Below are 72089 nucleotides of genomic sequence, written 5' to 3'. Positions count from 1 at the left end.
GATTTCTGGACGTTTGTCTGTGAGACCCAGCAGGCCTCCTAAGAGTCTATGGTTGGACTCCAGAGAGAGGCCGTGGAGGAAGCGGACAAACAGGTCCAGGTGGCCATTTTTACTTTTGAGTGATTTCATCATGGCGCTCTTTAGGAAGACATCCAGGGATGGGTAATCCTGATCACTGCTAAACATGTTGTTATAGTCTCCCTGCAGGAAGTATTTCAGTACCTCTGTGTCTCTGTTGGTGTAACAGTGCAGCATGTAGACTGCAGCCAGAAACTCCTGAATGCTCAGATGAACAAAGCAGTAGACAGTTTTCTTGAAGATCACACTCTCTCTTTTGAAGATCTCTGTACAAACTCCTGAGTGCACCAAGGCCTCTGTGACGTCAAGACCACAGCGCTCCAGGTCTTCTTGGTAGAACATGATGTCTCCTTTCTCCAGATGTTCAAACGCCAGCCTCCCCAGCTTCAGAAGAAGCTCCCTGTCAGCCTCCGTCAGCTGCTGTGGACTCGTCTCATGTCCCTCTTCATACTTCTGCTTCTTCCTCTTGGTCTGGACCAGCAGGAAGTGTGAGTACATGTCAGTGAGGGTCTTGGGCAGCTCTCCTCTCTGGTATGTAGTCAACATGCGGTCTAGAACTGCAGCAGTGATCCAGCAGAAGACTGGGATCTGACACATGATGTGGAGGCTCCTGGAGCTCTTGATGTGAGAGATGATTCTGATGGACCATTCTTCATCACTCGATCTCCTCCTGAAGTACACATCCTTCTGGACGTCAGTGAAGCCTCGTACTTCTGTTACCCTGTCCACACACTCAGGAGGGATCTGATTGGCCGCTGCAGGTCGAGAAGTTATCCAGACGAGAGCCGAGGGAAGCAGCTTCCCCCTGATGAGGTTTGTCAGCAGCACGTCGACTGAGGACTGTTGAGAGACATCAGACACAACCTCATTGTTTTTGAAGTCCAGAGAAAGTCTGCTTTCATCCAGGCCGTCAAAGATGAACAGCACTTTGCAGACAGCCAGCTGCTCTGCTGTGACCTTCTGTAAGGTCAGATGGAAATCATGGAGCAGCCTGAGAAGACTGTACTGCTCACCTTTGATCAGGTTCAGCTCCCTGAAGGAGAGCGGGATCACCAGACTGACATCTTGGTTTTCCAAACCCTCGGCCCAGTCCAGAGTGAACTTCTGCACTGAGAAGGTTTTTCCAACTCCAGCGACTCCGTTGGTCAGGACCGCTCTGATGAGAGTCTGTTGGTCAGGTGAGGCTTTAAAGATGTCCTGGCACTTGATTGGAGTGTAATGGAGGGTATTTGTCTTGTAAGCTGCCTCAAGCTGGCTCACCTCATGTTGGGTATTAACCTCTTTACTCTGTCCTTGTGTGATGTAGAGCTCAGTGAAGATCCTGTTGAGGCTGGTTTCACTTTTATCAGTTCCTTCAGTCACTTGTTCACATCTCCCCCTCAGACTGAGCCTATGTTCATCTAAAACCTCCTGCAGACCACGTTCTGCTGAAAGAGAAGGAAACGTGAGAATAATGAAAATGTTGTAAATGAACTTATATTATGTACAACACAACAGGAAGAATCCTGTTTTCAGGCATGAAGACACCAGGAGACAGAGGTCAAGACTTACTTTGTACTGTTCTGGTCTGACTGGCTGTCTGTAGTCCAGCTCTGGTTCTGGATCTTTCTCCACACTGGGGACATGAGGAGTCTCCTGATGGAGGTTGTTGCTCCCAGTATGAGGTGATGCACTGTCTGCAGAACCAGTGTCCACAGCTGGTAGAGACTGGATCCTTCAGGACGTCCTGACACAGAGCACAGCTGGACAGCTGCTCCTCCACAGGAACATGACTTTTCCTCTTCCCTCTGTGGAGATGAACACATCCTTTAGAGCAGTGTTTCTCAAACTTTTTCATACCAAGGACCACTTAACCAATAAAAAAACACTCGCGGACCACCTAACTCCACAAATATCCAAAAACACATCGTTTTTTACAAATCGCCTGAAAATTGTACAAACAAGTGGCAACATGTGTGACGAAGGTGCTTATCTGGGCTATATCATGCAATCGAAAGTGAAACTTAAGCTCGTTCCATTGCGGAGATATTCCCGCGAGAGTGCGAAAAACTTAAATAAATTTATTTATTTAAAATGTGAAATTTTACCAATATACTCACGGACCACTAGGGGGCGCTCACGGACCACCAGTGGTCCGCGGACCACACTTTGAGAAGCACTGCTTTAGAACACATTACGGTGACTGATTGTTTAAGTTCTTTATCTGTAGATGATATTTCATACTGATATTTAGTTATTCATATCATTATGAAAGAAAACGCCCTTCTGTCTGTAACATCATCACCTACAGCATGTTCACTGTACCTCACAAGTTGTACTACGGGCTAAATTAAACTGGTTTATGTAATAACTACATAATGATTCTAATTTGTAAAAGCAGTTAACACTTTGTCAGGTCTGTCCACATGGAAAGCAAATCACTTTGAAAATGCTAGTTAATGAATGGGGATTATATTGAGTGGAGTGAGACTTAGCTAACATTGTGGCTGTTCCATTAATAGTCAAACTAACATCAATGGTTGATACACATACATTTATAACTTCAATTCAATATGAAGTACTCCCGATATTTTCCTTATCTGATTCAAGTACGTCTGCGTTTCTATACTGAGCTCTACTGAGTTTCTATACTGTGGGCTACTGCACTCATGTAATCATTAAAGAAGAGTTTAAAATGATCCGATGGCATATATATAGAATATATACAGTATATATATATATATATATATCTATATAAACAGTGTAGGAAATAAGTATTTGATCCCCTGCAGATTTTGTAAGTTTACCCACTTTCAAAGAAATTACCAGTCTGAAATTGTAATGGTAGGTTTATATAAACAGTGAGAGTCAGAATATCAACAAAAAAAATCCAGAAATTGATAAAAATTGATTTGCATTTAACTGTGGGAAATAAGTATTTGATCCCCTTGCAAAACATGTGTTAGTACTTGGTGGAGAAACACGCTTCTTCTAGGTCTCCAGACTTGTGCACATCTCAGGAAGGATTTTGGTCCACTCCTTTCTGAAGATCCTCTCCAAATCTTTCAGGATTTTAGGCTGATGTTTGGCATCTCGAAGCTTCAGCTCCCTCCACAGATTTTCTATGGGATTAAGGTCCGGAGACTGGCTCGGCCCCTCCCTCACCTAAATGTGCTTCTTCTTTAGCAGCTCCTGTGTTGCCTTGGCCGCATGTTCAGGTTTATTGTCCTGCTGGAAGACCCATCCATGTTCAGTGTCCTGCCTGAGGGAAGTAGGCTATCGGCCTAGATTTCACGGTACATGGCCCCGTCCATCCTCTCCTCGATGCAGTAAGTCGTCCTGTCCCCTTAGCAGAGAAACACCCCAAAGCATAATGTGTCCATCTCCATGCTTGACGGTGGGGATGGTGTTCTGGGGGTTATAGTCAGCATCTCTCTCATCTGACCACATCATCTTCTCCCAAGTCTTCTCTGAATCATTCAGATGTTCATTGGAACATTTCAGACGGTTCGTTCATGTTCTTCTTGAGCAGGGGGCCTTGCAGTGTTTGATCCATTATGGTGTAGTGTATTACCAATAATTTTCTTGGTGACTGTGGTCCCAGCTGCCTTGAGATCATTAACAAGTTCCTCCCTTGTAGTTCTTGGCTGATCCCTCACCTTTCTCATGATCATCAATACCCCACAGGGAGATGACTTATTTAACTGGTCTGTGGGAGCCAGAATCCTTGTTTGTTGCAAGGGGGATTTCTGGATTTTCTTTTTGATATTCTTAATCTCAATGTTTATTTAAACCTACCATTACAATTATAGACTGTTCATTTATTTGTAAGTGGGCAAACTTACAAAATCTGCAGGGGATCAAATACTTATTTCCTCCACTGTATATATGTTGGTCAGTTCACAGTAGAAACAGACTCTTACTTTGTGTCTGGGGGTCCAGGTTGATTACTGAAGACTGGAGGATGGTCTTCAGACCAGTCACTCTTCATAGACTGACAGCTGGAGACTGGAGACTCTGCTCTCCATCTGTGGAAACAACAAATGTTTAACACACATCACTAGTTCTTGTAAAAAGCAACATTTGATTTCAGTTTTGACTTTCTTTCCCCTTTTAAAGATTTTTGTTGTTCCTCTAAACTTCATGTTTTAAAAATTGTGTTTGTAGGTTTCTGTTGTTACAATTCTTTGTGAGAGTGCAAAGTACTCTTTGACTGGTTTGACTGGTTGGTGACCATTCTGCGCATTGCACAGTTGACGACGCACAACAAACAGCAAGAGTTCGACCAAACTTCTACAGTGTACTTTAATGTATATATATATATATACAAGGATGTAGAAAATATACATGTGGAAATACACATTTCCAGTAACAAATATAATGCAGGATATTATTGTGCAAGAAATGGATTATTCGATGTTAAATTGAATATAAATGTAAAATGGACAGCAGCATGAAAACAACCTGCCGATGCTCCATGATGGAGGCTCCGGTAGAAATTGCGGGGTTTGCGTTTTTACCCCCTTAATGTCTGACCAATGGTTGAACAGTATTTCCGTGCACATAATTTGTGTTTATAGTCCGTTTGAGGTTTGCAAACCGAACCTTCTGAAAAATGAATCAATGTAACAAACTGTCATCTGGTGCGCACCAAATTAGCAGACCTATTAGGTGCAAATGCGACCTTACTTTGTGTCTGAGGGTCCAGGTTCATTACTGAAGCATATAGGTTCCCATATGGACCAGTCACTCTTCATAGAAACACAGCTGGGCACTGGAGACTCTGCTCTCTGTCTGTGGAAACAACATGTTTAACACAAATTATTATTATTATTATAAATTGTAATGATTGTGTGCATTACTTGAATTTTACTAAACAGACTGTACGTGGTTTGTCTTGTGTGTCATGTTTTGCTTTTTGTCTTTTTGTTTATGTATGTCTGTAAGTTGTTGCTATTGTCGGGACCCCCTTGAAAACGAGATGGTGCATCTCAAGGGGTTTATCCCAATAAACACAATTTCTATATAATTAGTTCTTGTAAAAAGTAGCGTTTGATTTCAGTTTTGATTTTGTTTACACGATTCAAGATTTTTGGTCTAACTCTTTTTCTTTTAGGAGTTTTAAAATTGTGTTTGTGGGTTTCTATTGTTACAATTTATTAGTGAGATTGAAATGTTTTACATGCTTGGAGTTAATTTACTTAACAAAACACAAATTCTTACGTATTGTGTGTGAGAATAATTTCTCTATAGTAGTTTATATACTACTGCTGTTGATGCAAAGGAGCACAACGTTCAATCACATGTCTTTACTGTACTTTTCTGTATTTATTTACTGTATTTTACTGTGTTTCTGTGCTATTATTTACTGCGATCATCTAAATATTAAAGAACAGTATATATTATCTGTTGGCATATGGAATCTTCTTCCGGTCAGTTTACAGTAGAAACAGACTCTTACTTTGTGTCTGAGGGTCCAGGTTCATTACTGAAGTATATAGGTTCATATATGGACCAGTCACTCTTCATAGAAACACAGCTGGGGACTGGAGACTCTGCTCTCTGTCTGTGGAAACAAGACATTTTTTACACACATCATTAGTTCTTGTAATAAAAAACAGCGTTTGATTTCAGCCCGTTTACCCGATTACAGGTTTTTGGACTTGCTCCCAACTTTCTGTTTTCGAGTCATGCTTGAGGGTTTGTAAAGAAAGGCAAGTTTATTTATATAGCACCTTTCAACACAAGGCAATTCAAAGTGCTTTACAAAAAATGAAAGACATTAAGAAAAAGGCATTTAAAATAAATCAGTCATTAAAAAGAAAAGCTAATAAAATAAACATTAAAAGAAAAAGTACATGGATAAAAGTTACAGTGCAGTCTAAGATATGAATAGTTCAATTAAAAGCAGCGACAAAAAGAAAAGTCTTCAGCCTGGATTTAAAAGTAGTCAGAGTTGCAGCGGACCTGCAGGTTTCTGGGAGTTTGTTCCAGATATTTGGAGCATAATAACTGAACGCTGCTTCTCCATGTTTAGTTCTGACTCTGGGGACAGAAAGCTGACCAGTCCCTGAAGACCTGAGAGATCTGGATGGTTCATAATTTAGCAGGAGGTCAGAAATGTATTTTGGGCCTAAACCATTCAAAGCTTTATAAACCAGCAGCAGTATTTTGAAATCTATTCTTTGACACACAGGAAGCCAGTGTAAAGACTTCAAAACAGGAGTGATCCACTTTCTTAGTGAGGACTCGAGCAGCGGCGTTCTGAATCAGCTGCAGCTTCCTTTTACATTACATTGCATTTAGCTGACGCTTTTATCCAAAGCGACTTACAATAAGTGCGTTCGACCAACAAAATACAAACTTGAAGAAAACAGAATCATATAAGTACATCAGGTTTCATAGAGCCAAACATTTCAAGTGCTACTCAACTGGCTTTAGGTAAGCCAGTCCTTTATTAGTATAAAAGTGCTTCGTTAATAATTCTATCGCTCGAAGTGGAGTCGAAAGAGATGAGTTTTCAGTTTGCGCCGGAAGATGTGCAACCTATCTGCTGTCCTGATGTCAATGGGGAGCTCATTCCACCATCCTGGAGCCAGGACAGCAAACCCACGTGTTTTCGCCGATGGGAACTTGGGTCACCCTCGCAGCGAGGGTGCAGCGAGTCGTTTGGCTGATGCAGAGCGTAGTGCACGCGCTGGGGTGTACGGTTTAACCATGTCCTGGATGTATGAAGGGCCAGATCCATTCGCAGCATGGTAAGCAAGTACCAGTGTCTTGAAGTGGATTCTAGCAGTTACCGGAAGCCAGTGAAGGGAGCGGAGGAGCGGAGTGGTGTGGGAAAATTTAGGAAGGTTGAAGACCAGACGAGATCTCATTCTGGATGAGCTGCAGAGGTCGGATAGCACATGCAGGTAGACCAGCCAGGAGGGAGTTGCAGTAGTCTAGGCGTGAGATGACGAGAGCCTGGACCAGAACCTGAGTCGCTTTCTGTGTCAGCTGGGGACGTATCTTCCTGATGTTGTAAAGCGTGTATCTGCAGCAACGGGTTGTAGCAGCGATGTTTGCAGTGAAGGACAGGTTGTTATCTAGGGTCACACCCAGATTCCTTGCAGTCTGAGTCGGGGAAACAACTGAGGTGCCGATGTTGATTGTTAGGTCAAGAGTGGGACAATCTTTTCCCGGGAGGTAGAGCAGCTCAGTCTTGTCAAGGTTCAGCTTGAGGTGATGAGTAGACATCCACTGAGAGATGTCAGCTAGACAAGCAGAGATGCGTGCGACGACCTGGGTCTCTGAGCGAGGAAAGGACAGAATTAATTGGGTGTCGTTAGCGTAGCAGTGGTAAGAAAAACCATGCGGGCTAATGACCGATCCGAGTGAGTTTGTGTACAGGGAGAAGAGGAGGGAACCAAGAACAGAGCCCTGAGGGACCCCTGTAGTTAATTGACAAGGGTCGGACTCAGACCCTCTCCAAGTTACCCTGTAGGTACGGTCTTTGAGGTATGAGGTGAGGAGGGAAAGTGCAGAGCCTGAAACTCCAAGTTTTGGAGAGTGCGAAGGAGGATCTGATGATACACCGTGTCGAATGCAGCAGACAGGTCCAACAGATGATGACAGAGGAGAGGGATGCAGTTTTGGCAGTGTGCAGTTCCTCCGTGACAGCAATGAGAGCAGTTTCTGTGGAGTGACCTGCCTTGAAACCAGACTGGTGCGGATCCAGAAGGTTGTTCTGATTGAGATAACAGGAGAGTTGTTTAAAGACAGCGCGTTCAAGTGATTTAGACAGGAACGGGAGGAGAGAGACAGGCCTGTAGTTTATAACATCAGACGGGTTGAGAGTGGGTTTCTTTAGGAGAGGGTTTACTCTTGCCTCCTTGACACTGTTTGGAAAGTGACCAGAAGTTAGAGAAGTGTTGATGAAATGGGTGAGAAACGGTAGAATATCAGGAGCGATAGTCTGAAGGAGGTTTGAAGGGATAGGGTCCAGAGGACAGGTGGTAGGGCGGGCAGAGGTAATGAGGGTAAGAACCTCACTTGGAGAGAGAGGGGAAAAGGAGGTAAGTGTGTTGGTGGAAGGAGGGTCTGGTGACCCAGCGGTGAGTAAAGGTGAGTCAGAAAAAGAAGAGCGAATATCATCAACCTTTTTTTCAAAGTGGGTAACAAAGTCGCTTGACAGGAGGGGGGAGGGGCTTTTGGAGGGTCCAAGAGGGTGGAGAAGATGGAAAATAGTTTTTTAGGATTAGAATAGGAAGATTGGATCTTATCTTGAAAGAAAGTGCTTTTTGCCTGAGAGATCGAAGCAGAGAAAGAGGAGAGGAGAGCCTGATAGGTTAGGAGGTCGTCACAGTGTTTGGATTTCCAAACCTTCCTAATAGATTTTTTAGTGAGACCTGTGAAGACACAATTGCAGTAGTCCAGTCTACTGAAGATAAAAGCATGGACAAGTTTTTCCAAATCATGCTGTCATCATTAGTCTTTTAATCCTAGATATATTCTTTAGGTGATAGTTGGCTGATTTAGTAACTGTTTTAATGTGACTGTTGAAACTCAGGTCAGAGTCCATGACTACACCTAGATTTCTGGCTTTATCTGTTGTTTTGAACATTGCAGACTGAAGCTCAGCGCTAACTTTTATACATTCTGCCTTGGCTCCAAAAACCATTACCTCAGTTTTATCTTTGTTTATTTGGAGAAAGTTCTGACACATCCAGTCATTGATTTGTTCAATGCACTTACTCAGAGTTTGAATTGGAGCATAGTCTCCTGGTGAAATTGATACGTAAACATGTGTGTTATCTGCATAGCTATGGTAACTTATTTTGTTGTTTTTCATTATCTGAGCCAGTGGTAGCATGTAGACGTTAAAGAGAAGAGGCCCCAGGATGGAGCCTTGATAGGCTCGCATCTGGACCAGTGGACTGGAGACTCTGCTCTCTGTCTGTGGAAACAACAACATGTTTAACACACATCATTAGTTCTTGTAAAGGGCAGCTTTTGATTTAAATTCGTTTACGTTATTAAAGATTTTTGGAGTTGCTCTGAACTTTCAGTTTTTAAGTCGTGCTTGAGGGTTTCGGTTGTTAGAATTCATTTGTGAGAGGGAAAAGTGTTACATGTTCGAAGTTGATTTACTTAACCTAACACAAAGTCCTACATCTGGAATGTGAGAATGATTTCACAATAGTAGATTATTGACTGTTGCTGATGATGCCAAGGAGCACAGCCAGAGCTCAGTTACACCTCTTCACTTTCCTCTTCTGGTTTCTTTACTCTAATGTACTTTGTTTCATGACTGTACTCCACAGTGATGCTTTACTGTGTGTATATACTGTGACCTGCTACTCAGATCAAACCAGACTCCTCTTCAGGTCAGTTTACAGCAGAAACAGATTCTTACTTTGTGTCAGAGGGTCCAAGTGTATTACTCAAACCTGGAGGTTTTCTGGACACTGAAGATGTGTCCTCCTCCTCCTCCTCCTCCTCCTCCTCCTCATCATCATCCAAATCTCTCATGGTCTCCATTCTGAGAGATGAACTAGTAACCCTGGAGACAAATACATAAACACACACACTTTATAATGCAAGCATTTCAATCAAATCCATCATAATGATACATTTTGGTTTAAATTTGTGCTGTCAAAAAAAACGTGAATGGTTGCAAATAATCTGCAAACTTTAAAATGTCAAAGAAATTAACAAAAAAATAATCATATTACCAAGTTTCACCCAAACTTCCTTCATAATTCCAGAGGGTATTTTAACATGAATTGCATGGCAGTGAAAGTCAAGGAAAGCGAGGAACTGGCACAAGCTACATGTACATTTAATCAAGTAATAATAATAATAATAGATGACATTTTTATAGCGCCTTTCAAGGGACCCAAGGCCGCTTTACATGGTGAACAAACAAACAAACAAACAAACAACTAAAAGTGGCAAATAATAAAGTAAAATAATAATGTTTAATAAATAGCAGTAGGAGTGGAAGCAGGGGGGCTGTGATGGGATAGAGGTCAAAGGCCATGGTGAACAGGTGAGTTTTTAATGATGACTTATTACCAAGTACAGCACTTAAGTACAATTTTGAGGGACCTGTACTTTATTTCAATGTTCCACTACTTTGTACTTCTACCCCACTACAGTTCAGAGGTAAATTGTGTACTTTAACTCCACTACATGTGTTTAATACCTTTAGTGACTTTACAGATTTTGATTAATGATGTGAAATATAGTCAAGTGTTAAATCAGACTTTAGTTCCACCTGGAGTAAATTCACAAGCTACCCTGCAGTATACAAAGTCATTCAAACTAGCTGCACCTTTACCAGCTTTGAGAACACTTTATGATCAATCATTATAAAACATATCATATATATTATTCTGAAATGGACCAATCTGCACTATCACTACTTTTACTTTTGGTACTTTAAGTATATTTTGACGCTAATACTTTCTACTTTTAGTAACATTTTGTATGCAGGACTTTTACTTGTAAGTAACAGAGTATCTCTGGTAGTTCAAAAATATCTGTGTACTTCTACTTTTACTCAAGTACAAGATCTGAGTACTTCTTCCACCTCCAGAAAAGAGTTGTAACTGCCTCGGTGTAAAAGCACATTTAATCCATGACAATGGACTCGCACTCGTTCTTTAGGTCTGGTGAAAACGGAGGGGTGGCATTATGCTGAATCCAGGAAATGGACAGGTCACTACTTTAGGAGCGGATAGTGCTCGCAATATGCTCTGACGTCATGCCAGTAATTCGGAAATCATCATAACTTAGCTGAGATGTTATATAATATACTTTATAGGGATCCTATTAATATCTAATAATAAAAATAATCAAATTCAATAACGTGCTTTAACCACTAGGTGTCCCTTTCTATCAGCTGTGCACCGTTATGGTGTAAATACAGCCTATCTACCAATTGGATCAAATATAAAAGTCAGCCGAATTAGTGTTGATACTGCAAGGAGACGTATTGTGTGAAAATAAATGTAAGATGTTGTTTAATTGCTGATATATTTATGATCCACGTCACGTTTTCAGTTTTGGCGGCAGTTCTTCCTGTTTGTCCAGAAGTCTTCTCATGAGGGCTCTATAAATAGCGAACTACGGCAGATATGTAATATTTAATGCAGCCGAACCGTGTATTACAATGCCGTTATGTGATGACTTTCAAAGAGAAAAGCAAGCACACTCGGAATAAAGTATTATTTTATTCGCATAAACACCATATCCCAACGTGCATTGCGGCTAAAACATCCAATCACCGAGCTGAGGATCTTGCCTACGTCTGTTTCCTGTATTTTTTATGATTGATATATTTTGTTTTACATGCATTCGTTCACATTTTAATTTGAATTTACATTAAAGTATTTCGTGAGGCCTTCTAACATGTTTTTAAATATAGCTACGGTTTCAGTTGAAGAGTTTGTAAATGAACATGAACCCAAACTGTTGCCTGGCAACGCAATCACACAACGTCACGTCCGTTAATTCCACACACATGGATTAACATCGATTTAATACATTAATTGTCAAGGAGAGACTCTGAGGCATGAACTCAATTGCACGACTCAGATAGTGTTCTCAAAAAATAAAGACTTTACTGGAATTGAGCACAGTAATCAAAACAAGGAAAACAAATATACTCTTTCGAGGAAAACTAGCAAGTGATCAATGAGGTAGATCCGTGGGAAGTCCGTGAGGTAATCAGGAACGTGGGTCATAGTAAGACAACGAACTGACAATGAACAGGAGGAAGCTACCACAATATATACACAGGTAAAGGGGACACAGGTGGAAACAATCAGGGCGGGGAAAACAATCAAGGACGCAGGAAACAGAAGGGGGCGGGGAGCGTGGAGGCCTGAAATGAGAGGGATGATTAATTAAGGGAATAAACATAAAGCACAGGGCAAAGGGACATGACAAAACTAACATAAATAATACACTTTCACTATTAGTTTCCTAGACATGACAGTACCCCCCCTTCTAGGGACGGCTCCTGACGGCCCAGGCTCCTCTGAGTTGAGGCGGTCAAAATCCTCAATGAGGCTTTTATCTATGACGAAGCGGGAAGGAATCCATATCCGCTCCTCAGGACCATAACCCTTCCAGTCAACCAGTAGCTGTCGCCCTCTACCCCTTTTCCGACTAGCCAATATCTTCTTGACGGTGTAAACCGGACCTCCATCAATCATCCGGGGGGGCGGGGGGGGTTTGGCGGTGGGAACCATAGCGCTCTCCTTCAAGGGTTTTAGTTTCCCTACATGGAAGGTGGGATGTACCTTCATGGACCTGGGAAGCCGTAGTCTCACTGAAACCGGGTTGATGACCTTGGTGACGGGAAAAGTACCCACAAACCGGGGAGCCAATTTACGGGAGAGTACGTGGAGGGGAAGGTCTCGTGTAGAAAGCCAGACTTTTTGGCCTGGCTGGTATACAGGAGCTGGTCGGCGTTTTCGGTCTGCTGCTCTTTTCACCAGTTGTGAATTCCTGCAGAGGATCTTCCTAGCCGCAGCCCACACGCGCCGACAACGCCTGACCAGCGCGTGGGCAGACGGGACCGTGACCTCCCTCTCCGTGGCTGGGAACAGTGGCGGCTGGTAGCCATAAACACAGTGAAATGGGGACAGGCCCGTGGCAGAAGTAGGGAGGATGTTGTGCGCATACTCAACCCAGGTGAGGTGCTCGCTCCAGGAGGATGGATTCTGGGACACCAAGCAGCGCAAACAGGTCTCCAGTTCTTGATTTAGGCGCTCTGTCTGGCCGTTAGACTCCGGATGGTATCCTGACGAGAGACTGACCGTGGCACCGATGAGGCGGCAGAACTCCTTCCAGAAGCGTGACACAAACTGGGGGCCCCGGTCGGAGACAATATCCTTTGGGAAACCATGAAGCCGAAACACATTATGCATCATGACCTCAGCCGTTTCCTTCGCTGAGGGCATCTTGGGCAAAGCAATGAAATGTGTCATTTTAGAAAAACGGTCCACTACCGTAAGAACTGTGGTTTTACCTCTAGAGAGGGGCAGGCCAGTGACGAAGTCCATGGAGATCTCTGACCAGGGTCTGTTGGGAATAGGGAGTGGTTGTAATAGTCCTATTCGCGCCCTGGAAGAGGTCTTGTTTCGAGCGCAGACAGGGCACGCCTCCACATACTCCTTCACCTCCTTCTCCATGGATGTCCACCAGAAACGTTGTTTTATGATGAACATAGTTCTCTTGACTCCAGGGTAACAGGTGAGCAGCGAAGTGTGAGCCCAGTGGATCACCTGTGGTCGCTCGGCCTCCTGAACGAAAAGCCGGTTAGGCGGGCAACCCCTTGGTGCAGGAGCTCCAGCATTGGCTCGTATTACCTCCTTCTCTACTGACCAAGTCAGCGCTCCTACCACCCGGTTTAATGGGATGATGGGTTCCGGCTCCTTGACTGCAGGCACAGGGTCAAACAGACGGGACAGAGCGTCAGGCTTGACATTCTGAGACCCCGGCCTGAAGGAAAGAACAAAGTCAAAACGGTTGAAAAACAAGGTCCACCTAGCCTGGCGGGAGTTCAGTCTTTTGGCCTTTCTTATATATTCCAAGTTTTTGTGATCGGTCCAAACCACGAAAGGATGCTCGGCTCCCTCCAACCAATGCCTCCACTCTTCCAGTGCCTGCTTCACGGCCAGCAACTCACGGTTTCCCACGTCGTAATTTCTCTCTGCTGGGGAGAGCTTCCTGGACAGGAAAGCGCAGAGGTGAAGTTTGTTGTCCTTCTGTAGTCGCTGGGAGAGGACTGCTCCCACCCCTTCGTTGGAGGCATCCACTTCTACCACAAACTGACGAGTGGTGTCCGGCAAGGTGAGTATGGGAGCAGAGGTGAACATTCCTTTAAGCCGAGAAAAAGCCTCCTCAGCCTGAGGAGACCACAAAAAAGGCCCTTGAGGGGACGTGAGGACATGAAGAGGGGCTGCAATAGCACTGAACCTCCGCACAAAACGTCTGTAAAAATTTGCAAAGCCTAAAAACTGCTGCACTTTCTTACGAGAGTCAGGGGTAGGCCAACAAGCTACTGCGCTAACCTTCTCTGGGTCCATCCTAACCTGACGAAATGATGAAGCCCAAGAAAGTGACTGTCTCTGCATGGAATTCGCATTTTTCTGCTTTGACAAACAACCTATTCTTGAGCAGCTCTTGTAGAACCTGGCAGACATGTTGTTTATGGGTGTCAAGGTCAGGGGAGTAGATCAGAATGTCGTCCAGATATACAAAAACGAAACGGTTCAGAAACTCCCTCAACACGTCGTTGATCATAGCCTGGAACACAGCAGGAGCGTTTGATAATCCAAATGGCATTACACGGTATTCATAGTGGCCTGAAGGGGTGTTGAAACCCATCTTCCATTCATCACCCTCCCTGATCCTGACTAAATGATAAGCATTACGCAGGTCTAACTTGGTGAAAACCTTGGCTCCCTGAAGCTGCTCGAAGGCTGACGAGATGAGAGGAAGGGGTACCGGTTTTTAACCGTAATGTCATTGAGATGCGAGTAGTCAATACAGGGCCTAAGAGACCCATCCTTTTTCCCAACAAAAAAAAACCCCGCTCCTGCTGGTGAGAGGAAGGGCGAATAAGGCCTGTTTTGAGGGAGGCATCAATATAGTCCTTCATGGCCTCTTTCTCAGGTCCTGAAATAGCATATAGTCGACCCTTAGGAATTGTAGACCCAGCAATCAGGTCGATAGCACAGTCATAGGGGCGGTGAGGCGGAAGAGTCAGAGCCTTGGATTTACTGAATACTTCACTTAAATCGTGGTAGCAGGAAGGGACTGAAAGAACATCAGGAAAATATATTTCTGGGATAGTTCCCTGCCTAACCCTCCCAGTGTTACCTCTTCTGTCAATCTCCGCTACCTGCTTAACACAGTGATCTCTGCAATTCTTTCCCCACCCCTCCACCCTCCCAGATTGCCAATCAATGTGAGGGTTATGAAGTTTCAACCAGGGAAACCCCAAAATGAGTGGATGTTGGGCTGAATTAAACAAGTGAAATGACATTGTCTCGTGATGGTTATCACATCTTATTTCTAAAGGCTCTATTTGGTGAGTCACTTTAAACAACAGCCGCCCATCGAGAGCACTCGCTTCAAGAGGCTGGGGTAGAGGTTTAGTTTTTATGTCCAATTTTTTAACTAAACCCCAATCCATCAGACTTTCGTCTGCCCCTGAGTCAATAAGTGCACCATGAGTAACCACATTGTCTCTGATTTTTACCTGGATGCGGGTCAGGGTGCGAGGAGGAAAGTCAGAGGAAGAGATCCGGCTCACCAACGTACTCCTCTTTATTGGTGAGCCTCCTCTTTTACTGGACAAGCCGCTTGTGGATGTCCGCGCTGCCCGCAGTAGAAGCACAGACCCTCCTTTAATCGACGCTGACGTTCTGCCATCGAAAGCTTGGCGCGGCCCAACTGCATTGGCTCCTCCACGGAGCCAGGGGGCGCTGTTGTCCGGAACGCCGGTGAGGGGTGACGGGGCCTCCAAGAAGAAGTAGTATCCAGCGGCGAGCGTCTCCTCTGGGGAGGCGGATCAACCGCATCCTTGGATTTATTCCTTCTCCTCTCCGTCAAACGATTGTCTATCCGTATTGCCATGGATATGACAGAGTCCAAGTCAGCGGGCAGATCGAGAGGCGCCAGCTGGTCTTGTAGGGAATCCGAGAGACCGCTGACGAAAGCGTCAAACAATGCAGCGGAGTTCCAGCCGCTATCGGCTGCCATAGTCCGGAACTCGATGGCGTAGTCAGCCACACTCCGCTGATGTTGTTTCAGCTTAATCAGAGCCCGAGCTGCTTCCCTGCCCGGCGTGGTTTGATTGAAGATCTTTCTCATAGTGTCTATGAAGTTTTCCAGAGACCCGCAGATGGGGGAGCCTCGGGACCACTCTGCCGTAGCCCACGCTGCTGCTCGGCCGGAGAGATGGGAGATCATGAAAGCCACTTTGGAATTGTCCGTGGGAAAAGCAGCCGGTTGGTGGTGATAGTGTAACTCACACTGCACAATGAACGTCCGGCAGCTCTCCGAGTCTCCGGAGTATTTTTCGGGTGGAGCCAGACGCATGGAAGTACTGTGCGGCTCAGTAGACCGGTTGGGATCGGAACCGGTCGCCGCCGGAACCGGAGGAGTCGTGGGAGGAGAAGCAGCCTGCAGGTGAGTGAGCACACGCTGGACCTCAGCTGCCAGCAGATTCACCTGGGTTGTCACCGATGATTGTAGTTCCCCGTGGCTGTTGGATAGGTGCTGCACTCCGTGCTGTATGGCGGCCATCTGCTCTTCTTGTTGCCCAAGACGTTGGCCCTGAGAGCGGATGGCGTTCTTTAGCTGGTCTGAGTCGGCTGAGTTCATTTTAATGGTCAGTTCGTACTGTCAAGGAGAGACTCTGAGGCATGAACTCAATTGCACGACTCAGATAGTGTTCTCAAAAAATAAAGACTTTACTGGAATTGAGCACAGTAATCAAAACAAGGAAAACAAATATACTCTTTCGAGGAAAACTAGCAAGTGATCAATGAGGTAGATCCGTGGGAAGTCCGTGAGGTAATCAGGAACGTGGGTCATAGTAAGACAACGAACTGACAATGAACAGGAGGAAGCTACCACAATATATACACAGGTAAAGGGGACACAGGTGGAAACAATCAGGGCGGGGAAAACAATCAAGGACGCAGGAGACAGAAGGGGGCGGGGAGCGTGGAGGCCTGAAATGAGAGGGATGATTAATTAAGGGAATAAACATAAAGCACAGGGCAAAGGGACATGACAAAACTAACATAAAGAATACACTTTCACTATTAGTTTCCAAGACATGACATTAATGTAGCCTTTGTTTCTGCTAAAAGAGGTGTTGACCAGCTGGGGCAACAAGAAAATCGGCGAAATCGAGTGTATATTGCTGGAGTTGGACCTCTTTAGATTTATTTACCTTCTCCATGCACCTTGGAAGTAGGTTACCCTGTTAAGCCCTATTCCCCCACGGGCGGAAACAGCGTCTGAGGGCTTCTTAACATTTAAAAACCTAGTAATGTGTCATACCCACTTAACGGGAAGAAACGCAGCTATCAGACAATATTAACAATTTTTAGCAATACGAAACATAAGGGTAATAACAAAGGCTCTGAATTAGCCCTGAGCGAAAAAATGCTAACACACTTAGCACAGAACTCACGTTAAAATACCCTTATTACGTATCTGCACAAACAAGATATCGATTATCAAGCTGAGATTGCACAGATTTGACAGGTATTAGTATCATTACTGACCGATCCGAACTCACGACTCGAGAAGCTAAGACATCACACCACGTAGCATTAGGTAGCCAACACGGCAATATGTCTTACTGTAATGGCAATTTCCTTTTCCTGTGTCCTATATATTTTTGCCGTTACTTTCACAGAAGGGTTGAAAAGTGATCCAGACGCAGACACAAACAGATGATTTTCCAGTCCTTAGTTGTGGTTTATGATGATGTTTATTCGTCTTTACATACCAGGGTTAATTTAGCGTTCTAGTGATTCTATGAGCATCTGCCGGGCTGGTGGAATCGGTATGCTCTTCTCCTACTGTGTCCCCTCCTCTCCTGTCACCTATGACCTCCTTATATACACCCGGTGCAGCTAAACCCCGCCACCCAGTGTTCATAAATAATATTGCACTATACATATAACTTAAATAAACTGACACACCAACATCACCCACAACATGGCTCCTCCACACCGGCCCCTAATTGGCTTTAGTATGGGAAAAAAGACAATTACCAATAAATAATAAAGGAGCTATACAAAAGGTGTGTATGTGTTAGCATGTAATTCTTAAAGAATTTGTAGTTTATTTTCTTCTCTTCTTCTCCCTTATTTTAAGGGTCATCGGTCTTGCTGTTCTTTATGTCTCAGCTTCCTGGAGCAGACATATCTTTGTTATTGGTCTCACTAAGATGTTGCTCTTGGTTTGAAGCAGTAGTGTTGCCATCCCGTCCAGCGCCGAGAGAACCTGTGGGTTATATTTTCACCCAATTCCAAGCCTCTCCTTATAGGGCTCCTGCATTGATGAGTCAGTCACTTCTTCAGGTCTGTCACTTGGGTTCAGCCGGTGCCCTGCTACCATAGCAGCAAAATCGCAGATGAGCTGCTCGGTAACGTGTTTGTTGTTAGGCAAGCTGGGATTTTCTTGTCTGAATGGCAAGTCTAGGCAGTAGTGTCCATCTGACATTTTCACTTTCTCGGCCACAGGCTTGGCTTCTTCCTCAGGCACTGCGTCAGATTGGTGTAACTCGACATCTGCTGTGAAGTCAGGCATGCTGTGACAGGAGTCTGAAGTCGGCTGGCTTTCAAAAGGCTCGTCTTCTGCCTCTTCATAGTAATCACCTGAATCCCGACCCTCATCTTCTTCTTCTTGGGGGGCCTCAGTTTTGCCTTCAACATCCCTATCACTGTCTCCTTTGGCATCTGCTACAACATCGCCATCCTCTTTGGCGTCTGCTACAACATCTCCATCCTCTTTGGCGTCCGCTACAACATCGCCATCCTCTTTGGCGTCTGACATGTTTGCAGAGTGATTCATAATGTTCAGGAATTGTTTGTCTTCTCTGGACATTTCCTCTGTTTCCTTGCTTGTATTTTCCTTGAAATCATGCTTGTATTGTTTGACCAATAGCTCCTCTAGGTGTACCATGGCTATCCGATTAACAGCAGCAGCAGGGTGGCCATTAGCATCTCTGCTGTCGTTGCTTCCTTTTAGGGGACCATAGAAGACCCACCCCAGTAGGGTCTTTGCAGCGTACGGTCCTTCTCCTTGGCTATTGATCAGCTCCCAAGGTTCCAATACCTTAGGAGAATTTGTCCCAATGAGTAGGTCAATGCCAGAAGCAATTTCATTAATTTTGATGTCCTTTAAGTAAGGCCATTTTTCCAGATCTTCTTGTAGAGGAATATTGTGCTTGGAAACAGGCATGGTTTTATGTGTAAACACATCGGATAGTTGAAGGAAATTGTTTTCGTCCAGACTCGATATTTCCAAACCTGAGATATGATGACTAGACACAATCTTTCTCTGATTCATTGTCTTTAAGAGAATGTTAGTCCTTTGTCCTGTAAGGTTTAGCCTCCTCATTAAACTTTCTGTGCAAAAGGTGGATGAACTTCCATGGTCCAGAAATGCATAAGTTTGTAACACTTTGTCCCCTTTGTGGCTCTTTACTTGTACTGGTACAATGGAGAAGATGGAGTTTTCATCACCGGCCCCAATGTGACCACATGTATGAGGTGAGATGACACTATTACTTTCCATTGGCTTCCCATTCTGTTTTGTGTGTTCTGCTTCCTCTCTTTTGCCTTTTTGTTCAATGTGGAGTATTTCAGGATGACTTTGATTGCACACATAACATGTCAAACGACTGTGGCAGTGTTTGCTCATGTGTCCTATTTTTAGGCATCCAAAACACACCCCTTTTCCTTTCAAAAAGTCAATTTTTTCTCTGTGTGTTTTCTTCAGGATGTGTGGACACTGCTCCAATGAGTGACCACTTCTTCTGCAGAACAAACACAAATGTAGGGAGTTGTGGCTTGATGGAGGTATTTTCATTCCATTCGTTGTTACATGTTCTAGCACTGGTGTTCTTGGGCAGGTAATAATTGTTGCAAAACTACTTCCCCTTAGGCTTGGTTTTCCCTTTGAAAAGGTAGAGATAACAGTTTTGATAGCTGCAGTTGCTTTATCATCCTGGATGCTTCCAAACAGAGGATCTGACAGTATCTTCACTTGCCTCTCTATGAAGCTAACAAGGTCAGGAAATGTAGCTCGATGCCCACGCTCTTCCTGTAGCTGACATGCTCTATTCCTCCACTTGTCTCTGAATTTGTAGGGTAGTTTCTGAAGTATGTGTTTCATGTTTGAAACAACATTCATTTCATCCATATAGGTGAGATGTTTCATTGCATTGCAACAACCTCTTAGGAACAAAGAGAAGGCTTGCAGTGCTTTCACATCTTCGGCTTTGATCATTGTCCAGGTAAATGCTTTGTTCATGTATGCAGTGGCGATCTTATGTTCATTACCAAAGTGCTCTTTAAGCAGCTGTTTTGCCCTTTGATAACCTTGAGCTGGAGGCAGATGTTGGCAGCTGCGCACTAGGTCCTGTGGTTGTCCTCTAGTGTATTGCTCTAGGTAATGCAGGCAGTCACTTTCATCATTAGTTTTCCGCTCTACTCCTCTTTCAAATGCACGGATGAAAGCTTCAAACTGCAATGGGTCACCGTCATAAACAGGAATGTCTCTTGGAGGTAAAGTAGAAGTGAGATGTTGTTGAGCCAGCATAGCAGTGTTGTCATGTTGCCTCTGGATTAGGTTATAGATGTCACCTTGATTACCATTGTTGATTACAGGTGGTGTGATGTCAACATGTCCCTGCACATGTGTCTGTATACTTTGTCTGGGAATAGAGGTTTGGGCTTGATGAGGCAAGAATTCAGTGGCCTGTACGTTAAATCTTGCTGTAGGGTTTCTGTAGTAAGAGCTCATCCCATCTGATGCTCTAGAGGTGTGTCTTGATCCCATGCTGAGCACGTTTAGCCTGGCATTGGCTTCTGCCAGCTTAGTTTGTATATCCAGTTGTTCCTTTTTCCGTTTCACCTGTTCTTCCAACTGTTGTTTCAACTGTTGTGTCTGTTGTTGTTTCTGTTGTTCCAACTGTTGTTTCTGTTGTTGTTTCTGTTGTTCCAACTGTTGTTTCTGGTGTTTTAATTGTTCCCCTTCTACATCAAGCTCATGTTGTTTGTTCAGTGCTGCCGCCCTTTCGATTAAAGCCGCCCTTTCTGCCTGGGCTTTAATTCGAGCAGAAGAGGTAGATGATGCGTGTGATGAACCAGGTTTGTATTTTGACTGAGGGTGTGATGCCTTTGAAATGCTGTCATCAGGTCCGATGTCATCTGAGCTGACACTTTGTTCTATGGCACTTCCCACAATAGAGTGTCTAATTGCCTGTCCACTCTCAGATAACCACACATTTGCATCTTGTATAAATCCATCAAATATATGCATCTTTTCTTGCAGCCACTGCCTTTGCTTTCCCATTTCTTCTTCAGGCAGTTGAAGGTCAGTTCATGATTTGTGATTTTCTTTTAGTTCATCACACAACTTCTTAAATTCAACCAGTTTCAACTGTATTTCCTTTGCATTGTCTTCTGAGCTCATAAGCTCTTTCAGTACTTCCATTAACTTCTTTACTTGTTTGTAACTGAAGTTTCTTGCTTTTTGGCAGTTTGCAATAAACAATTCCAATCCTTTGGCAGTGTGAGTGATAATCCTTTTTTCTCTCACAGATTGCGGTCCAACAGCGCCATCTTGTGACGTGACGTCAGATGTCACAGACATGATTAATGTTCACTGTCCCTTTAAGTTTCGTTCTCAGGAATTGTCCGTTAGCTGACAGCGCGCTGTTTCAAACAGCTGACAATGTTGCAGCACCACATCCATTTACTAAGCCATTGTCCAATACAGCTTAATATCTCTTTTACAATCTACTTATCACGCTGCACGGTGCCCATACCCGGCCGCTTTCCCAGTCCTCTCTCAGCCTCTTCGGTCCTCGCAGGTGGGAACAATCTCCAGCTGATTGTGGCGTGTGCAGCTGATCCGTGATGAGAAGTCGATGGTGCAATAATCCAATTATTTGTTTTCCCCGAAAACGATCCTTAATCCAATTTGAAGTGAATCCAATTGTCCAGTTTCACTCAAAAGTACGATTCCACTTAATGTAATGGCAATTTCCTTTTCCTGTGTCCTATATATTTTTGCCGTTACTTTTACAGAAGGGTTGAAAAGTGATCCAGACGCAGACACAAACAGATGATTTTCCAGTCCTTAGTTGTGGTTTATGATGATGTTTATTCGTCTTTACATACCAGGGTTAATTTAGCGTTCTAGTGATTCGATGAGCATCTGCCGGGCTGGTGGAATCGGTATGCTCTTCTCCTACTGTGTCCCCTCCTCTCCTGTCACCTATGACCTCCTTATATACACCCGGTGCAGCTAAACCCCGCCACCCAGTGTTCATAAATAATATTGCACTATACATATAACTTAAATAAACTGACACACCAACATCACCCACAAAATGGCTCCTACACTTACCTTTGTTGTTTTCTGATCAAAAGTTGTCTTCAATGACATTAAAACGATAAAAACGATACTGAAGGTTAATCCATAGGTTAATCCAATGTGTCTGTGTCACTTTGAAATGATTTCTGATAATCCATCAGCAATAAATCTCGTTTTCAGATTTCAGAGCGTAAAATAGGTTTTGCTTTGGGCAAACTGCGTGCGCATAGCTCTCATTTCTCAATGGTAACGTGTGTGTGTATGTGGAAATTCCTCTTCGATTCTACTGGCTCTAACGGTTCAAAAGAGATGTCAATCATCAAAATCGACCAATGGGTTCCAGAGAAACGGCAAATACACCCATTTCCACCCAAATGACAGGTGGGTTTTTCTTTGCTAAACCTCTCTAAAAAGGTCAAATGTCACTTGTTTTCTATCAATCTTGATACAGGGTACTTATTATAGTATTACTACTAGTATTACTACTTATTATATTCTTATTTTATAGTTTGGATTCTTAAAGCTTTTAGTCTACTATCCCATCATTCAAGGGCGGTTTTCACTATAAGTAATGGTTTATTTTTGGACGGACACTATAATTTACATTGTTTTACTATGCTCAATCTGAATTTATTTTTAAAATAAAAAAAATCTATATTGATTCTGACTTTTCTACATCCAACTCACAACTCATTGCTTTCAGAAAAAGATTATTAATGTACCCCTTTTATAAGGGAAGTTATTGTCATTTGTTCTGGGAATGTCATTTTCTAGCCTGAGACCTGAAAAACAGGCTCAGGGCTCAACAGGTTAAGTTGTGCCAGAAATTTCCATTGTTCTTGTTGGCCAGCAGCCATTCCTTATGACAGGGTGTGGTTCAAATAACGCATTTGCATTTTTGTAGTCACAGACAGCCCTGTACATGTTTACTGTCACACCCTCTGTTCTGTCGTGTTCCCCTCTGCTACATTTCACTGACATTCAGTAACTTCCAAAAGCTTTTGACGGAGAACTCATATTCAAGCAGGCATTGCTGATATTATGTATAAATGCTTACAACATTAGCTGAAACATCTCATTATAATACAACATTGTTGATTCAGAAGAACTTATCGTGTACATTTTACAAACAAAAAGCCCTCTCGCAAAACTTTCATTTTGTGCAGCCAGTGGTTTTTCTCACCTTAACGGCTCATCTGACCAGATTTTGGCTGCTGGCCTTCTTTCCTGGAACATAAGATGTTTCATGTAATTCTGAACAGAAATGTAACAGCACTTTTTCTTGGCAATACCAGTGAAATTAATACTGCACTTCGCGCTAAAAGTCCTACCTCTTGCGCTGTCTTCACCTGAGTAATAGACAACTCCTTTGCCTGAATGATCAGCCCTTCCATGTGACGTCAATTCCTGTGAAAGCAGGTTTCAAGTTCAGACAAGAACAAACTTGCCTACGCCTTCTTTTAATGTCCTTTATTTTATAGAATAGAAAGATTCATCAGGCATAGAAAGCATTACTCGATTACAACTGAGAACATGACTGCCACAAATACTGATGAAATCAAACTCATAAATAAAATAAAACAATACAAGCTGAAGTGTCAGCATCAGGAATTACTTCAAAGCAGTTATTTGTAGTCAAGTAGAAAGTCATGGCTCTCACTGAAACTTGGCTGAGACCCAAAGAATATGTCAGCATACATGAAGCCACTCCTCCCAGTTCGTATCAAGTTTAGTCCTTAAAACTGTAATAAGTCATTATTGAAGGTGACTTCAATATTCATGTTGACGATGATATCAATAGCCTAAAGACAAGGGTTCGAGTTATAAACTGAGCTCTATGGAGGTCTTTAAAACTAACGTGCACGCACTCAAACACACACACACACGGCAGCAGCCCTCTACTTGCTACAAACTTAAATATGAAAATGTTCAACTACGCACACCACATAACACATCATCTTGGCTCGCGCAGCACGCTCACAGGCATAGATTGCGCAATAAAGTATTGCGCACCTTGGAGGTGAAGTGCAGGCATATTGTCTGAGAATGCGTAGTTCTTTTGGAAAACATGTTTTTCTTTAAGCCTATTTACCTTGTTAACGTAGTTAATAATACTCATTACATTGACAAATTGCATTATATGGGATTAAAATAATGGTTGTTGGTAATGTATTAGCGAACCCCACAGATGTATGATTTCACTGCGTCCGTGGGAGCTCAAAGCTCAAAATTGGCTCCCAGATAACTCAAACCCTGGGCTTAACTGGACAAGTGACTTTCATTTAGGAGCAGTTGGGTTAAACACGATAACAAAGGGTTTAATACACGAAAAAATGTTGCCGAATTATAATAGATGAGTGAGTGGGTACTTATAGAATGGCGACCAGCTCAAGGGGTACACGAGACAACAAAGGTTGGGAACCACTGCTTTAATGTTCAAAAAGCTCTTCATTTGTCTCATACTGCCTGTGCTGCAGCACCTCTTTTCACCCTCTGTCTGAAACCAGAGCCCAGTCTGCTCTGATTGGTTAGCTGGCCGGCTCTGTTGTGATTGGTCAACCGCTTAAAGATGTCCTGCTCCTTGGCCTATCATGTACAATATGTTGGAACGCTAGCCAATAGAAGCACTAGTGTTACATTTCCCTATGTTATGGAAATAAACAAACAAAATAAGAAAAAAAGTGAATCAGATTGACATGAATGGATGAGAGTCTGAAGAACTTGCAGATCTCATAACATATGTATATGCAGTGATGTGGTTGCTTGTATAAGACCAGTCTATCTTTGACGGTGGAAAAAGAGCCATAGCCAGCCAGCTTCACGTTCTACATGATTCTTATTCAAGTCTTATTCATGAGGCGGAGGGAACAAATGCATACTTAAAAGACGAGGTGAGGGAGGAGATCTGGACCCGCCTGTGAAAAACACACCGGGGGGGTACGGAGGCTTTAAGTTTGTCTCGTAAGTAGACTGAAACTCAGGGAGAAGGCCATCGAAGGGTTAAAATAGATTGCCTTATGGTGGAATATAGGTTAATATAGTGTATATTTAGGTGATGAATGAGAGAGTCTACTGGTAAAATGTAAGTAAATGATGTGCTTACTATGAGGTGCTCTCCATGGAGGATGGAACATGACATATATATATAAAAACAACAACATGAAAAGATTAAATACGGATAAGGGAACAAATAATATAATAATTGTTGGTATAAACAAATGTACAGATTATAAGGTTAGTTTTTTGTGAATAGTATATTGTAGTATATCTGTAATGGTGTGTTGAAGGTGCTCTTCTGAGAGTATCCTCAATCAACCTTCAAATAGCAGCAACAATGGATCACTGATGGACTAAAGAGAGCAGGCTGCAGAGAGAGGAAGAGCCTGTGTGTTTCAACCGTCACAAGTAACGAACATTAAGGTAAGACGGGTTTACCATCAGGATATCAAACATTATTCACAATTGTAAATGTATTATCTCTGCCTGGGTGTTGTAGTATTTGTTGTTGTCAGTCCCCTCAGGAGAGAAAGCTTCATGTTGTCTCCGTCCATATAGTCAGGTGTCAGCAAACACAACCAGCAACATGTGGTGTAAAAGCACAAAGAAATAAATTCATCTAAAACTAGATACATTAAAAACATGTGATAATAACAATAATAACATTCAGATCAGAATCAGAATACCTTTATTAGTCCCACAGAGGGGAAATGTACATTGTTACAGCAGAAAAGAGCCACAGACAGCTTAATGTCACCTAAAGCGTTTGGAGGCGTGTGGTGCAGTGGTTTGTGCGTTGGTGTTCGGATCAGGGTTCAAAGAACAGGTTCAAACCCCACTGCAGTCAGCATGTTGTTGTGTCCCTGAGACACTTCACCCCAAATTGCTCCTGTGGGGATTGCCCACAGTATTGAGTATGTAAGTCGCTTTGGATAAAAGCGTCTAACAAGTGACATGTAATGTAATGTAATGTAAAGCATGCATAAAAAAGTATTAAAGATTAAAAAAATTGAAAAAACGCCATCATGTGCTTCTTGGTATTGAATATCTTCTGTATTTGTATTTATTTATAGAAGGACCATGCATACAAAAACATTAATCTCAGCAAAGAGAAGAGATGCAATGTGCCAGATTATAGCTAATAGCTCATTTCCATCTGTGGTCCTCAGACAGGTTCATAACAATTGTCGAGACGAAAGTCAATATATAATATCTGTGAAAAACTGACTAAAAAATAATTATGTGTTTTCATTTAGAGTATTATTATTATTATTATTATAGTATTGTTCAATACCAGGAGAGGGTATTTGTTTTATTTTGATAAAAGCTAATTTTCATAAGCGAGCTGTAGAAAATAAATGAATGCCGCTTCCGGCAACACGGCTACAAAAGGGGTGTAGTTTGTGATGGCCGGTCTCTTGTTCTCAAAGCCACGGAGAGAGAACCAGGCGACAGTGTGTGTGAGAGGCTCCGGAGATGCCGTTGGTATGTTTATTGTGTTTATGTACTTGATCTGTTGCCGCACTTTGCGAGAGTGCTGTTGCGCAATCAACTTTTTTTTACGCAGCGCGGTCTGCCTGTGCCCCGTTTGGTTCCTGTGCAATTTAGACAGCGCAGGTGTTCAGATGAGGTTTTCTCTGGTGCTTGTTTCCAAGTGGAGATAAACACTCTAATTCATTTAAGTTAATGATGGGGTTTAAAGGAACAATTTATCCTTTTTAATTAAAACATAGTTTGTGGTGCTATTATTGCTATTATTGAGAATGCAGTGAGACCTGCAAAATGTTTGTAATTTGTGTAGCATGTGAGCTAACTTTTGTTTGTCCTTTGTGTTTTGAAGGTTTTCAACCTGATCAATTCTTGGAGCTGTCTTGATAAATAAAGACAAAAATAACGAATTTGAGTTGTCCAAAGCGTCCTCTGTTGCCCTCTAGCCTATCAAGTCAGGCTTAATCACTGGTACAGGCCAAAAAACCTGAAGTACTTGACAACAATCAATAAACAAATAATAACATTGCATGATCTCTATCAGTCAAACAATTTTAAAACCTGATTTAAACTCAGGTTACGAACATAATACTTAGTACACTTCAAATACACTTAAATAAAAATATCTAAGATATAGTATGACAATACAGTTCAAATTGAGAAAACTCAGATTACAGTGTAATTAATGTTGGCATGACTGGTTGCTTAATATCATTTTTTTTGCACCATAGGAAAACGAGTTAAAATCAGTACAGGTTTTAAGTTCAACTGGAAGAGTATTCCAGTGCTTGATGGCCGTAAACGAAAATGCTGATCGTCCAAAGGCAGTGCGCCTCAGAGGGATGGTTAGATCTGCATTTGATGAAGATCTGGAGTTTCTGCAACTCTGTTCACGGCGAAACTGAAAAAAGCCCCTCAACGGTGGTGTTGTAGAATTGTGAATGATTCTGAATACCAATCGAACTCGGGAAAGTAGAACAAGACTATCAAAACTGAAAAGTTTGTATTTGGACAGTATATTGCAATGATGGTATTTTAATGACTTTCTATCCATAACTTTTAAGGCTTGTTTATAAAGAACCTCAAGTGGTCTCATAGCAGTCTTAGTTGCTTGGGACCAGCAGGTTATACAGTAGTGAAAATGTGATAGTATCATGGCATGCAAAAAGGTTTTCGATGCTTCTATGGTTAATGAGTTCCTAATATGTTTAAATTTAAAAATGTTATATTTCAGCTTTCTTGTCATGCCTCTAATATGGCTTTCAAAAGTCAAATTGGCATCCAAGATCACTCCCAAGTATTTGACCTCATTGACGTTTTCAATTATTTTACCATTCACACGAAGCTGTGGATGCGTGGTTGTTTTTTCTTATTCGTGAAATACATTGTCACTGTTTTGTTAGTGTGTAAAGTAAGACACGAGTAATTTAACCATTGAGCAACTTTGTGCAGCGTCAACGAGAGCTTAGAGGCAACCTGTTCAGCATCTTTCCCATGAGTGTAAACCACCGTGTCGTCAGCATACATCTGGAAGTCCACATTCTCACAAACAGATGGGAGATCATTAATATATATGCTGAACAACAGCGGTCCAAGAATTGAGCCTTGTGGCACTCCGATTGAGCATGGCTTAGTTTCTGACAGTTTATCATTTATACGGACACATTGAGAACGACCAGCTAAATAAGACCTGTCCCATTATACTGTGCTAACTGACGGGTTGAAATTGTTGAGTTTTGATAAAAGTTTGGTGTCAAATGCTTTTCGCAGGTCAAGGAACACTGCTCCAACTATCCCTCCTTTGTCTAACTTAGCCTTGATTCCTTCCACTAAATAGCAGCATGCAGTCTCAGTAGAATAATTGGTCCTAAAACCAAACTGCATAGGATGGAGTAGGTTGTTGTAGCTTAGGTGTGACACCAGCTGTTCCGCGACTACTTTTTCAACTACTTTGGACACAACAGATAGAATGCTGATGGGTCTATAGTTGCCTACTTCTTTCTTGTCACCACATTTAAAAATTGGTGTTACAATAGCAGTTTTAAGAGCTGATGGAAATGTATTATCTTTTAATGATTGATTTGTAATATAGGTGATGGAGCTAGCTAAGTCCTTTTTATGTTTTTTTATAAATACTGTGTCTAGTCCCCAGTGATCTTTAGCCTTAGAATTTGATAAGGTGGAAATTATTTTATTCACTTTAGTCTCATTTGTACAGTTGAGTTTGAGCACTTGTGTATCGTCAGCTAATGCAAGAAGCGGTTCTGTTACATTGAAACTGTATTAAAATGGTTGGCCACGGCTAGGCTATCCTGTTGTAGGGTTCCGTTTATCATAAGCTCAGTATTATAATTTGAGTGATCTTTTCCAATAAGTTTGTCAATGGTTTTCCATAGATCTAGAGAATTCCCCTTTGCCTGTCGAATAGTATCTAAAAAGTAATGTGCCCTTGCCTTTCTTAATTGAACTGTAACTTTATTTCTAAGACTTTTGTATATTAAGCGATCTGTTTCTAGTCCCGATTTTAAAGATTTCTTTAGAGCTACATCCCTTTTTTTCATTAATTCCCATAGAGCAGTGTTAAACCATGGTAACAGTTGTTTGCCAATACACTTTTGAGGGATTGTTTTTGTATATTTAGCTACGGTTTGTTTTAAGGTATGTTTCAAATGATCACAGGCCCCCTCACAATTTTCACCATATGTCAAATCAAACCAGTCAGTTTGCGTTATTTCATTCTCCAGAATTCCCATGTCCCGCTTTGGGATGTACGAGATATATTTGTTACCCTTTGTTATATTGTGATTTTTGTAACGCAGCTTGGATAGCTTCCTGGCAACTAGAGTAAGGTTATGATCGGACATGCCAGTAATAAGATTGTATTTTTTTGAGACGCGATCCTCTTTGTTCGTTCAAATTAAATTCAACAATGTTTATGATGATTTAGTAATTCTTGTTGCATTATTAATTAATTGACTCATTTGAAATCTATCACTAATATCCTTTAATTTCTTCCTGCCTTTTTTGTCTAACCAGTTAATATTAAAATCATCCATTAAGATTATTTCTTTACCATTACACTGAGAATACTAGTTAAATTATCATTAAAAACACTCTTTGCTGTAGGTGGTCGATATACAACAATTACATTAAAACACATTTCCTGAGATAGTGAGATAGTTACTCCCACACATTCAGTGGTATCACAGGATAATTCGATTTGTTTTGCAGGCTTTTCTTAACATAAATCATACCCTTACTTTGATTACGATCTAGTCTATAAATGTTATATCCTGGGATATTAACAATATCCGACGGAATTGAAGGGTGTAGCCAGGTTTCAGAAAGGCATACATAATCAAGGTTTGAGTTCGTTAATAATTGCTCCAGTTGTTCCATTTTTGACGTCATGCTTCTGATATTTAAGTGTCCACCGAAAATGCCCTTAGGTTTGATATTTGAGTTCCATAACACCTTTGCATGATTTACAGTTTGAAACATTTTGGTGTCATGTTGTTTTGTCTTCAAATCGCTGCAAATAGTGCGCTAAAAGTTAGAGTGTCATTTGCCACCGGGTGCGTGAGATGATCGTTCAGAAGTGGTGACAGAGTTACCTTGTTGAATTGTATCATAAAGCTCCCCTTGGACTGGAGGAACAGGCACCGGTGTGTCGTTGATACGAAGCCTGGGTCCGCAGGTCAGATGCGGGGTCTCTCCGGACAACGCACAGCTCTGCGTGGCTCGGGTCCAGCTGATTGAATCACAGCCGCAGCTCCACAACCGCATGACGCCACCCCTGTCATCGCCACGGAAACCGAGCGAGGAACAAAGTGCTATCCCCGCTCAGAATCAGCATGACGCAGCAAAATCCAGCGAACCCTCCGTTTCCAGACATCAAGGTCCTGTTTCTATTGTGAACCGACTTTGGAAACTGAGCCACAGCCTGCCCGCTTTTGAGAATTTTGGAGTATATAATATATTGGCTCCATGAGTCGAGGAAGCCAGGCGGCTTCCCTGCACTCTCAGCACAGCATACCGAGCGCACAGAGGCCGCAAACCAGGCGCTACACATAGGTAAGAGAGCAATCATCAGTAGGCCTATGTTTGTTATTAGAAGTCCAATATACATCAGATCACATTTCCTTCTTACACCAGCCGACTGTGATGATTTGTGTATTCCTGCTTTACTTGCTTTACTTGGTCGATGGTCGTGAAGTTTCCTAGTGTGTTTGGTTTGGAAAGGTGGAAGAACAGCACCTGCAAGGCTGTGAGCCACATCCGCCATTTTTTAATCAAAAAAATCTTGAAATGTTACTCACTGCAGTTTATTTAGACTAGGTTTATGAAGAAAACGTGTTATTACCGGGAACATGAGTGAAAAATAGTCACGTGGGATTAATTGAGTCGGGGTGATTAACGCAAAAATGTCGTCATTGAAAACTGTTCTTCATGTTCTCCGTAGCCGTTCTTCTGACTGTTTCCAAAGAGTTGAGGGACAGAAATTGAACCTCATGCAGGATTACGGGGCTGAACGCACTGCCATTTGTTGAGAAGACGATATTCCCTCATGGACCTGGAAGATAAACAGGGAGAATACTCTTGTTATAGAACCAACAATCACTGTAAACAGAGATCTCTTAAAAAATTACTAATAAGTTACACAAAAGTTCAATGTGATGTTCAGAGAGATATTTATATTCCTCAACCCTTCCATTGGTGGGTTTATTTATTTAAAATATATAATATGTAACATTTCCTTATTCAAATGTCAAACGATTACCCTATGGTATTTAAACATTATCCTCCTAACCTATCAGGCTCTCCTCTCCTCTTTCTCTGCTTCGATCTCTCAGGCAAAAAGCACTTTCTTTCAAGATAAGATCCAATCTTCCTATTCCAATCCCGAAAAACTATTTTCCATCTTCTCCACCCTCTTGGACCCTCCCAAAGCCCCTCCCCCCTCCTCACTTCTGTCAAGCGACTTTGTTATTCACTTTGAAAAAAAGGTTGATATTTGCTCTTCTTTTTCTGACTCACCTTTACTCACCGCTGGGTCACCAGACCCTCCTTTCACCCACACACTAACCTCCTTTTCCCCTCTCTCTCCAAGTGAGGTTCTTACCCTCATTACCACCTGTCCTCTGGACCCTATCCCTTCAAACCTCCTTCAGACTATCGCTCCTGATATTCTACCGTTTCTCTCCCATTTCATCAACACTTCTCTAACTTCTGGTCACTTTCCAAACAGTCTCAAGGAGGCAAGAGTAAACCCTCTCCTAAAGAAACCCACTCTCAACCCGTCTGATGTTATAAACTACAGGCCTGTCTCTCTACTCCCATTCCTGTCTAAAACACTTGAACGCGCTGTCTTTAAACCAGTCAGACAGATAAGTCTGGTTTCAAGGCAGGTCACTCCACAGAAACTGCTCTCATTGCTGTCACGGAGGAACTGCACACTGCCAAAGCAGCATCCCTCTCCTCTGTCATCATCCTGTTGGACCTGTCTGCTGCATTCGACACGGTGAATCATCAGATCCTCCTTCACACTCTCCAAAAACTTGGAGTTTCAGGCTCTGCACTTTCCCTCCTCACCTCATACCTCAAAGACCGTACCTACAGGGTAACTTGGAGAGGGTCTGAGTCCGACCCTTGTCAATTAACTACAGGGGTCACTCAGGGCTCTGTTCTTGGTCCCCTCCTCTTCTCCTTGTACACAAACTCGCTCGGATCAGTCATTAGCCCGCATGGTTTTTCATACCACTGCTACGCTGACGACACCCAATTAATTCTGTCCTTTCCCCGCTCAGAGACCCAGGTCGTCGCACGCATCTCTGCTTGTCTAGCTGACATCTCTCAGTGGATGTCTGCTCATCACCTCAAGCTCAACCTTGACAAGACTGAGCTGCTTTTCCTTCCGGGAAAAGATTGTCCCACTCTTGACCTGACTATCAACATCGGCACCTCTGTTGTTTCCCCGACTCAGACTGCAAGGAATCTGGGTGTGATCCTTGATAACAACCTGTCCTTCTCTGCAAACATCGCTGCTACAACCCGTTGATGCAGATACACGCTTTACAACATCAGGAAGATACGTCCCCAGCTGACACAGAAAGCGACGCAGGTTCTGGTCCAGGCTCTCGTCATCTCACGCCTAGACTACTGCAACTCCCTCCTGGCTGGTCTACCTGCATGTGCTATCCGACCTCTGCAGCTCACCCAGAATGCAGCGGCTCGTCTGGTGTTCAACCTTCCTAAATTTTCACACACCACTCCGCTCCTCCGCTCCCTTCACTGGCTTCCGGTAACTGCTAGAATCCACTTCAAGACACTGGTACTTGCTTACCATGCTGCGAATGGATCTGGCCCTTCGTACATCCAGGACATGGTTAAACTGTACACCCCAGCGCGTGCACTACGCTCTGCATCAGCCAAACGACTCGCTGCACCCTCGCTGCGAGGGGGACCCAAGTTCCCATCAGCAAAAACACGTGGGTTTGCTATCCTGGCTCCAAAATGGTGGAATGAGCTCCCCATTGACATCAGGACAGCAGAAAGCCTGCACGTCTTCTGGCGCAGACTGAAAACTCATCTCTTTCGACTCCACTTCGAGCGATAGAATCACTAACAAAGAACTGCTAACAAAGCACTTATATAATAATAAAGGACTGGCTTATCTATAGCCAGTTGAGTAGCACTTGAAATGTTTGGCTCTATGAAACCTGATGTACTTATATGATTCTGTTTTCTTCAAGGTTGTGTCTTCCTGGTCAAATGTACTTATTGTAAGTCGCTTTGGATAAAAGCGTCAGCTAAATGCAATGCAATGTAATGTAATGTAATTATTTGTGAGTTGTGTTCATCCAATACCTGTTCTTTCACACAAGTGAAAAGCTAGCATTAGGCTATAAAGGAACTGCATCACAGTCACATGGTTTAACATCACAGCCAATGAGGAGATGAGTTTCTCCGTGATCAGCGTGATGACGTTATTATGAATTTAGCCACTCGTTAGAACCGCCTGTTTAAAGACACTCTTTGAGCTTTATATTATTTAATAGTTAAACATTTATTTTCTTGCTGTTTTTGTGTATATTGAAGGTATTATTATTTAGTGGCGTTATTGCAGTGAGTTAAAGGCATTTTGAAGGCATGTTTGGGCACTGGGTGTAATTGTATATATTGGAGACAGGTGGTGGTGGAGGGAGTAGAGCACTAGTAGGCTCATGGGCTGCGGTCCAATTATCCGTTTAGTTTAGGAACCTTCCTAACAGAGTGAAATGACCCGGAAGAACCTCAGTGACCGCCATGATAAGAGCTGTTGGAATTCTCTAGATCAGAGGTCTTCAACTAAAATTCAACGAGGTCCAGTTAGAGAAAATCTCCCCATGCAAAGGTCCGGAACCTCAAAATGTCTAAGTTGCTTCATGAATTAGTGTGATATATATAGAAGTGTCCTGTAGCTTTATCAACGTCTGCATGTAATCAACAACTGACTGCCAATCAAATAAAGAAAGTACAATTCAAAAACAACAATATTTATAGTCAATTAACATTGAACTATACAGATATACAGTAAATACTGTGGATATGTGTAATGTTCCTCTCGGGCTGCATTTACAAATAACATAGAGAAAATAAATAAAATAGCTTTTGAAAATGTGTGCATCTTAAAAGTGCTTAATTTTAGATAAATAAAATAAAGTGTAGCAGCAGCTTGAGTTTCCCTTTGTCTTTGTTAACCGTTTCACATCATGACTTAACAGTTTCAGACGATTATAGAACAATATCAGTCTTTCTTTACACATCATAACAATTTAACAGTTTTAAAGTTTCTCTTTCTTTCCCTCTTATAGTGCAGCCCCTCACTCGCTTTTTTTAAATTCAGTGTGAGAATTGAGCTTGTCCTGCCAGGAGTTTAGATCTGGGCCGACATGGAGTCAGGGCCATTCTCATACACATGCAGGTGCTCATTGGTTACAGTGATGCAAACACAGGTATGGTGAAAAAAGAGAGAACTATTCCAAGCAGAACAAAAACAGCGTAATATACCATCTGACAAAGGCCTGCGCTATAATGCTTCAATTAACTGCTATTCTTTATAATATACTCAGATCAATAGGAGACAGATGTTAAGTCATAAATCGAGGGTTTTTATTATTATTTACAGCAGGGGTGGGGAACCTTTTTCCTTTCAATTTTTACAACATCCTCCGAGGGTCGTACAAATGATTGAACTCAACCTCTGCTTAAAAAAACTAAAATCACAGCCCATTCATTTCACCTTTCTTTCATGCTGTGCAAAGAAAAGGCAACCTCTTAATCCAGATATCTCACCATGACTCACGTATGCATGCATATGCACGGTGTGGCGTGACCACCAAAACAGAAAGATATGGACACAAGATGTGTGCAAATGTATTTAGTATCCTATCCATGTGAACATGATTTAAGTGGGGGGGACCTAACCTACTCTAGGGGGGTCCCCCGGGAAGATTTTTTTTTAAATATTGAAGTTAAAAGCATCAATCTGGTGCACTTTGAGAGCAACATTAAGAGATCTATGGATACATCTCTCAACACCCATATGAAACAGAACTGTAAGCATATTTTTCTTTTTGGATATTTTACAAATCACTCCCATTTTAAACTCTATTCTTGTTATTTTTAACAACTTTTTTGTTACTGTCATATAGTATTTTATAGCTGTTTTTCATTTAGTCTCATTAATAACTATATTGATCATATCAAGGTGTGCCTTAACCTCACTGAGCTGAGGTTATTTGAGCCTCTCAGGAGAGAGCTCTCTTCCACCTGGTTGTAGAAAAGCTCTTAAAATTCGTTAGCATAGCTAGCTAACCAGATGCTAATAACAACAGATCGCCACTGTGCTTACAACTAAAGACACAGCCACGCAAACACTGCGGCATGTGTACGGCTCCTTATGGGTATTGCAATATTTTAAGGGCTGGAGCAGGGTTCCGGTGCTCTCTGTCAGCACTCCTTTCAGACGAGACATATACCACGTGAAGACACGTTACGCTCGTGTTGTGTTCAAGGAACCTGTCCTTGGCCAGGAAAAACAGGTACTCACTTGTTTAATTATGTTTGCGGTCTAGATTTCTTCTTCTTTTTTGAAGTGAGAAGTTGTCCGTCAGTCAGACTGACGGACGGACTCCCCACCCCCCACCCGCAAAACGAAAACTTTTCTGTTCTCCACGAATTATACAAGTCACCCAAATCAGCGTTAAAAAAGCGGGAGGCGTCCCCTATTAATGTATTGATTATAGCTCCGGGTCCGTATAGGTCGGCGTCTGGGTCCGGACCGCGGTCCGCCTGTTGCCGATCCCTGCTCTAGATGATAGGAAAGGAGGTTTGAAACGTCCTTTATAATCTCCTTTAGCTTAGGAAACACTGGACCTTCCTTTACGAAAGGAAAGGAGAACATGCTGCCCTAGCGGCCGCAACATTTACCGTGACTCAACATTGTATCATGAAAGTTACGGTGCTTATCAAGCATTTTACTTGCCAAAGGGCTTTGTTTTGAACGTCCAACACTATGATAATCAAAAGGAGAAATATGAACGTGACTTTTTTACTGAAATGATCAAATAAAGTCAACATTAGTGTTTACTGAGCTGTGTGGGGTTTTCTTAAACTTTAAACATGTTTTAATGGTGGTACACACAGTGGTAGATGTTAAGGACTAACACTAATATCTGTTCATACATTCATCATAGGTATTGGGATTCACGTGGATTAATACGTGCGGACCGGAGGGGGAGGAGCATAAGTTTCACTTCACTTTTCTATTTCAATTCCAATCTTGGTCATGAAGAATATGTTTCTCTGTTGTCCACGTTCACAAAGCATAAAACAACACCATCAGAGCACGGTGCAAAGTATCTATGCGTTTACAGTAGTCCGCCGTTCTTATTATACATCCATGTAGTCCGCTGTATACAAAACTGTAGTTTCCCCACAGCAGCAGATGTACATTTATGACGTCCGCTGGCGCATCATAAACACGTTGATAGTGAAAGTGCAGCCGGATTCTCAAAGCACCGCAGTCTCTTCTCCTAAGTCCTTTTGAATCCTCCTATCCACTATTCCTTAACCCCGTGACGTTCCACACAGAGGTCGAGGAATAGTGGATATGAATAGACGATAGGAGCAGATTTTTGGACAATTAGACTGCAACCCTCGTTTTTTACCAGGGTGATACAAGCCACAATGTCATGTCTAGGAAACTAATAGTGAAAGTGTATTATTTATGTTAGTTTTGTCATGTCCCTTTGCCCTGTGCTTTATGTTTATTCCCTTAATTAATCATCCCTCTCATTTCAGGCCTCCACGCTCCCCGCCCCCTTCTGTCTCCTGCGTCCTTGATTGTTTTCCCCGCCCTGATTGTTTCCACCTGTGTCCCCTTTACCTGTGTATATATTGTGGTAGCTTCCTCCTGTTCATTGTCAGTTCGTTGTCTTACTATGACCCACGTTCCTGATTACCTCACGGACTTCCCATGGATCTACCTCATTGATCACTTGCTAGTTTTCCTCGAAAGAGTATATTTGTTTTCCTTGTTTTGATTACTGTGCTCAATTCCAGTAAAGTCTTTATTTTTTGAGAACACTATCTGAGTCGTGCAATTGAGTTCATGCCTCAGAGTCTCTCCTTGACAGTACGAACTGACCATTAAAATGAACTCAGCCGACTCAGACCAGCTAAAGAACGCCATCCGCTCTCAGGGCCAACGTCTTGGGCAACAAGAGGAGCAGATGGCCGCCATACAGCACGGAGTGCAGCACCTATCCAACAGCCACGGGGAACTACAATCATCGGTGACAACCCAGGTGAATTTGCTGGCAGCTGAGGTCCAGCGTGTGCTCACTCACCTGCAGGCTGCTTCTCCTCCCACGACTCCCCCGGTTCCGGCGGCGACCGGTTCCGATCCCAACCGGTCTACTGAGCCGCACAGTACTTCCATGCGTCTGGCTCCACCCGAAAAATACTCCGGAGACTCGGAGGGCTGCCGGACGTTCATTGTGCAGTGTGAGTTACACTATCACCACCAACCGGCTGCTTTTCCCACGGACAATTCCAAAGTGGCTTTCATGATCTCCCATCTCTCCGGCCGAGCAGCAGCGTGGGCTACGGCAGAGTGGTCCCGAGGCTCCCCCATCTGCGGGTCTCTGGAAAACTTCATAGACAATATGAGAAAGATCTTCAATCAAACCACGCCGGGCAGGGAAGCAGCTCGGGCTCTGATTAAGCTGAAACAACATCAGCGGAGTGTGGCTGACTACGCCATCGAGTTCCGGACTATGGCAGCCGATAGCGGCTGGAACTCCGCTGCATTGTTTGACGCTTTCGTCAGCGGTCTCTCGGATTCCCTACAAGACCAGCTGGCGCCTCTCGATCTGCCCGCTGACTTGGACTCTGTCATATCCATGGCAATACGGATAGACAATCGTTTGACGGAGAGGAGAAGGAATAAATCCAAGGATGCGGTTGATCCGCCTCCCCAGAGGAGACGCTCGCCGCTGGATACTACTTCTTCTTGGAGGCCCCGTCACCCCTCACCGGCGTTCCGGACAACAGCGCCCCCTGGCTCCGTGGAGGAGCCAATGCAGTTGGGCCGCGCCAAGCTTTCGATGGCCAGTAACACTGGGAGGGTTAGGCAGGGAACTATCCCAGAAATATATTTTCCTGATGCTCTTTCAGTCCCTTCCTGCTACCACGATTTAAGTGAAGTATTCAGTAAATCCAAGGCTCTGACTCTTCCGCCTCACCGCCCCTATGACTGTGCTATCGACCTGATTGCTGGGTCTACAATTCCTAAGGGTCGACTATATGCTATTTCAGGACCTGAGAAAGAGGCCATGAAGGACTATATTGATGCCTCCCTCAAAACAGGCCTTATTCGCCCTTCCTCATCACCAGCAGGAGCGGGGTTTTTTTTTGTTGGGAAAAAGGATCGGTCTCTTAGGCCCTGTATTGACTACTCGCATCTCAATGACATTACGGTTAAAAACCGGTACCCCCTTCCTCTCATCTCGTCAGCCTTCGAGCAGCTTCAGGGAGCCAAGGTTTTCACCAAGTTAGACCTGCGTAATGCTTATCATTTAGTCAGGATCAGGGAGGGTGATGAATGGAAGACGGGTTTCAACACCCCTTCAGGCCACTATGAATACCGGGTAATGCCATTTGGATTATCAAACGCTCCTGCTGTGTTCCAGGCTATGATCAACGACGTGTTGAGGGAGTTTCTGAACCGTTTCGTTTTTGTATATCTGGACGACATTCTGATCTACTCCCCTGACCTTGACACCCATAAACAACATGTCCGCCAGGTTCTACAAGAGCTGCTCAAGAATGGGTTGTTTGTCAAAGCAGAAAAATGCGAATTCCATGCAGAGACAGTCACTTTCTTGGGCTTCATCATTTCGCCAGGTCAGGTTAGGATGGACCCAGAGAAGGTTAGCGCAGTAGCTTGTTGGCCTACCCCTGACTCTCGTAAGAAAGTGCAGCAGTTTTTAGGCTTTGCAAATTTTTACAGACGTTTTGTGCGGAGGTTCAGTGCTATTGCAGCCCCTCTTCATGTCCTCACGTCCCCTCAAGTGCCTTTTTTGTGGTCTCCTCAGGCTGAGGAGGCTTTTTCTCGGCTTAAAGGAATGTTCACCTCTGCTCCCATACTCACCTTGCCGGACACCACTCGTCAGTTTGTGGTAGAAGTGGATGCCTCCAACGAAGGGGTGGGAGCGGTCCTCTCCCAGCGACTACAGAAGGACAACAAACTTCACCCCTGCACTTTCCTGTCCAGGAAGCTCTCCCCAGCAGAGAGAAATTACGACGTGGGAAACCGTGAGTTGCTGGCCGTGAAGCTGGCACTGGAAGAGTGGAGGCATTGGTTGGAGGGAGCCGAGCATCCTTTCGTGGTTTGGACCGATCACAAAAACTTGGAATATATAAGAAAGGCCAAAAGACTGAACTCCCGCCAGGCTAGGTGGACCTTGTTTTTCAACCGTTTTGACTTTGTTCTTTCCTTCAGGCCGGGGTCTCAGAATGTCAAGCCTGACGCTCTGTCCCGTCTGTTTGACTCTGTGCCTGCAGTCAAGGAGCCGGAACCCATCATCCCATTAAACCGGGTGGTAGGAGCGCTGACTTGGTCAGTAGAGAAGGAGGTAATACGAGCCAATGCTGGAGCTCCTGCACCAAGGGGTTGCCCGCCTAACCGGCTTTTCGTTCAGGAGGCCGAGCGACCACAGGTGATCCACTGGGCTCACACTTCGCTGCTCACCTGTCACCCTGGAGTCAAGAGAACTGTGTTCATCATAAAACAACATTTCTGGTGGACATCCATGGAGAAGGAGGTGAAGGAGTATGTGGAGGCGTGCCCTGTCTGCGCTCGAAACAAGACCTCTTCCAGGGCGCGAATAGGACTATTACAACCACTCCCTATTCCCAACAGACCCTGGTCAGAGATCTCCATGGACTTCGTCACTGGCCTGCCCCTCTCTAGAGGTAAAACCACAGTTCTTACGGTAGTGGACCGTTTTTCTAAAATGACACATTTCATTGCTTTGCCCAAGATGCCCTCAGCGAAGGAAACGGCTGAGGTCATGATGCATAATGTTTTTCGGCTTCATGGTTTCCCAAAGGATATTGTCTCCGACCGGGGCCCCCAGTTTGTGTCACGCTTCTGGAAGGAGTTCTGCCGCCTCATCGGTGCCACGGTCAGTCTCTCGTCAGGATACCATCCGGAGTCTAACGGCCAGACAGAGCGCCTAAATCAAGAACTGGAGACCTGTTTGCGCTGCTTGGTGTCCCAGAATCCATCCTCCTGGAGCGAGCACCTCACCTGGGTTGAGTATGCACACAACATCCTCTCTACTTCTGCCACGGGCCTGTCCCCATTTCACTGTGTTTATGGCTACCAGCCGCCACTGTTCCCAGCCACGGAGAGGGAGGTCACGGTCCCGTCTGCCCACGCGCTGGTCAGGCGTTGTCGGCGCGTGTGGGCTGCGGCTAGGAAGATCCTCTGCAGGAATTCACAACTGGTGAAAAGAGCAGCAGACCGAAAACGCCGACCAGCTCCTGTATACCAGCCAGGCCAAAAAGTCTGGCTTTCTACACGAGACCTTCCCCTCCACGTACTCTCCCGTAAATTGGCTCCCCGGTTTGTGGGTCCTTTTCCCGTCACCAAGGTCATCAACCCGGTTTCAGTGAGACTACGGCTTCCCAGGTCCATGAAGGTACATCCCACCTTCCATGTAGGGAAACTAAAACCCTTGAAGGAGAGCGCTATGGTTCCCACCGCCAAACCCCCCCCGCCCCCCCGGATGATTGATGGAGGTCCGGTTTACACCGTCAAGAAGATATTGGCTAGTCGGAAAAGGGGTAGAGGGCGACAGCTACTGGTTGACTGGAAGGGTTATGGTCCTGAGGAGCGGATATGGATTCCTTCCCGCTTCGTCATAGATAAAAGCCTCATTGAGGATTTTGACCGCCTCAACTCAGAGGAGCCTGGGCCGTCAGGAGCCGTCCCTAGAAGGAGGGGTACTGTCATGTCTAGGAAACTAATAGTGAAAGTGTATTCTTTAAGTTAGTTTTGTCATGTCCCTTTGCCCTGTGCTTTATGTTTATTCCCTTAATTAATCATCCCTCTCATTTCAGGCCTCCACGCTCCCCGCCCCCTTCTGTCTCCTGCGTCCTTGATTGTTTTTCCCGCCCTGATTGTTTCCACCTGTGTCCCCTTTACCTGTGTATATATTGTGGTAGCTTCCTCCAGTTCATTGTCAGTTCGTTGTCTTACTATGACCCACGTTCCTGATTACCTCACGGACTTCCCATGGATCTACCTCATTGATCACTTGCTAGTTTTCCTCGAAAGAGTATATTTGTTTTCCTTGTTTTGATTACTGTGCTCAATTCCAGTAAAGTCTTTATTTTTTGAGAACACTGTCTGTGTCGTGCAATTGAGTTCATGCCTCAGAGTCTCTCCTTGACACACAAGGAAAGCCATAAAAAAGGGCTGAAGGAAAGGAATCGATAGGAAAGCTGTTCATTGTACTTTTGTTAATGACATTGGACCATGAACATAAATGCACAAACGGAGAATCTTGTCTGAACTTGTATCAGTTCGTAAGATTCAATAACTGGTGCCTCAGCTGCAGTGTTATTTTAAGTTAATTATCTGTTTTATTTCTATATGGTTTCGGCCGCTTCAGACACATATAAACCTCAACATTCAGAAGTGTGGTATTTATTGGATATAAGTGTGTCTAACGTTAACATTTCTTAAAATGTTGTTAATCACATTATTTCAGGCGTCAAATCAAATACACATTTGACTTTAAGACGAAGGAACAGGAAGTGTCATTTCAGGGTTTTAGGATTTGTTCCTGTGGTCGCTCGCTGCCATCAGTGTGTAAATGAGAAGCAAAACATATGAGGCTGCTGTTATTTTGCAGCTTAAAGAATGAAGATATTGAAGTAACTGTTATTTTGTATATATTGATTGTTGTGTTTTATCTTAATGTGTGCATATGTGGAAATGTGTTGATTGTATATAGGCTATAGAGGATATACAGATTTATACATATTTGTAAATTTGTATTCGGGATTGTTGGAAACGTTATTTCGATCTCTCTGTCTGTACAAACACACAGAAAAACGTAAATTAAAGTTGACTTTGAAAGAGAAAGTTGATTGGTCTGTTGGTATTTACACAGATTCGATTCAATCACTATATTTCATTTCACTTTTCAAGGGATACTCTACGCATCCTTTGTTTGTATCAGACCTAAACGCAGTTCTTGAGCAAAACGTTTAAATCTGTTAAACTGTTTTATCTGTTTATTTTAACAATGTGATCGCATGATTCCTTCAGGTATTATTGCAGATCTGCTGTAAGCTAGCTAGCTAACCTTGTCCTTTCAGATATACTGACAAAACACTTAACAATATGAAACAGACTCTGCCAGCAACAGAGACAGCTTGCCAACTTTATAATGTTGACAAACTGTCATTATACTGTTCTATATCTTTATAATATCCACACTTTTTAGTGTCCGCGTTTCAGTTTTGTTTTAAGCTTCTTGCAGCGTTTCGTTAATGTAGGGCTTTTAGTAAACGCTGCGCATGTTTCCTCAAGTTAGTAAATATTTTCTAAATGCCGTGCATGTGTTATCAAGTTGGTCAAGATGTTTCTTCATTTGCATGTGTTTTGGAACATTTGTGTTTTTATATTGCATTGTATTTGAAGCTTCAGCGCCTTTCTCCTAATGTAAGTGTTTTGGGCCGTTGTAGCAGGTTAGCCCTGTTAGCCACTCCATGTTAGCCATAAATGGGAGGCACAGATTTCATCAAGTGATACATATATTACCTATGATTTGATTGCATGTACGAGAGTTTGGATATATCTGGAGATATGGGTTCAATACTCACATTTCTTCTGTATCTTGGCTTTCATTGTCTAGCCATTGATCCTGCAGAGATGAACACAATCCAACAGTTACAGATCAAGTTAAAAGAAGTGTTTGTTCTTTGAGTTAGTCAGCTTCACAGTCCTGAGTGATCCAATGCTTTACATCACATCATATCTTCTCTGCAAACACTACGACTGACTGTCCACAGCTCTCAGCTGCATCAGAGAATTAACTAGGCATTAGTCCAGGAACTAAAAAACGTCAAAGGAAAAACAAACAGACTACCTTTGTAACTGTAACATCCCATGTGTCTGTTAATGAGTTGCAGCTGAGTGAAATGTGGCTTTGCATTGTCAGCTTGTATTATCTTGCTTGATAATAATGAAAGTAAAGAACCGCGAGATGAACAAAAGGAGGAACTGCAGATAAATGGTAACATCACTGATTTGTTGTGCTAAGCTAGGCTACGCCTGGAAGGTGGCACTGGAGAGATTCCCCAGTGAGAGGAACACATCCACCTCCCTGTGTTTAATACAATCCTGCTGAACCAGCAGAGAGTCGACCCCTTACTGACCCGAGAGTCTCCAGTCTGCAGTCTGGACTCTCCTGAAGATCTCTCAGCAGCTTCACTCCTGAATCCTGCAGATTGTTGCCTCTCAGGTTCAGATCTCTCAGATGGGAAGGGTTGGACTTCAGAGCTGAGGCCAGAGCAGCACAGCTGATCTCTGACAACCTGCAGTACGACAGTCTGAATAAAGAACACATGATCACATGGTCAGTTTAAACCATTCAGTCAGTATAAGCATCTTTTAGCTTCATAAAAATGTTGGAAGAAGCAACTACTGAATATATTTTTAGTGTATGATTGGAAATACTTATTAATTTTACTAATTTGTCTTTTATATAATGTAGTAAAATAAAACTTGACGGAGATTCAGTGTGAATTATGCAGAGTATAATTCTTATTGTAATATTTACATTTAAAGCTGAATATTACTCTGTCAATGAACTAAACCACAGAAGAAGAACATAGACTTCAGCATTAAGATGCTCAGTGAGGATCAGGATCATATCAGCATGATGTCTGCAGCTCAGAGTCAACACAACTCTCACATATTAATCTCAGCACAGAAGTAAAAGATGGCGAACTGACCTGAGAGCCTCCAGTCTGCAGTCTGGACTCTCCAGAAGATCACTCAGCAGCTTCCCTCCTGAATCCTGCAGCTCGTTGCCACCAAGGTCCAGATCTCTCAGATGGGAAGGGTTGGACTTCAGAGCTGAGATCAGAGCAGCACAGCTGATCTCTGACAAACTGCAGCCCACCAGTCTGAATAAAGAACACATGATGCAAGTTTAGAAAACAATGTTCCTCATTGAAATAATTAAAGTTCTAATAATCTGATTATAGCTGGAGAAGTAGAGAATGTAGAAGTTTATAAAGTGGACACTCCCGACAGGTTAAAAACAGTAAGTTACAGAAAGAGAACAGAGCTCTGATTAATATTAAAGACAACGTGCTTCACCTTCAATACAAAGTGGTGACTTCACATCTGAAGCTCTGCTCCTTCTACACTAACTCGTGATGTGCAGCCAGACAGATACAAACCCACAGAAACTGATTCAACTCAAGATCACAGAGTTCACAAAGATCACAAAGATGTCAGGAAGAATTTTAAAGAAATGTGATCAAAATAAATAGAGAATATTTATTTTAGGAATAGTGGAGACATAGATCACAGCATCTTCAGTTTAAACTATTCAGTCAGTTTGAGCATCTTGTAGCTTAATGCAAATGTTAGAAACAGCAACAACTGAAAATATTTGTTAGTGTTTGATAGTTTTAATAGAAATATTTAATTATTGTATTCATGTGTTTATAATGTCATTTATTTTAAAAAACATGATGGAGAATATAAGATGAATTCAGGTTTTTGAGAGGTTCAGAGTGAATTATGCAGAGTATGATTTTTCTATAACATTGCTCTGCCACGGTCAATGAACTAAACCACAGAAGAAGAACATAGACTTCAGCATTAAGATGCTCAGTGAGGATCAGGATCATATCAGCCTGATGTCTGCAGCTCAGAGTCAACACAACTCTCACATATTAATCTCAGCACAGAAGTTAAAGATGGAAAACTGACTTGAGAGTCTCCAGTCTGCAGTCTGGACTCTCCAGAAGATCACTCAGCAGCTTCCCTCCTGAATCCTGCAGCTCGTTGCCACCCAGGTCCAGATCTCTCAGATGGGAAGGGTTGGACTTCAGAGCTGAGATCAGAGCAGCACAGCTGATCTCTGACAAACTGCAGCCCACCAGTCTGAATAAAGAACACATGATGCAAGTTTAGAAAACATTGTTCCTTATTGAAATAATGAAAGTTCTAATAATCTGATTATAGCTGGAGAAGTAGAGAATGTAGAAGTTTATAAAGTGGACACTCCCGACAGGTTAAAAACAGTAAGTTACAGAAAGAGAACATAGCTCTGATTAATATTAAAGACAACGTGCTTCACCTTCAATACAAAGTGGTGACTTCACATCTGAAGCTCTGCTCCTTCTACACTAACTCGTGATGTGCAGCCAGACAGATACAAACCCACAGAAACTGATTCAACTCAAGATCACAGAGTTCACAAAGATCACAAAGATGTCAGGAAGAATTTTAAAGAAATGTGATCAAAATAAATAGAGAATATTTATTTCAGAAAAGGTGGAGCAATAAATACAAAGCATCTTCAGTTTAAACTATTCAGTCACATGAGCATCTTGTAGCTTAAAGGTCCCATGTCATGCTTCTCTGGTTATTACCCGTCCCCTTGTGTGTTATGCAGCTTTTTCTGCATGTGAACGGTCTGCAGAGTCACAAACCCTCAAAGTACACCCTGTAGCAAGTAAAACTCTAACACAGAAAATACCTCCCCAAAACGCCTCGTTGGAGATTTCTCATTTACTTCCTGGGTATCGCTACGTAGGGATACCCAGTAGCCACGCCCAGAGCTATGGCCACACTGCCAGCCTTTCACGAAACAAAGCTTCCCAAACCTTTCAGCGATTCAAGCCGGATATGTACAGCGTAGGGCACTGAAGAACGATGCTGTTCCTACTTTGTTTGGACCAGCGGGAGATTCGGGTACACAACCTGTAAGTATTCATTGTTGTTTGTGTATTAATGATGTTTAAAACAAACAAGGTATATCTACCACGACTGTTTAAATGGGTAAACGTTTTTCGGACTTCTACGTTGGGATGGTGGAGAAATGCTCTCCGCAGACTAGGGGTGTAACAGTTCACAAACATTTCGGTTCGGTACGTACCTCGGTTTTTTGGTCACGGTTCGGTTCGGTACGTTTTCGGTACAGCAGAATTTTTTTTCACAGAACAAAACATATATATATATATTTTTTATTATTATTAAACTGTGAATAATGTATTCACTCAAATAAATACAAAATATAATAAAATAAACATTAAGGTGCAGCATTTCGATGAACTGAAATAATCTGTATTTAAACTTTACTGTAGGCTACTAGTACTCACAAAACATAAACTATTAGTTTTGGGTTTTTAATTATTATTAAACTGTGAATATTCACTCAAATAAATACAAAATATAATAAAATAAACATTAAGGTGCAGCTTTTCGATGAACTGAAATAATCTGTATTTGAACTAGTACCTAAGCAGCCAGTTTGACATTATGACTTGCTTGTCATTGTATTTTCATGTTTTTTTAAAGAAAAATTAACTTGTCCACATTGCATGCCGAAAGGGCAGATCTGCTGGCACTAACAATGTCTCCTGATGTGGAGAAAACCCCCTCGCTAGGGACAGAGGTAGCAGATATAGCCAGGTAGCGCTTTGCTAACATGGCAACATAAGGATATTTGGCGTTTGTAATAGCTTTGGCTCGGTCTGATCTTTTTGCGAGTGGTGGAGGCTTAAATGCTAGTGGGAGTTGGGTTTGCACTTCAGTCTTTTTTTTTTTGGTACCGGTGATATTCACGTTCGGGTGATGCCTTTTCAAGAGTGTGCAAGTTTGACGTATTGCCAGCCGCGTAACCAATTTTAGTTGAACAATGCCGACAAACAGCTTTGGTTCGGTCCACCTGTCTTTGTCCTTCATCCTTATACGTAACTGCGAAACCAAAATGTTCCCAAACCGGAGACTTCAATGATGCTGGAGGATTTTCGAGCTCAACTTTATCTGCGTTCGCCATTAATTTTCGACAGTTCCTCAAATTACTGACTACATTTGAACGCATCCCTCTGACCAGCTCTCATAGTATGCCTCTCATCCAATGAAATGACTTGCTCGCTCTATGACGCGTTGAACCCAATGTGACCAAATTACTCTGAATGCTGCGACGCAGCACCTGAGATTACTTCCAAAAAGTTGTTCACGTTCTCAATTTTTTACGTTTAACGTTATATTCGTTCGGTACACACCTGTACCGAACCGAAGGGCCCGTACCGAATAATTTCGGTACGGGTACGTGTACCGTTACACCCCTACCGCAGACCCATGCTCACAGCATTATAAACCTTTTTCTTACTCAATATCAAGCCACACTTATTGTTTTTACTTCGGCTATGAGTGTTTGTGTGTGTTCAGGATGAGTTTCGCTTGTTCTCGCTGTATCGCCCAGCCTGTCTGCTACTGCAGCAGCCCGCAGCAGTGTGAGTGTCTGTGTGTGCGAGCAGCAACGAGCCTGTCAGCTTCTCGACCAATCAGAGCACACTGGGCTCACAGGGAGGGGGGGGGGGGTGGGGGGCAGGAGCTCCAACAAGCCGTTTAGGACAGAGTGAATACACATACTATACAGAGATGCTGTATGAGAAACCAATGTGAGTTTGGAAAATTGCACAATTTAAATCTATTCTAGTAGACCTCAACAATGGAATTATGATCAGTAGAAATGGCCATGACATGGGACCTTTAATACAAATGTTAGAAACAGCAGAAACTGAAAATATTTGTGTTTGATAGTTTTAATAGAAATATTTAATTATTGTATTCATGTGTTTATAATGTCATTTATTTTAAAAAACATGATGGAGAATATAAGATGAACTTCAGGTTTTTGAGAGGTTCAGCGTGAATTATGCAGAGTATGATTTTTCTTTAACATTGCTCTGCCACAGTAAATGAACTAAACCACAGAAGAAGAAAATAGACTTCAGCATTAAGATGCTCAGTGAGGATCAGGATCATATCAGCCTGATGTCTGCAGCTCAGAGTCAACACAACTCTCACATATTAATCTCAGCACAGAAGTTAAAGATGGAGAACTGACCTGAGAGTCTCCAGTCTGCAGTCTGGACTCTCCAGAAGATCACTCAGCAGCTTCCCTCCTGGATCCTGCAGAGCGTTGCTACTCAGGTCCAGATCTCTCAGATGGGAAGGGTTGGACTTCAGAGCTGAGATCAGAGCAACACAGCTGATCTCTGACAACCAGCAGCCTCTCAGTCTGAATAAAGAACACATGATGCAAGTTTAGAAAACAATGTTCCTTATTGAAATCATTAAAGTTCTAATAATCTGATTATAGCTGGAGAAGTAGAGAATGTAGAAGTTTATAAAGTGGACACTCCCGACAGGTTAAAAACAGTAAGTTCATTTCATTTCAAACCTTTATTTAGACAGATAAATCCCATTGAGATCATTGATCTCTTTTTCAAGGGAGACCTGCTCAAGTAGTTCCACATGAAACATAAAAACATAAATAGAACAACAAAAGGACATCATACAGCATCATTTACAAAATTATCCACATAAACAGGTACCTATAGCTTCCGATTGAGTAGCATCCAACCGAGCTTTAAAAACATTTAGTGGCACCAGATTGTTCAGTTTCCATTTAATTTGCAGACCATTCCAAGACAGAGGAGCTGCGCATCTAAAAGCTGTCTTCCCTAAGACAGTCCTAGCAGTTGGCACATTTAATAAAACCACAGCATTCGATCTCAGGCAGTAGCCACTTACAATTTTCCGTTAGATCAGGGAGCAGATATAAGATGGAAGTTTCCCTAACATGGCTTTGTATATAATAATGTACCAGTGACTGAGCCTCCGTACAGTTAGTGAAAGCAAACCAGCCCTTGCATACAGGGTACAGTGATGGGTTATTGCTTTACAGTTTGTCACAAATCTCAGTGCACTGTGATACGCAGCATCTAACTTGACCAGGCAATTGGCAGGTGCATTCATATACATCAAATCACCATAGTCCAGCACAGGTAAAAAGGTCACAGTGACTAGACTTTTCCTGGCCTCAAGCGAGAAACAGGATTTGTTCCTGTAGAAGAAACCTAGCCTAACCCTCAGCTTTTTAAGCAGGTTATTGACATGAAGTTTAAAAGTGAGACAATCATCAAGCCAGATACCAAGGTATTTGTAACAGGTAACCACTTCAAGTTTTATTCCTTGCGTAGTTACAATATCTAAAACAGGCTCTGGTGTCTTTTTAGCTTTAGAAAAGAGCATTACCTTGGTTTTATCAACATTTAAAAGAAGCTTTAGTTCAGCGAGCTGAGTCTGAATAATGTTAAAAACATCCTGTAATTTAACACCAGCCTCCTTAATGGAGGGACCTGCACAGTACATCACGGTATCATCCGCATAAATATGTAAAGTAGCTTCATCCACATTTTCACCTAAACTGTTGATATATATGGAGTATAAAAGTGGACCTAAAACAGAACCTTGAGGAACACCATTAGCAATGTTCAACCACTCAGAAGACAGCCCATCAAAGTGAACACATTGGGACCTTTCAGAGAGGTAGTTTACAAACCACCCTACTGCATGGCTGGACATGCCTATACTGGCTAGCCTCTGCTTTAAAATGCGATGATCAACGGTGTCAAACGCTTTTGAAAGGTCAATAAATAGAGCTGCACAACTCTGCTTATTATCTAAAATACTCGCCACATCATTCACCACTTTCATTTTGGCAGTGATGGTGCTATGTTGTTTTCTGAAGCCTGACTGATGTTTAGACAGGATGTCATTTGTACATAAAAACACCTTTACCTGTTCACTCACTAAGCGTTCAAGAACCTTAGCCAGAACTGACAACTTAGAGATTGGCCTATAGTTATTTAATAAGGTGGCCTCCCCTCCTTTTAGCAAAGGCAGGACATACGCTGACTTCCACAATTTTGGAATTGTGTTAGTGCTGAGCAGTGTTGGGACTAACGCGTTACAAAGTAACGGCGTTACAGTAACGCGTTACTGTAACGCCGTTATTTTTGGCAGTAACTAGTACTCTAACGCATTACTTTTTAAATTCAGTAACTCAGTTACCGTTACTACATGGCAGAGGTGTGGACTTGAGTCACATGACTTGGACTCGAGTCAGACTCGAGTCACACATTTTATGACTTGAGACTCGACTTGACAACATCACAAAAGACTTGCGACTCGACTTGGACTTGAACACCAATGACTCGGGACTTGACTTAATCTTGAGCCTTCTGACTTGAGGTGACTTGCTACTTTAATTCAGAGGTCTCCAACACGCCGATCGCGAGCTGCCGCTAGAAGAGCAGACTCCCGTCGGGGAAAGCAGAATCTTCAGCCGCTCCTACTCTTGCTAAGAATCCTTGCAGGCAGGGGCGGGTCTTTATTTACCTGGGCCACCATGCGGCCAATCATATGCGAGGACACACTAGGATCATACCATTATGTGAAAGAAGGGTGGGGGGCACAGCATGTGTAGTGGTACAGGCCAGCTGCACAGAGCGACGGGGAGCCGGATTTAAATGCAAGCGCGTCGAAAAAAGTCAAGAAATGAGCGAAAACCGAAAAAAGAAGCAGCATCTGGCTGCTTTTCAATGATATTGGAGAAAGCAAAGCTGAGTGCAGGATTTTTTTTGTTAACCACTCAGGATTTATTGTCAGAGGTGGGAGAAGTTCAGACAATTAAAAAAAGTTACAATCAGGGTTCCCGCGGGGTCTTAACAAGTCTTAAAAAGTCTTCAATTTGATAATCAGAATTTAAGGCCTTAAAAAGGTCTTAAATATGATTCAGAAGGTCTTGAAAAGTATCGGATTTGAAAGGTACTTCTATGTTGCGATAGCGTCTGAATGTGTTTTGGGGGAAATGTCCGGGCTGCAAAGTAACCTGTACGGTAATAGCCTTTCAGTTCCCCCCAACAATTTGTATTGAATTAAATCAACATGGAACCAGTAATCACTAACTTTGTTTCCCCCGGCACCTTATTGGAGAACACCCAGCTAGTAACCTAGCAACCAAGCTCCAGCTCATGTAGCCTATCTTCGAATCTACTTACAAATAAATATGGGGAAGTGTAAGTTCAACCGTATTTGGTTGGAAAACATCTAATTTAGTGCTTGGTTGAAACCAGTGGAGGGAACGTGTTTGAAGCCCGCTGCACCTTTTGCAAAATAAATTAGCGTTTGTTTTGCTAATGTAGCGTTAGCTAGTGCAGCAGCAGCTAATGTAGCGTTAGCTAGTGCAGCAGCAGCTAATGTAGCGTTAGCTAGTGCAGCAGCAGCTAATGTAGCGTTAGCTAGTGCAGCAGCAGCTAATGCAGCAGCTCCCGCAACAACACCGGGGGACCTCCGGGCGAAGTTTGGGTCTACGTCAGGGATGCCCAACCTTTTTTGAACCGAGAGCTACTTTTAAAGTTGCCAGTCTGCTGGGATCTACCAGTCCAAATGGAGAGGCGTAGCCATTACTGACAGCCTACTACCAGGTAAATACACACTTCTACTTGAATAAAACTGACCTTTGTATGATTAATACTTCATAAAATACTGCAGATCCTTTATCTTACCTCTTTCTAATCTGCACACATACAAGTATTTAACTGAAGTTACACAACAGTGTTGTTGATACAGAGTTTATTCACACATCACATACTACAAGTGGGTAATGTTTTCAAGAAACATTGAACAGTGCTGCCACATATGACACAGGAAAAAAGGAAAGACTCTGAACCCTTTCTTTGCCATGATATAAAAATAGTGTTGCTACAAAAGTATAAATGAGGCTTACTAATAAGACAACTCAGATCTGAAGCTACTCAGGAATCTGCTGCCAAAGTGCAATAAAAAAGACAACATTAATATAATCAAACCCTTTTTTTGTTGCATTTAGTAGAGTATAAAAATAAATGCCTTTAAAATAGGATGCAAGCAACACTAGCTTCTTAACCTGAATTGATAATAGACTATAATCAATTTAAGTTTGCATTCTTATACCATTTTGTACAATAATTATAATGAATAAGTTCAAACTTACAGCTGATTTATAACGGTATCTAACTTGAGTTTTTATTATATCAAAAACCTGTTGAAATGATTCTGTTATTTTTACTGTCCCCCAAAAGCGCGTCGGCAGCCTCCAGGAATGCTTCTTTCACAACTTTGCCGCCTTTGAAAGACTTCATGTGTTTCGCAAGAACGTGACTGACTCGATAAGATGCTGTGGTAGCAGCCTTGCTCTTGTTGTTGGGCCTGGTGAAAATGGACTGCTGTGCATTTAGCTGTCCTTTCAGGCCCCTCCCCTTTTGGGAGCGTAGGGCAGAATTAGGAGGGAATTCCGTCTCGTAGCTTTTGTGCACTGTTTTGAAATGCCGCTCCTAAATTACCCTTCTTCGATAAAGCCACGCTCGCATTGCAGATGAGACAGATGGACTTTGAATTGGAATAGATACAAAAATAATCATCCTCCCACTCGGAGTGAAAATTATATATTTTGGGCTTTTTTGCTTCTGCCATAATTGCGGTCTTGTGTGTGTGCGGACTGTCACTCCGACACGGACAACATCAGCGAAATAGTGCCCACTGCCCAACAGCCACGCCCAGGCACATGGGGTCACGCCGGCCAATCACAAAGCTTTGATGCGTTCAAGTGCATTATTCTGGCACAGGAAGATTATGTTATAGGACATTAACGATAAAACAGAATATTGTTGTTCTATTTTTAGACACATCTCGCGATCGACTGGGAATCTCCCCGCGATCGACCGGTCGATCGCGATCGACTGGTTGGGCACCCCTGGTCTACGTCAACCCTAAAAGCGGAGGTGCTGTAGACGCTAAATATCGTAGCTAAACACCAATCATACAACAGCAACGATGAAATAGTGTAGCAGAGCTCTGCAGAGCTCCACCCACACCCACACACACACACACACACACACACACACACACACACACACACACACACACACACACAGTTCTGTACTGTTACGCTGTTGTGTTCAGTCACTGTTCTTATGTTGAACATGAATACATTTACTTTGTAAGTGATTATGGGACGTATTTCTTCTTTATATACATTTTCCTTCATACTTTATTGCCGTGAAATAGGTCTTAAATGATATTCAAAGTGGTCTTAAAAAGGTGTTAAAAAGTCTTAAATTTGAGTTGGCGAAACCTGCAGGAACCCTGTACAATAAAAAGTCCTGCGTTCAAAATGTTACAAGTAAAAGTACAAAAGTATTAGCATCAAAATATACTTAAAGTACCACCTGCAGAGGGATCTAGATTCAGGTGTTCTTTTCCCCATAGAGACCGCCTCGCTGCACATTATCCCTTGCATAAAGATAGATTGTGGGTCCCTTACAACATGTTGTACACAGTGGAAATAAACATTCTGGTTACCTTAACATCAGGGATCTTATACATTAAACTCCTTGTGAATCAAACCGTCACTGTAGCCTTACCTTACTGATCCCTCTTAAATTAGAAAACCACACGTTACTTTACCAGCAGAGAGAAAATTGATTATTAAATTATTAATGTGACTAATAAAGAGCAATTTGATTATTAAGTATTATTCTGTTGATCGATGTCATTACATTTGGTGAAAAGCACATAATGACTTGTTTATGACTCGTTTTGTCAAAGTTTAGGACTTGACTTGACCTTGCCCATCCTGACTTGAGACTTGACTTGGACTTGCAAAACAATGACTTGAGACTTGACTCGGACTTGAGCGCAAAGACTTGAGACTTGACTCGGACTTGCAAAACAATGACTTGGTCCCACCTCTGCTACATGGTGCGTTACTCCGTTACTGCGTTAGTTTTTATATAGTCAACAGCCAGGCGAACAGAGATGACTTGAAATGTACTTAGATACTTCCTGTGTCACATGCGGAGACGCGCTGTGGGCGTGTTTGTGTTGTTTACTAACAAGACTATCATGGCGGCGGCGGAGCTCAAGTCTAGTTTCTCCACCTGGAGATATTCTCACTATTTCACTTTTGTCGAGCACAAAGAAAAGAACGTTTTAGTTAAATGTAAGTTGTGTCCTGGCGGGTCAAAGATCCTATCTACTGCCCAAACCAGTCATTCAAATCTCTTAAAACATCTGCAAAAACAACATGCTGGGACGAAGCTAGTAGCTAAGACCACAGAGACTCAGCCGACGCCACTCCACCTCCACCTAAGCAACAGCGGCTGGATTTTAACCAAGGGACTGCTAGCCAGGGAAAAGTCGATAAAGCCATTGCACGGTATGTTGTAGAACACATGCAGGCTATTGCTACAGTGGAGTCACCCGCTTTCAGGGAGCTAGTTAGCATGATAGCATGTCCGGGCGGCACACGGCATATGGGACGGACAACTTTTTCCAACTACCTGGAGAAAGAATATACAAAAATGGAAAGCCAGCTAATATTGATGCAATCCAGATTGCATATAATGCATGTCAAGTTGATCAACAGATTGTATTATTCTCCAATGCAATAACAGTACTGAAATGAAGGCTATCCTTATAGCCTTCATTTCAGTACTGTTATTGCATTGGAGAATAATAAATGGGAGCCCTTTTTGTAAGTAACTAAAACGTTACTTTTCACAGCAACGCATTACTTTTTGGTGTAAGTAACTAGTAAAGTAACTGCGTTACTTTTGAAATGAAGTAACTAGTAATGGTAACTAGTTACTGGTTTTCAGTAACTAGCACAACACTGGTGCTGAGGGAGAGGTTAAAAAGAGTAGTGAGCGGTGGAGCAATAAAATCTGCAGCTATCTTTGAAAAGAAAGGTTCTACGTTGTCCGGGCCAGCCGGTTTCTTAGGATCTAACTTGGTTAAAGCTTCACGAACAAGATCAACAGTAAAAGGGGTAAAACTAAAAGGGTTTTCCAACACACGTTTTTCAGAGTCACATACTGTAGTGTTCACAGAAGCAGAGTTAGTGACAGAATCAAAAAGAGAACCACAGGACACAAAATGCTCATTAAAGCAATTTAGCATAGTAGCCCTGTCCGATATAGTGCCAGATGCTGTGGTAAGGCACGGAGGTAGCTCATTACGGATATCGCCGGTGGATAACGATTTAATGGCTTTCCAACATTTTCCGGGATTATTCAGATTCTTTGTGGTTATTGACAGATAGTACTTTGATTTAGCACTTTTGATTTGCGATGTGAAGCTATACCTTAGCTGCCTAACACGCAGCCACTCTACCTCTGAGCCTGATTGCCTAGCCTTTGCCCAGGCCTTGTTTCTCTCATGAAGGAGACTGGACAGATTAGCAGAAAACCAAGGATTGTCTCGTCCCTTTACTCTAAATGTACGCAGGGGTGCATGTCTATCAATGATCTCCATAAAACCAAGATAAAAATAAGACCATGCGGTTTCTACATCAGCACAAAGATTGATTTTACCCCAATCAAAATCAAACATCATGCACAAAACCCTGCTCCACAAAATGTTTTTTGTCTCTCTTAATGATAATGCGAGGTTTAACCTTTTGGACCTTAGTGTCCCTAATTGTGGCTACAACACAGTGATCGCTCAGATCATTTGCAAATACTCCCACAGATGAATATTTATGGGGAACATTAGTTAGAATGAGATCAATTAGGGAGGATTTATTAGGGGACTTAATGTTAGGGCGAGTAGGACTGTCAACAATCTGAGTAACATTTAAAGAGATACAAAGGTTTTTAAAATCCTCTGACACTGCAGTTAACCAGTCCCAGTTAAAATCTCCAAGTAGCACTATTTCCTTGTAGTCTAGTTGTGATAAAATATTTGCTAGTGAAGACAAGGAGTCCTTGACAGCTGAGGGGGGTCTGTAACAGCCCACCACCAAGACCTGTTGACCCTTTGCCACTTCTATATTTATGGCTAAAAATTCAAATTGCTTACTGATCGATTTGGAAACTAATGTGGTTACACTGAACTTATTCTTAACATAAATGGCAACGCCACCACCTTTATTAGGCCGGTCGGTACGATACACATTAAAACCATTTAAGGCAATGTCAGAGGCCAAAATAGATTTGTTTAGCCATGTTTCTGATAAAACAATGACGTCAGCGTCAGTTGAGCTCGCCCAGATACGGACAAAATCTAGTTTACCTAACAGACTGCGCACATTCAAGTGGATGAAACCCAACCCAGACCTAGCTTTAAAATCAGCAGGAGTAGCGATCTGACTACTACTACTGGGCGGACCAGGGTTAGGTTGTACATTTCCTGACAGTAATAACAACAAAAAAAACAGGCATCTTTTCCTCTTAATCAACACACATACATTGTCATCTAATTTAGAAACACCGGAAAAGTCTGCGAGAGTGTGATTTGAGCTTAAGAAGCAGTCCTGAAGAACCATCATCGCAGGAAAACAAAAAAGACAAACATATTTTGTCGAGCAGATTGTCTGTGACAAGGCAACCGGTAATTGTTTGTGTAACACATCCGAACCTTTGCAGGGGATGCCCACTGCGGGTGGCAGAACAGACCTGAATCCAGTAGACTTCTCAGAATGACTAGAGATCTTCTCATAGTCCAAAACAGTTAACAGGCACAGCAGAATCCCGATATGGGCCATTTTCCCAGACCAGCACACAGTATCCGCGATGATCCTGGAGCAAGATCAGCACAGAGGCAAAGGACAGGCGAAAACAGCAGCGTGGAAGCGCTCCGGTCCCTCCGTAGTATCCCCGGGGTGAAAGCAGGCCTCTGCAACAGCAGAACCAGGACAGGTGGAAAGCAGGCCCCAGCGGTGGTAAAATACTCCTCCGTACAGCAGCACACGTCCGGTGGAAGCAGGCCAAGCCCGAAGCGTGGATCCACTCCGTCTCTCCGCGACAACTCCGGGGTAAAAACCTCTCCAGTACAGCCGTATTCTACAGGTGGGAGGAGGCCTCCGTAGATCGCAGATCGCAGAATCGCAGGCAGCAACAGGTGGAGCCGCTCCGTCTCTTCGCGACGAGCAGGCCTCCGTAAATCGCAGATCGCATGCAGCAACAGGTGGAGCCGCTCCGTCTCCGGAGAAAAAAACACCTCAGTACAGCAGTACTCGACAGGTGGGAGTAGGCCTCGGCAGATCGCAGACAACTAAAACTACTACTTGTATAAGCAGGGATGGCTAAAAGTTTGTAAGCAGGAGAGCTAGATGCTAACAGATGCCAGATGCTAACAGGTAGTGCGAGCCTGTAGAAATTGCGACTGCTTCCAAGTTACAGAAAGAGAACATAGGTCTGATTAATATTAAAGACAACGTGCTTCACCTTCAATACAAAGTGGTGACTTCACATCTGAAGCTCTGCTCCTTCTACACTAACTCGTGATGTGCAGCCAGACAGATACAAACCCACAGAAACTGATTCAACTTAAGATCACAGAGTTCACAAAGTTCACAAAGAAGCAGCACCAGAGTCTGAATAAATAACACACAATGTAAGTTCAGAGAACAATGGTCCTGCTTGAGGTAGTTCAAAGTTTCATCATCTGTTCAGACCTGGAGAGGGTTCAGAGGTCAATGTCAAAACTGATGTAGATACTTTTATAGATGTAATATATAAAAGTATCTGTAATAATGCATCAGAACAACCTCCTTCATCTCCCTCACAGCTCATCAGTGCTGACAGCATCTTCACTGAGTCATGGAGCACAGTGAGAGTCTGTGGAAGCTCAAACACTGTCCGTCACACATCTACTTTCTCTGCTTTCTGTTATTCTTGTAAAATATTCAGCAATTTAGAGAGAAATGTGAACTTATTAAAATATCTTTGTACTCAGGCAAATCATGGAATTATAAATATATCAATTATAAATACTTTACAAAACCACATGAACTGCAGCCAGTGATCTGACCTCAGAGTCTTCAGTCTACAGTTTGGACTCTTCAGTCCAGAACTCAGCTGCTCCGCCTCCTCTGAATCCTGCAGACCGACTCTCATCTCCAGCTCTCTCAGATTGGAGGCCACGACTTCCCAGTCTAAGAATCCACTGTCAGGAATTCTGTTATAACACATATTACAGAATTTGTTTATATAAAAAAAGGGGAAACAATATATTGACTTCATGCATTTGAGGAAAAACATGTTGAATATCATGATCTGATTACCACTGGATGGTTGAGTGTGATCTGATCCCATGTCTGTCACCTCTTTGCTAGCTACCTTCTAGACTAGAGTCAACATAAATCAGATATTACTCTGTGTCTAATTTAACGATAAAGAAACTGCAATCATTTCATAATAACTTTACTCCATTTTATGACATATGTACAATTATTCTGGATGTTGTGATCACATGTTGCTCTGATAAAACATCCTTCATATGTTTTTGACAAGGAAAATGAAGAGAAGAAAAAACTGTACCATTTTGAAATGATTAGAATAATTGTATTAATTCAATTTTGCTCTCACAGAATGTGAAACAGCTAAAAGTTGAATAGTGTTTATTTGAAAGGCTAAAATCCTTATCTTCACTGATCTATAAAGTTAATCACATCTGGACTCACACAGCCTTCCTGCAGTTCCTCTCAGCTGGAATCAGTCTCCGTCGTCCCTCCTGTGATGTTTTGTACTTCTCCAACTCATCCAGAACCTCCTCTGACATCTCCAGCCTGTAGGCCAGAGCTGAGCAGTGTTTCACAAAGAGTCTCTTCTCTGATCTGTTCTCTGACGTCAGGAACTCTGTGATCTCCTGAAGTACTGAGTGGTCGTTCATCTCTGTCAGACAGTGGAAGATGTTGAGGCTCCTGTCGGGAGAAGAATCATCACTTCTCATCTCCTTCAGGTTGCTGATGGCTCTCTGGATGATTGCTGGACGTTTGTCTGTGCAACCCAGCAGGCCTCCTAAGAGTCTCTGGTTGGACTCCAGAGAGAGGCCGTGGAGGAAGCGGACAAACAGGTCCAGGTGGCCATTTTTACTTTTGAGTGATTTCATCATGGCGCTCTTCAGGAAGACATCCAGGGATGGGTAATCCTGATCACTGCTAAACATGTTGTTATAGTCTCCCTGCAGGAAGTCCTTCAGTACCGCTGTGTCTCTGTTGGTGTAACAGTGCAGCATGTAGACTGCAGCCAGAAACTCCTGAATGCTCAGATGAACAAAGCAGTAGACAGTTTTCTTGAAGATCACACTCTCTCTTTTGAAGATCTCTGTACAAACTCCTGAGTGCACCAAGGCCTCGGTGACGTCAAGACCACAGCGCTCCAGGTCTTCTTGGTAGAACATGATGTCTCCTTTCTCCAGATGTTCAAACGCCAGCCTCCCCAGCTTCAGAAGAAGCTCCCTGTCAGCCTCCGTCAGCTGCTGTGGACTGGTCTCATGTCCCTCTTCATACTTCTGCTTCTTCCTCTTGGTCTGGACCAGCAGGAAGTGTGAGTACATGTCAGTGAGGGTCTTGGGCAGTTCTCCTCTCTGGTCTGTAGTCATGTGGTCCAGAACTGCAGCAGTGATCCAGCAGAAGACTGGGATCTGACACATGATGTGGAGGCTCCTGGAGCTCTTGATGTGAGAGATGATTCTGCTGGACCATTCTTCATCACTCGATCTCCTCCTGAAGTACACATCCTTCTGTGCGTCAGTGAAGCCTCGTACTTCTGTTACCCTGTCGACACACTCCGAAGGGATCTGATTGGCCGCTGCAGGTCTGGAAGTTATCCAGACGAGAGCCGAGGGAAGCAGCTTCCCCCTGATGAGGTTAGTCAGCAGCACGTCGACTGAGGGCTGCTGAGAGACATCAGACACAACCTCATTGTTTTTGAAGTCCAGAGAAAGTCTGCTTTCATCCAGGCCGTCAAAGATGAACAGCACTTTACAGACAGCCAGCTGCTCTGCTGTGACCTCATGTAAGGTTGGATGGAAAACATGGAGCAGCCTGAGAAGACTGTACTGCTCACCTTTGATCAGGTTCAGCTCCCTGAAGGAGAGCGGGATCACCAGACTGACATCTTGGTTTTCCAAACCCTCGGCCCAGTCCAGAGTGAACTTCTGCACTGAGAAGGTTTTTCCAACTCCAGCGACTCCGTTAGTCAGGACCGCTCTGATGTGAGTCTGTTGGTCAGGTGAGGCTTTAAAGATGTCCTGGCACTTGATTGGAGTGTAATGGAGGGTATTTCTCTTGTAAGATGCCTCAAGCTGCTTCACCTCATGTTGGGTATTAACCTCTTCACTCTGTCCTTGTGTGATGTAGAGCTCAGTGAAGATCCTGTTGAGGCTGGTTTCACTTTTATCAGTTCCTTCAGTCACTTGTTCACATCTCCCCTTCAGACTGAGCCTATGTTCATCTAAAACCTCCTGCAGACCACGTTCTGCTGAAAGAAAAGGAAACGTGAGAATAATGAACATTTTGTAAATGAACTTATATTATGTACAACACAACAGGAAGAATCCTGTTTTCAGGCATGAAGACACCAGGAGACAGAGGTCAAGACTTACTTTGTACTGTTCTGGTCTGACTGGCTGTCTGTAGTCCAGCTCTGGTTCTGGATCTTTCTCCACACTGGGGACATGAGGAGTCTCCTGATGGAGGTCGCTGCTCCCAGTATGAGGTGATGCACTGTCTGCAGAACCAGTGTCCACAGCTGGTAGAGACTGGATCCTTCAGGACGTCCTGACACAGAGCACAGCTGGACAGCTGCTCCTCCACAGGAACATGACTTTTCCTCTTCCCTCTGTGGAGATGAACACATCCTTTAGAGCACATTACGGTGACTGATTGTTTAAGTTCTTTATCTGTAGATGATATTTCATCCTGATATTTAGTTATTCATATATTTATGAAAGAAAACACCCTTCTGTCTGTAGCATCATCGCCTACAGCATGTTCACTGTACCTCACAAGTTGTACTACGGCTAAATTAAACTGGTTTATGTAATAACTAGATAATGATTCCAATTTGTAAAAGCAGTTAACACTTTGTCAGGTCTGTCCACAACATGGAAAGCAAATCACTTTACAAATGCTAGTTAATGAATGGGGATTAGATTGAGTGGAGTGAGACTTAGCTAACTTTGTGGCTGCTCCATTAACAGTCAAACTAACAATCAATGGTTGATACACATACATTTTTAACTTCAATTCAATATGAAAAACTGCCAATATTTTCCTTATCTGATTCAAGTACGTCTGCGTTTCTATACTGAGCTCTACTGAGTTTCTATACTGTGGGCTACTGCACTCATGTAATCATTAAAGAAGAGTTTAAAATGATCCGATGGCATATATATAGAATATATACAGTATATATACATATATATATATCTATATAAACAGTGTAGGAAATAAGTATTTTATCCCCTGCAGATTTTGTAAGTTTACCCACTTTCAAAGAAATTACCAGTCTGAAATTGTAAGTGAGAATATCAAAAAGAAAATCCAGAAATTGACAATAAGAGATAAAAATAGATTTGCATTCAACTGTGGGAAATAAGTATTTGATCCCCTTGCAAAACATGTATTATTACTTGGTGGAGAAACACGCTTCTTCTAGGTCTCCAGACTTGTGCACATCTCAGGAAGGATTTTGGTCCACTCCTTTCTGAAGATCTTCTCCAAATCATTCAGGATTTTAGGCTGATGTTTGGCATCTCGAAGCTTCAGCTCCCTCCACAGATTTGCTATGGGATTAAGGTCCGGAGACTGGCTCGGCCCCTCCCTCACCTAAATGTGCTTCTTCTTTAGCAGCTCCTGTGTTGCCTTGGCCGCATGTTCAGGTTTATTGTCCTGCTGGAAGACCCATCCATGTTCAGTGTCCTGCCTGAGGGAAGGAGGCCTAGATTTCACGGTACATGGCCCCGTCCATCCTCTCCTTGATGCAGTAAGTCGTCCTGTCCCCTTAGCAGAGAAACACCCCAAAGCATAATGTTTCCACCTCCATGCTTGACGGTGGGGATGGTGTTCTGGGGGTTATAGTCAGCATCTCTCTCCCTCCAAACCCAGCGGGTCGAGTTGATGCCAAAGATCAAAATGTTGGTCTCATCTGACCACATCATCTTCTCCCAAGACTTCTCTGAATCATTCAGATGTTCATTGGAACATTTCAGACGGACCTTTCATGTTCTTCTTGAGCAGGGGGCCTTGCAGTGTTTGATCCATTATGGTGTAGTGTGTTACCAATAGTTTTCTTGGTGACTGTGGTCCCAGCTGCCTTGAGATCATTAACAAGTTCCTCCCGTGTAGTTCTTGGCTGATTCCTCACCTTTCTTATGATCATCAATACCCCACAGGGAGAGATCTTGTGTGGAGCCTCAGACTGAAGGTGATTGATGGCCATTTTTCTTCCTTCAATTTTCAAATAATGGCACCAATAGTTGTCTCCTTCTCACCAAGCTGCTTTCTGATGGTCTTGTAGACATTTCCAGCCTTGTGCAGTCATCATTGTCCCTGAGGTCCTTAGACAGCTCTTTAGTCTTGCTCATGGCGGAGAGGTTGGAATCTGATTGATTGATTCTGTGGACGGGTGTCTTTTATACAGGTAACAAGTTGATATTAGGAGTACTTTTTTAAAGGAAGATTACTTATTTAACCGGTCTGTGGGAGCCAGAATCCTTGTTTGTTGCAAGGGGATCAAATACTTATTTCCCACAGTTAAATGCAAATACTTTTGTATCTTTTATATCATGTCAATTTCTGGATTTTCTTTTTTATATTCTTACTCTCAATGTTTATATAAAACGTACCATTACAATTATAGACTGTTCATTTATTTGTAAGTGGGCAAACTTACAAAATCTGCAGGGGATCAAATACTTATTTCCTCCACTGTATATATGTTGGTCAGTTCACAGTAGAAACAGACTCTTACTTTTTGTCTGGGGGTCCAGGTTTATTACTGAAGACTGGAGGATCATCTTTAGACCAGTCACTCTTCATAGACAGACAGCTGGGGACTGGAGACTCTGCTCTCCATCTGTGGAAACAACAAATGTTTAACACATATCACTAGTTCTTGTAAAAAGCAGCGTTTGATTTCAGTTTTGATTTTCTTTCCCCCCCAAGATTTTGGTTCTTACTCAAAACTTTATGTTTTAAAAATTGTGTTTGTGGGTTTCTGTTGTTACAATTCTTTGTGAGAGTGAAAAGTTCTACATGTTCCAAGTTAATTTACTTAACCAAACACAAAGTCCTACTTGTCGAGTGTGATAATGATTTCACTGTTGTTACGATCTCAGGCACTTAGGATGTTGGACCCAATTGCAGACAGGGAGACAGAGGTAAAGTATTGTAAGATACTTTTTTTTTTAGTCGGATCCGAGGAAAGGGTTAGATGCGTCGGACCAGTCCTCAGGACAACTTGTGAAAAGCTGTAACCACTCCGGCAACAAACTCCTCAACCAAGGCTTTTCGGCCACCTCCATTCGTGCCCTCTCGAGAATAGCCTCTTTGTCCTTTCTATAAGAAGTTCCTTTCCACTCGGCATGAGAACATTGAAGGGAAAAGTCTAGATCGAACAGATCTAACTCAAAATCTTCCATATCCGCTGGGTCCATATTCTGGTCAGTTCGTTCTGTTACGATCTCAGGCACTTAGGATGTCGGACCCAATTGCAGACAGGGAGACAGAGGTAAAGTATTGTAAGATACTTTATTTTTCCATGACTGGCAAAAATGAACAAAAAGATAACCACCAAAACTCTAGTCGAGATGACAAAAAACAGAGAACAAAAAATGAAGGCGCTCACGAAGTGAGGAATCAAAAACCTTTCATGAGTACCAGGAGCATAGACATTACCATGACAATAGACAAGACGAACTGACACTGAACACTGGGAGACAGGGGAATTTAAACACAGGGTAACAAGACACAGGTGGGAACAATCAGGGGCGGGGCTGACACTGATGAGCACAGGAGACACACAAGGAGTGACAGGTGAAAACAATCAGGAAATTAGACACACCAGGGAAACTAACGACAGACATGAAAACACAGGGAAAAGAGACCAGACAATATACAGGGAGGAAAACATGACAAGGAGAACGGAAAAACACCCACACCTAGACATAGAAACGTGACATGACCTAATAATCCTGACAACTGTTGGAGTTTATTTACTATCGCTGATGATGCCAAGGAGAACAGCGTCACAGGCGTGCAAAGTGTGGACCCAAAATGGCTGAATAGCTGGGCCTATATACTGACATCATCAGGTTCAGACAATAATGACGTGACAAACCCTCACCGGGGTGGGAAACAGACAAAGGGAGGAAGTACGCGACAAACACGAGGAAGACAGACTATCAAAATAAAACCCCAGAACTAAACTAAACATATAACATGAACGTGACTAAAACTGAAACTTGACAAAAATGTAACGACGACGGAAAACAAACAGCAAGAGTTCAATCAAACTTCTACAGTGTACTTAAATGCGTTTCTTTACTGTAATCTACTACATTTATTTACAGCACTGTGTTGCTCTACCGTAACTGTAATACTCTGACAGAATATGTGGATAAGCAATGCTTTTTATGATTGGTCCACCTGATGTCGTAGTAACAATATGCATCCTCAGCCAGACAGACAATCAGACATTCAAACAATGTGTGAAGTTCACCTTCCTTCAAGACATAAGCCTGTTTGTCTGGTTTATTAATACATACTGAGTATTGGCACGTTGTCGTCTGGAGTATTAATTGTACACATAGTACAAGAACAAGACAGTTACATACTGTGTGCGCTTTACAGTTTTTCATTACTGAACTATACTGTAGAAGTTTACTGTATTCTACTGTACTGTAATCTACTTCACTCGTATAATTATAAAATTATATTTTAAATTGTCAGATAGCATTCTAACTAAATCCTCTTCAGGTCTGATCACAGTAGAAACAGACTCTTAGTTCACACCAGCCTAGTTTTGTCCCGTTGAATCGAACCCTGGTGTGTTTAACCCAGTGACGTGCAGTCAGGGGAGGCAGGGGAGGCAGTGCCTCACCAGCCATGAACCTCACCGCACGTCACTGGTTTAACCCCTTGGTGCGGTTTGTTTGGGTCGGTGTGAACACAGTCCTAGACCTCTGATGTGATGTAAAAAACCGGACTCTGGTTCTCCTAAAACAGGTGGTCTCGGAGTGCTTGCTAATGAACTCTGGAGCGGTTCATCGCTGGTGTGAACGCAGTACGCACCAAAACACAGGAAGCGTAGTATTTACGAGTCACAAGAACGCGGATGTCTTCCAAATCACTCAAAAAGAGTGAAGCAGAATGAAGTGTTGAACAGTGTTGTGTAAAGAAAAAATGCTCCGTCAACTATACATAAAAGTCAGAGCCACCTGTCGTGGATGAAACCTCCTCCTGACTGCAGAACGTCTCATTATATGTGTTATAATTAGGGCTGTCAAACGATTAACATTTTTAATCAGATTAATCACAGTTTAAAAATTAATTAATCATGATTAATCACCATTCGAACTATGTCCAAAATATGCCATTTCTTTATGTATATTGTTGTGGGAATGGAAAGATAAATGAAAGAAGGCGGATTTATCCATTTAACATACAGTATGTTTATTATAAAAAAATTCTGTGTGTCAAAATGAAAGACAGCCCACACACCTATCAATCATGGCTAGTGGAGTACTTCGTGACCACAGAGTGTGAACGTTGTGATCAGCTGTTTTAGCGCAGTTCTCCAGTGAAGGGGGGGGGAGTCTCCCTCCGCAGCCGGTTGGCGTAGTTTTGGCACAATTCCGTTGTACAGACCGACGTTAACAGCAGCCCTGTCTGTGCACACGGAGGGGCTAAGCCATTTCTTGGTATGGGTGTAGCCTAGCCCAGCCATACCCATAGCCAATTTATAATTTGTAGTTCAGGACCATGGACAATGCAGCTTCCTTGCATTGACAGTTCTCTGTGCTGAATTTCAGCTGAGTTTCCTTTGCCTCATTTTTAATGTTGTGACCTGTCTGGTTTAAATGAGTGTGTTGCTGCTTTGATGAAGCCTAATTTGATAAAGTTTCAAATTAATTTCTGAAATATTTCGTTAATAAATATTTCATGAGTAATATAGTTGTCTTTGTCACATTTTATTTGGCATTAGTAAATAATTATGCACATTTACAGATATTTTACATGATATGAGTGATAACAAGTGTTATAAGGGCTATTTTACACAATAGGTGTGCCTTGAGATTTTTACTTGTCCTTTGGTGTGCCTTGGGCACAAAAAGTTTGGGAACCACTGCTCTAGATGATCACATGGCATAACAACTGAATCCTCTTCCGGTCAGTTTACAGTAGAAACAGACTCTTACTTTGTGTCTGAGGGTCGAGGTTCATTACTGAAGGATATAGGTTCATCTTTAGACCGGTCACTCTTCATAGAAACACAGCTGGGGACTGGAGACTCTGCTCTCTGTCTGTGGAAACAACAACATGTTTAACACACATCATTAGTTCTTGTAAAGGGCAGCTTTTGATTCCAGCCCGTTTACGTTATTAAAGATTTTTGGACTTGCTCTGAACTTTCAGTTTTTAAGTCGTGCTTGAGGGTTTCGGTTGTTAGAATTCATTTGTGAGAGGGAAAAGTGTTACATGTTCGAAGTTGATTTACTTAACCTAACACAAAGTCCTACATCTGGAATGTGAGAATGATTTCACAATAGTAGATTATTGACTGTTGCTGATGATGCCAAGGAGCACAGCCAGAGCTCAGTTACACCTCTTTACTTTCCTCTTCTGGTTTCTTTACTCTAATGTACTTTGTTTCATGACTGTACTCCACAGTGATGCTTTACTGTGTGTATATACTGTGACCTGCTACTCAGATCAAACCAGACTCCTCTTCAGGTCAGTTTACAGCAGAAACAGATTCTTACTTTGTGTCAGAGGGTCCAAGTGTATTACTCAAACCTGGAGGTTTTCTGGACACTGAAGATGTGTCCTCCTCCTCCTCCTCCTCCTCCTCCTCCTCATCATCATCCAAATCTCTCATGGTCTCCATTCTGAGAGATGAACTAGTAACCCTGGAGACAAATACATAAACACACACACTTTATAATGCAAGCATTTCAATCAAATCCATCATAATGATACATTTTGGTTTAAATTTGTGCTGTCAAAAAAAACGTGAATGGTTGCAAATAATCTGCAAACTTTAAAATGTCAAAGAAATTAACCAAAAAATAATCATATTACCAAGTTTCACCCAAACTTCCTTCGTAATTCCAGAGGGTATTTTAACATGAATTGCATGGCAGTGCTACAAGCTACATGTACATTTAATCAAGTAATAATAATAATTATAATAATAGATGACGTTTTTATAGCGCCTTTCAAGGGACCCAAGGCCGCTTTACATGGTGAACAAACAAACAAACAAAAGGGTCAAATAATAGTAAAAGTAAAAAAATAATGTTTAATAAATAGCAGTAGGAGTGGAAGCAGGGGGGCTGTGATGGGTTAGGGGTCAAAGGCCATGGTGAACAGGTGAGTTTTTAATGATGACTTATTACCAAGTACTGTACTTAAGTACAATTTTGAGGGACCTGTACTTTATTTCAATGTTCCCCTACTTTGTACTTCTACCCCACTACAGTTCAGAGGTAAATGGTGTACTTTTACTCCACTACATGTATTTAACACCTTTAGGTACTTTACAGATTTTGATGAATGATGTGAAATATAATCAAGTGTTAAATCAGACTTTAGTTCCACCTGGAGTAAATTCACCAGCTACCCTGCAGTATACAAAGTCATTCAAACTAGCTGCACCTTCACCAGCTTTGAGAACACTTTATGATCAATCATTATAAAACATATCATATATATTATTCTGAAATGGACCAATCTGCACAATCACTACTTTTACTTTTGGTACTTTAAATATATTTTGATGCTGATACTTTCTACTTTTAGTAACATTTTGTATGCAGGACTTTTACTTGTAAGTAACAGAGTATTCCTTCCTACACTCTGGTAGTTCTAAAAGATCTGTGTACTTCTACTTTTACTCAAGTACAAGATCTGAGTACTTCTTCCACCTCCAGAAATCAGTAAGAGCTGTAACTACCTCGGTGTAAAAGCACATTTAATCCATGACAAATGTTGAGCACTCGTTCTTTAGGTCTGGTGAAACGGAGGGGTGGCATTATGCTGAATCCAGGAAATGGACAGGAAACTACTTTCGGAGCAGATAGTGCTCGCAATATGCTCTGACGTCATGGCAGTAATTCAGAAATCATCATAATTTAGCTGAGATGTTATAATAAAGTGAAAACCCCTCTTATTTCTCTCAGCAGTTTTTCATGGACCGCTTTATTAGACTACAACACGCTTTTTATTTATTTTATATCTCTCCAAAATACAAGTTAATAGGCCTACTAATATTTTAAACTTCTGATTTCTGAAGATTAATCAGTTTTGTTTTAAATCAACTAACACCACTAGTGTAAACAACAACAAATACGTCTGTATAGTTATGTAACCACGATGGCGCAGAAACAAGGGCGTGAAAGGGGAAGTTTAGGCCTACAACATTTCAATATGCCACATCGGACTCTAAGATGTTGCTTTTGATCGAGACTGTGTTTTTCTGAGATAAAGTAAAACAGTAAACTGTGAATGGGAGTCGGAGGCGGCGTGTTCAGTATGGAACCCCACACTTTATTTTCCATTCGTTTACAGAAAGGTAGGAACGTCTGCTACCTGCTACTGTCAAGCTAGAATGAATACAACAACACGGTACACTCTCTAACAGGTCCGTGGTGCAACACACAATATATACAACGGTGAATTGTTTCCCATACTGTTCCACCACAAAACATTAATTGTTCAGACACAGCCTGGTTTTAACACTCACCCTGTTTTCTTTCTGCTGCTCTGGCAGTCTGGCAGTCCGTCTGTTTTCTAAGTTTCACTTTCGACGTCCCTCCCTATTGTATGGAATCAGTTTTGTGCCATTAAGATAAAGCAACATTTTCTCTGAATCAAGCAAAACGTTTAAAAAAAAGTTTAAGAGAAAAAAAAACTGAGACAAGCAAAATACATGTAATTTCAAAAGGAAAACTATAAGCTCCAAACGAATAAAGTGTGTAATCATGTAAACTATAAGTCTTTTTTCTTTGTTTTAACATAATATATTTTTTGCAGTTCTCTTCAGAATCAGAATCAAAAACAGGTTTATTGCCAGGTAGGTTCGCACATACTAGGAATTTGACTTGATGTCATGGTGCATACATAAAATATAAAAAACAAGAAATCTAAAACACAAAATCTAAAACACCGTAATAAAATACAGTTAAATAGCAATGAAATACAAATTAAATAAAGCAGTAATTTACATGGAATAGAATGCTATGAATGCTTTTTTGCATATAAACTATGAAATGTGAAATCAGAATATGTGCAGAAAGGAGTATGACATTGTGTGCGTTAATGTAATGCATATAGTCTATGATGTGGCAGAGGTAAAGTGTCAGCGGGGGGGCCGGGCCTTGTTTAAGAGGCCGGTAGCAGAGGGGAAGAAACTGTTCAGGTGGCGAGAGGTATTGGTCCTGATGGAGCGCAGCCTCCTGCCAGAGGGGAGGGGGGCGAACAGTTTGTGTCCAGGGTGGGAGGGGTCGGCCACTATCTTTCCTGCCCGCCTCAGGGTCCTGGAGGCTCTTTGCTTCTTTCTCAGTGATCAGACTTTTGCTCTCGCTGCAGCTCTTCTCGTTTGCGCTCCTTCATTTTTTGTTTGCGATTCTGGCACAAACATCCCAGGTGGGCGGGACTTTCAGGGGTGCGTCTCCATTGGCGACTCAGTTTTTGAGTGACAGCCCACTACACCACAGATCGTACGGTGCAACCTCTATGAGTGCAACTCATGCAGCAAACTCCGGAGACCACTCAGCCACGTTTGTGTGGGTGCCTCCTGGGGAGTTTTCATGGAAATATCGGACTCATCTTATGGATTGCTGTGCATTATACTTGTGTTGTGTAGTTTAAACTTTATTCCAGCTTTTTATATTTTAATACCTGAACACACTGCTGCTGTAACAAAATAATTTCCCAATTTGGGATTGATAAAGTGTCTGTCTGTCTATGTATTTTATAGATAAAAAAACATATCTATGTATTTTCAAGCTAAAGGGGATACACAATATACACTGTATACTGTTGACATTACATTTCAAAAGCATATATGGCAATGTTAAGCTATGTTTAGGACGAACAATTAAAGTCTGCTTTAATTTAACAAATTCTACACTATAAAAGTGGCAGATTTGTTTATTAATCAGACCAGACCTAGGTTGCATACCAACACAATTAGGAACATCCTCACATCTTACTATGTTGGTCTGAAGAGCTGAAGCATTTATTCCTAAACAATGGATACAAACTGTGTTGCCTCATTTGATATCCTGTGAGAAAATGAAATACATTTACCATTAACCTGTTTAGCCCTGAGCCTGTTTTTCAGGTCACAGGCTCGAAAATGACATTCCCAGAACAAATGACCATATCTTCCCTTCTAAAAGGGTTAAATTAATAATATTTTTCCTCAAAGTAATGATAAACCTGTGAGTTGGATGTAGAAGAGTCAGAACAATATAGATGTTTTTTATTTTAAAGAAAATTCAGATTGAACATAGTAAAAAACTGTAAATTATAGTGTCCGTCCAACATTTCTTTTTTACTTATAGTGAAAACTACCCTTGGATGATGGTAAGGTAGACTAAAAGCTTTAGGAATCCAAAGTACAACATAGAATAAGTACCTTGTATCAAGATTGATGCAAAACAAGTGACATTTTACCTTTTTAGAGAGGTTTAGCCAAAAAAACTCCAGGGTTGCGGTCGGATAATCCAAAAATCAGCTCCTAACGTCTAACCCTATCTCCTATTCCTTGACCTCTGAGTGAAACGTCACGGGGTTAAGGGATAGTGGATAGGAGAATTCAAAAGGACTTAGGAGAAGAGACCGCGGTACTTTAGAGAATCCGAATGCACTTTCACTATCCGACGTGTTTATGATGCGTCAGCGGACGTCATAAATGTGCGTCTGCTGCTGTGGGGAAACTATGGAAACTACAGTTTTCTATACAGCGGACTACAACATGGATGTATAATAAGAACGAGGGACTACTGTAAACTCATCTAGAGACTCTGCACCGTGCTCTGATGCTGTTGTTTTATGCTTTATGAACGTGGACAACAGAGAAACATATTCTTCATGACCAAAGTTGGAATTGAAATAAAAAAGGAAAGTGAAACTTATGCTCGTCGCCCTCTCCCTCCGGTCCACATTAATACAAATGATCCCAATACGTATGATTGTATGAACTATTAAAAGATCTTAAAATCAATACAAATGTATTTATTATAAACGTTAGTCCTTAACATCTATCACTGTGTATATCACCATTCAAACATCTTTTAAAAGTTGAACAAACTCCACACAGCTCAGTAAACACTGTGAAATGTTGACTTTATTTGATCATTTCAGTAAAAACTAACGTTCATATTTCTCTTTTTGATTATAATACTGATGAACGTTCAAAACAAAGCACTTTGGCAAGTTGCTACCTACGTTTTAAATTGCTTTAAAAGCACCGTAACTTTCATGATATAATTTATCGGTCATAATCGGTTGTTTCCGTGAACGGCCGAATGTTGTGTGACGGCAAATGCTGCGGCTGCAAGGTATTGTGGGGCAGCATTTTCTCCTCTCCTTTCGGTGAGGGAGGTCCAGTGGTTCCTGAGCTAAAGGAGGTTATAAAGGAAGTTTGAAACCTCCTTTCCTATCATCTTCTAGAGAATTCGAACAGCACTTATC

At 42.4% G+C, this 72089-nt stretch overlaps 2 protein-coding genes across 4 annotated transcripts in view; both read right to left on the bottom strand.

Annotated features, from left to right (window-relative positions):
* Window positions 1-23598, bottom strand: part of LOC117542309 (NLR family CARD domain-containing protein 3-like) — a 32599-nt gene extending 9001 nt beyond the window's left edge. The window contains 8 exon segments of the mRNA XM_034209900.1: window positions 1-1505; window positions 1630-1865; window positions 3981-4085; window positions 4747-4851; window positions 5519-5623; window positions 9455-9601; window positions 23375-23418; window positions 23523-23598. The exon segment at window positions 1-1505 is cut by the window's left edge and continues 299 nt beyond it. Of these exon segments, the coding sequence (XP_034065791.1) occupies window positions 1-1505; window positions 1630-1865; window positions 3981-4085; window positions 4747-4851; window positions 5519-5623; window positions 9455-9601; window positions 23375-23418; window positions 23523-23585 (2310 nt within the window). The 5' untranslated portion in view covers window positions 23586-23598.
* A 3201-nt stretch (window positions 23599-26799) lies between these two features.
* Window positions 26800-67292, bottom strand: LOC117542310 (NLR family CARD domain-containing protein 3-like). 3 transcript variants are annotated; one of them, XM_034209901.1, is made up of 11 exons: window positions 67151-67292; window positions 66587-66691; window positions 63139-63243; window positions 60770-61005; window positions 58845-60645; window positions 58193-58339; window positions 45248-45421; window positions 44257-44430; window positions 43678-43851; window positions 43123-43163; window positions 26800-31249 (listed from the first exon to the last, which is right to left on the bottom strand). In XM_034209901.1, exons 1-10 carry the CDS (start codon window positions 67273-67275, stop codon window positions 43151-43153), a joined length of 3054 nt encoding a protein of 1017 aa, XP_034065792.1. In that variant the 5' UTR covers window positions 67276-67292; the 3' UTR covers window positions 26800-31249; window positions 43123-43150. The 3 variants fall into 3 exon arrangements, with proteins under 3 accessions (XP_034065792.1, XP_034065793.1, XP_034065795.1); XM_034209902.1 differs by lacking the exon at window positions 44257-44430; XM_034209904.1 differs by lacking the exons at window positions 43678-43851; window positions 44257-44430.
* Window positions 67293-72089: the final 4797 nt, after the last annotated feature.

Source organism: Gymnodraco acuticeps, unplaced genomic scaffold (assembly GCF_902827175.1).
Source record: "Gymnodraco acuticeps unplaced genomic scaffold, fGymAcu1.1, whole genome shotgun sequence".
NCBI lineage: Eukaryota > Metazoa > Chordata > Actinopteri > Perciformes > Bathydraconidae > Gymnodraco > Gymnodraco acuticeps.
The sequence above is the reverse complement of the archived record's forward strand: the minus strand, read 5'-3'. Positions and strand labels throughout refer to the sequence as shown.

Coding starts and splice junctions, on each gene's coding strand:
- LOC117542310 (XM_034209901.1), bottom strand. CDS start 67,275: ATGGAGACCATGAGAGATTTGGATGATGATGAGGAGGAGGAGGAGGAG. Junction 66,692..67,150: donor CTTGGACCCTCTGACACAAA/GTAAGAATCTGT, acceptor TTGTTTCCACAG/ACAGAGAGCAGAGTCTCCAG. Junction 60,646..60,769: donor TCAGACCAGAACAGTACAAA/GTAAGTCTTGAC, acceptor CTTTTCTTTCAG/CAGAACGTGGTCTGCAGGAG.